The following is a 72089-nucleotide window of genomic DNA, read 5'->3' on the forward strand; positions in this document are numbered from 1 at the left end:
GAATTATGGGAAGACAGTAAGAGCGAATTCCGAGGACAGAATTCCTATTGTTAGGGGGGAAGAATGTAATACCCCTATTTTTAAAAGGACAGTCCTGGAATTTTTATTTAAGTATTTTAAATGCTTTTCAATTATTTAATTGGTTATTTGCTTGTTTTAATTAATTTGAATTTTAATTGGATTTTGTTTCTTTAGTTGACTTAATTATTTTAATTGTCTAATTGGGTGTTTAAATTCTATTTCTTTGCTTATTTATTTTTATTTTATATTTTTTAATTCAATTAACGGTGTATTTTTCTTTAATTAATTGTTTTAATTTATGTTTTTCCATTAACTGTTATGGTAGTTTCCTTTTGGCAAGCATGTATAAAAATTAAACTAATTAACCGACTTAGAGAGTTTCATGGGCCGGTTAGGGTTGGAATTAGGGCTCTAAGTGTACAAGGATTAGGGTTGGAGTATTAAGCCTATAAATATAATCTTATGTGGGTTTAAGGGTTTTAGAAAATACATAAAACTCTATTCCCGTATACAGTGATATAGAGAGTTGTGAGAGTAGAAAAACAAAGAGGGAACTTGAGTATTATACAGAGAGGTTCAAGGAAGGTTGGACAGGGTGTTTCTAGGTTGAACCAAGAGCGTCGGAGGAGTAGGACAGTAGTCGATGACGTTGACGGACAATTCAGAGACGGAGGTTTAGAGTTTCAAAGTCTGAAACTCAAGGCATGTTCTGTTCTATTCTTTTCCTTTAATTCGTGTTATGTGCATGCTTAGATGGGCTCCAGGGATTAAACTAAGTCTTAATTACATCTTTTGTGCATGATTAATCCGTGTTTAGAATCATTGAATTAATCTGTTCTTCAGTTGGTTAAAGTTCAGTTTTAAATCTTGCTGCCGATGCTTTATAACTTGCGTTTAAAATTCAAGTCTTGGTTGTTTATAACTTGCGTTTAAAATTCAAGTCTTAGTTGTATATCGTTGTCCTATGATTAATCTGGAATTAAGATGGACCTTAAAACATGTAAGAACAATTATTACAGAGGCCTGGTAATCACTGGAATCAGAGAAGAAGATGTCAGGGCGAACTCAGGCGACTGAGTTATGAACTCAGCCGACTGAGTTGGCAACCCAGCCAACTGAGTTAGCAACCCAGCAGGCTCAGTTGGACAGCGATGTGGATTTTAGTTTTAATGCCCAGATTTGTTTTAAAACCTATTTTTAATTAAATCTAATGGGTTAAATGGACTATGGAGGGTTCTAGAGTATATAATACACCTCTTAGGCCTAAAGAATTGGACAAAATAGATTTAAAAATAATTTCTTTAAATTATTAAGGGGTTGTTTTAAATGGATCCAGTGGCTAAGGAGGAGGAACATGCTTGTTACAGACTTATAAAAACTATTGGGAAGTATGTTGATGCTAATAGGTCAAAGCATGTATTAATACAAGGTTAAATGATAAAACCTGTAAACGGAAAGTTGGATAATGAATTAAAATTCTTTACTGTTTTCTAAAACGATTTGGATGCCTGCATAATTTAAAACTGTTAATCGTGTCTCCCTTATGTTATAAGTATATAGTTATTTATCTGTAAAGAAATAAGTATGCTTAGATAGAAATTAATTGATGTTTTAAATTTACTATATATTGCATCAGTTATGGTACGGTTTGGAGGAATTATATGCGTAGTCCTACTTTATAATTGGAAGGACTGGAATAAGATTTCTAAGTCTTATATTGGATGTATAATTTGATCATACACATGTTTGACTGTATGTATGCTTATTCTGGAGTATGATTGATGAGAATTGATTCTTATTTTTATCAATTATACGGACTTGTGTTATCTGGAGGATTGTATGCACCGGTATGGGACGGTGGCATACTAGGTATAGATTAGTCAAACACTAAGTCCTACCTAATTTTGGATTGAGACATGGATTAACCATATAGGTTAAGTCCATCTCATATTTTAGTCATATCAAATAAATAGTTGAATGACCTCGTGGTTTCTGGAGGATTGGATTTACATATATCAGACCACTATACGGATGGATGATATTTTGAATTAGGAGTATACGGATTTTATATATTTATGATATGGTGCCATGGTATGAGTTTGAGTCTCAGGACCATGGTTAAGGCGCGTATATCACCTGGGATGGATAACTGGATATTGGTATTGTTCCCTAGTAGGTCTAGGTACTCATACCCACTGTTGGGTGCGTTTTCGCATGTTGCCTTCTATTCAGGCTGAGACAGACCTATTGGACTAGCAAGCGTCCTATAGTGTATACTATATATACATATATGGACTACTCTAGATATTGTTGAGCTATCTAGGATGTATCTGCGTATCGAATTACTGTTTGGATTGTAGTAGATCAGGACTTGCATGTGGGCCTGACCCACTTCTTTATTTTTCAGGTGTTCGTCAGTTCCAGTGTTAGAGCTTGGACGTGCAGAGCAGATACAGATATTCATTCCTCCGACTATGTAGGAATCTTCTTTATGTTAGCTTTAGACTTTATTTCTATTATTTCAGTTTCGGTTTGAGAATCTTTAATAAGGGGTCCAATGGATGGATTCCCAAGTTGTAAACCTATGGAGTTTGGATTTAACATATTTCAATAATTATATTATTTTAAGGATTTCCAATTAGCATTCTTTCAGCTTATTATTTTTATTTTTATTTTATCTTGTATTCTGTGTTCGGTTACATATTAATTGTTTGATATCCCTCGGGTTTGGACCTGGGCCTGATGAACCCGTGTCTCGGATCCCAGGGGTATCACACGGGCTGTACATCAGAAACTGGAACCAGTCGAAATACACCTTTTCAAGTTCTAGTGGGATATCAGGAGCACCTAGAACTTGAATATGAAATTGGGCCAAAACTGAAATGAACTGGGCAAAAACTTGAACTGAACTAGGCCAAAACTGAACTAAATAGGGCCGAATACTAATCTGGGCTGGAGCTGAAATTGGCCGATTCTGAAAACTACGTTTAGAACAGTCCAAACGAGGAAACAATTATATATATATATATATATATATATATATATATATATATATTTGGTTTTGTGGCGGACATGTGGGCCTACCAATACTTTTGACTGACGGATAAAAGATCCACACATACTTGCTCTCTCCTAACTCCTTCCAATATTAAAGTAATGAAGCAAAAGAATGAGTAAAGAATCCTTGCTCCAAAAATTTGTTTCAGATGTGTTCCCAACTTGGTAGTAGGTTTGTGCTTCGAGGATATTTAGCACAAAAGAGATCTGATCTGAACACAAGGGAAACGACGAGACAGGTAGAAAGTTGCATCTGTGGAGAAGAAGTAGAGACACGGCCGGCGAAGCTAATTGGAATAGACAATCGAAAAGTATACAAACTTGTGAGTGTTTGAAGAACCCAACTGAAGTCCTTGCTCGGCGAGCCAAGAAAGAGGCAGCAACTGAGATCCTTGCTTGGATTCATTGGATTCCTTAAGGATGAGCAGTTAGCCTCTGTGGGCACAACGGGCAGAACCTGGACGGGTTTAATCCCATGAAAGCGGTGGCGGCAGCGGTAGCGTCTGTGGGCTTTGGGAAGCGGCAGAGAGTGGTAGTGAGAGCCACGTCAGAGGATTCCCGACGGTGGCAATAGAGATGACGGGACGGCTCGCAGCAGGGAGCGTGGAACAACAGTAAGGTTGGCTGTGGATGGCGGCTGACCGGCTTGTTTAGTAGTTGCAGAAAGAGAGGGGACAAGTTTGAGAGTTGAGAGACAGCGGGCCAACGGCTGAAGCTTGCGAACGGCGAACCCGAACTGGAACAGCTGGCGATGGAAACTGAAAGATATTGGTTTTGATTTTTTTTTTTTTTTTTTAAACAATCTGAAATGATTTGCCGATATGGGTTTTGATATAGGTAATAGGTTTTGAACTTTTGATTCTTGCAGACAGATAAATAAACTGAAATAAATGGGTTTTGAATTCTTGTAGATTTTGTAGTTTGCAGTTGCACATAAAGAGGGAGAGGGCAAGTTGTGGCTAAGCAGTAGCTTGGTTGAGGCCGTTGGATCACCGCCGGAGACGAGGCTTATGCCTGACATCTCTGGTAGTGGCTCTGATACCATGTTGATTCCCAGAGATAGAAAGAGAGAGAGAGAGAGATCAGATATAGTATAAAAGAATATATTGAATTAATTGTAATGATAATGATAATGATACAAAACAGGTATAAATAGGCTAACATCAAATGGCTAATAAATCACTATTACAACGGCTATATAATGTAATTATGGTAACAATCTAAATAATGGCTATAATATAATCTAATTATGTTAACAAGGTCCGTGAAAATATATATATATATGCGTGTGACTCATTTGTAACATCAAATTCAACCAGCATGCTAACCAAAATGTGAGATGGAGAGGCGCTAGAACAAATTTATATATATATATATATATATATATATATATATATTATATCATATTAATAATTTTAATATAAAACACTAGCATAGTTTACGTAATAAACAACAACAACAACAACAACAACAACAACAACATTACATTAACATTATAAATAACTATTATTATTTGAAATGGAGATATGGTATGTTTTTGCTTAAAAATATCTGGGATAGATGGAGAATCAAGTTATCTACTGTTAGCTGGTATGAAGTGTGTTGGAGTGGCTCGAGACCTAGAGCTTCGCTGATCTGTGTTCTTGCAATTCAGAACAAGCTACTATGTTCTGTCAACTTAAAGAAGAGAGGCATTCCTACCGTGGCAATCTGTCACAATTGTTTACATGCTGAAGATGATATAGATCATCTATTTGTCACATGCTCCTTAGCCAAAGATGTATGGTAGTGGTTGTCTACGCTTTTTGGATAGCACATGCCTCAGTTTGATACTTTACATCATCTCATTCTTTGGTTTGTTCAGAAACGAATACAGCACAAGGCACAAAAACGAATTTGTGTTACAACAATATGGTATCTATGGAATGAGAGGAATAATAGACTACATCACGGACTTTTTAGAACTGCTACTCACATTGCCCAGGCTGTTTGTGGAGAGGTTTTACTTCTCGCAAATATGGAACTTGGGGAATTTGGAACTGCCTCACTATAAGCTTAAGTTGGCTTTTTGTTTCCTTGCTGTAACTAATCATTATAGTTACAGTTTTCTTGTTTGTTTACTATTTTACTTGCTTTGATTTTATTTTCTAAGGGAATGCCCTTATTGTTACTTGTATATTCTCGCTATATCTATAAAAAAAATTCACTTTAACAGGGAAAAAAATGTTGTTGTTATTGTTTTTTATTAAGTAAACTATGGTAGTGTTTTATATTAAATGGACAATAGTTGATGTATGAAGTAGAGAGGCTAGTGTCATGGGCTTAGAGTTTCAGTACCACTCTAGCTACTTCCGTGTGGCATCAAAACGTTGTTTCTACTCTCGCAAGTACTTGGTCAGGTTAACTACCGTGCACACCTTAGCCAACGCACTTCCCTCATACGCTTACTAGTGTTGTAGTGGCCCTCGCTTTCTCTTCACTTGGCTTACGCACTCACACACACTAAGGCACTTAAGTTGCAAGGAAAGAACACTTCTATTACTTCAAAGAATGTTTTGTACAAGGCTAACTCTCAAACTCTCTACAAGGCTCTCAAGACTCACTCTAGGACTTGTTGCCTACAAAATGAAGTCCAACTCCTATTTATAGGCATCCCCATCCTTAATGGACGGCTAAGATGCATTCTACCCAACGGTGGAGATCGATTCTCCAGAATTTTCTCCCACATTCTTTACACTTCCATACATCTACAAGTATCTACAACATTCTAGAACTCTTCATAATAATCCACACAATTCTGGAGAACTCCATAATATACTACACATTTTAACACATATCTAGAATCTTCCACACAACTCTAGACATATCCAGAAGACTCTAGAAACTCCACTCGCCATGTAGCGTTCTACTCAGCGCCTGCATGTCGCTTGCGTGGCGTAACCTCCATAGGCAGGGCATAACATTCTCCCCCACACATTTTCGTGATGCCTTCGTCACTGTTTTTTTAGTTGACCCAGCTTCTCATAGGTCATCAGCACTAGCGCATATGTCCTTGGTCGAAATGTGCGCGTGCCTTTCGGGAGGTGTGAGGTCATCACAAGCTCCATCGTGTTGACTGCTACCTCTGGACTCTCCTTCCTGCCCACGAGCGGCACCATGCATGTGGCCTTGCCTTCCTCGCCTCCAAGTATCATCAACGCACCAAGGCATGGTAGTGGCACGACATTGTTCCTGTCCATGAACTCTAGCCTCAGCACCATGTCGTGGTCATCCATCTCCGCAACCTGGAAGTCAGCCTTGCCCTTCCACCCTTGCATGCATAGCTCCACCTCCTTGTACACTCTGTTCATGCGTGCCTTGTGATACCCCCGGATTTCCGGATGCAGGTTGGCTAAGGTTTCATGGACTAATTGGATTGGAGTTGAATGAGTATGGATATTTACCCATGGATAGTGTACATATATATATGGGTATATATGTATATATATGGATGGTTATATTCACTATTATTTATTTATTGTTAATAATAATAATAGTTAGTTATATATATATATATATATATATATATATTTATAATGTTATATTATATATATATAAGTATATATCACGTACAGAATATGTATATGTATATTTTATTTTTATTTTCCTTTAGACTTAAACTTGGATCACAATTAAGATTAGGGTTTTCTTTTAGCTTATATATATATATATATAAGTGTAGGTCTATGAGATGGGGTTATATTATATATTACATGATATAGAGAAGGAGCATTAACAGAGAGTTGAGAGAGAGAACTGTGAGGAGAGATGGGAGAACTCGGCCAAGGCTCAAGGTTGAACCAAGGGAGGAAGGAAAGGGATCTGTTCGTGGGTTTAGGACTGGACAACAGAAGCTTCGAAGGCAGCCAAGGAGTCGTCGAAAAAGTAGAAGTTAGGGTTTCAATCTAAAACCTTGAAGTAAGTTCTTCTTCTAACTCTTTCTCTTAGACTTGTGTTCTATACATGCCTAAGATAATTCCAGGATTAAACAGAGAATAAATTGATTATGTATGCATGCTTAAATTAAATTAAAACTGGCTTTTATGTACGGGTGGCAAAATTCGACATGACCCACCAACACGACACGTACACGACACGAGTTAAATTAAATTGGTAATGGGTTTACCATAAACGGGTTCGTGTCGTAAACGAGTTGACACGAATAACCCGTTTAGGTAAACGTGTCGTGTTCGGGTTTTGTGGCTCAACCCGTTTAACCCGTTTAATTAAATGTGTCACCCGTATAACTTATTTTTACCTGATTATTATGGGACATTTTGGTCATTTCATGGTTCATAAGAAACCCTATTAAGATTTAAGGCTATTATACAAAATAATGAAAATATATCTCATTATCTCATACAAGCGGCGCCTCTCTTCACAGACTTCACTCTTCTTCAGTCTCTCTCTCGGTCTCTCCTCCTTCCTCTCTTTCTCTCTCTCGATCTTTTCTCTTAGTTGAGGCTCGCAAAGAGTTCGCTAACCAAGATCAGTGTGGTACACCACCTCCCCCTTTCTCTCTCTCTCTCTCTAAATTTTTGTATTTAGGTTTTTTTTTTTTTTTTACTAATTATTGTGGTACAGATCTACATCCTTCAGCTGGTTAGATGTTCTTGTTGGATGTACTAAAATGATTATTCGATCTGAAATGGATTAATTGATTCAAAGTTTTTTACAATTAGGTTTTGTATGTATCTGGAATGGATTAATTGATTCAGAGGTTCTATAATTAGGTTTTGTATGCGCATGTGTTTAGACCTAGATTGGATGTGATGATGGCTCTAATTATTGGATTTATTTTGGTTGATTTATTTTTTACCCTTGGATCAGTTGAAATATGTATGAGGTCAGATGGGTAGTTCTATGCACATCAATTCTGTTGACAACAAAAGGTATAAACAAGTAGTTTTAATTTATATATTTAATTTGTGACCATTAAGTTTCTGTTAATTTTTCATCTTATTGTTTGAACTTATATATATATATATATGTATATATATAAAATACACACATTATTTGTGTGTCAGCATCTCTTGTAGTTGACCAAATAATATTTTAAGATTCACTTCGTTAAATGGATGAGAATGGATACAAATGAAATTATGCATATACTCATATAGAGATGGTTTTTGCATACTTCCATATATGTTAACATAAAGTTTGACTTAAAATATACATAAAATAAATAGAGAGAGTGTGTGTGTGTGTGTATATATATATATAAACCAGTAAGAAAATCCATAATGGCTAATCCCATTTATAAATAACATTTATTGTGTGAATAAAATCCAACAATTACCAAATCAAATTAGAAATGAAGCTTAGGAATTCACTAAATATGATCTAACAGACAGCTATATGCGGTAAAAGAAGACAGAAAACACCAATTTAATGGAAAATCCTAATTGCCCAAAACCAATAAATGGAATTAAACAAATAGTCTGTTTAAAAATAGTCGCTTATTTTTATAAGTTATTAAAAAAATTCTACAATATGTTTTTTCAAATTTTCATTGCTCCTCTCATTTTACAGATATGAGCCAAGAGACAATATTGAAGAAAGAAAAACTATTTCTCTGTCACCATTATTTTGTTGTTATGTTGATTATTAGCACTGATTTTTGGGGTAAATTGATATGTTGATTTTTGGGGTTATTATCACTGTTTTTTTTTTTTTTTGTGTAAATTGTTATGTTGATTAAGTTGTGATTCACACTCTAATAATTTAGAGGGGGTGAATTGGTCAACTTGTTTAATTTTTGTTTGATTATTATTATATATGTTTGATTTATTTAAATTTTTTTTTTGGGTGATATTTAGATGGATTCTGCCATGAGATTTGACGAAAGTGGATCAAAAGATGATCTTGATTTGATTGACCTTGAAGTGGATCAGAATGAAAATGCAAATGTGCAAGTGCAATCAAAAAAGAAACAAGACACGAAGCGCAAAAGAAAACTCACATCAAAAGTTCGGTTGCACTATGATATACTTCCACCTGACAAGGACTAGAAGAGAAGATACAGATGTAAGAAGTGTGGGGCTGAGTATATTGCGGAGGCAGGTATGGCACTGGTAATTTAAAGAGGCATATAGATTCGTCTGTTAGGAGGGATACACGGGACATAGGTCAGTTGCTTTTATCTCAGTCATCTGGATCCATATCTATGCGTGCTTCTAAGTTTGATTTTAATAAATTTCGTGAGTTAGTGAGTGCTGCTATCATTATGCATGATCTGCCATTTCAATTTGTTGAATATGTGGGCATTAGAAACATGTGTTGTTATTTAAATGAGGAGGCTCAGCTCGTAAGTAGGAACACAGCCAAGGCCGACATATTAAGGATGCATAAAAATGAAAAGGGTAGGCTTCGACATATGTTGGAATTAACAAATGGTAGGATTTCTCTAACATCTGATTTGTGGTATTCTCTAACTATTGATGGGTACTTATCTCTTACTGCACATTTTATTGATGTGGATTGGCGCTTACAAAAAAGAGTTTTGAACTTCTCTTACATGCCATATCCACACAATGATGTTGCTTTGATAGAAAAGATTTATACATTGCTAGTTGAATGGGGGATTGAAAAGAAACTACTTTCAATTACTCTAGACAATGCTTCTTCAAACTGTTCATTTGTTGAATTGTTGAAGTCTCAACTCAATTTGAATGATGCTTTATTAAGTGGTGGGGAGTTTTTTCACATTCGTTGTTGTGCATATATTTTAAATTTGATAGTGCAAGAGGGGTTAAAAGAGGTTGATGAATCTATCATAAAGATTCGTGAGAGTGTTAAGTATGTCAAAGGTTCTCAAATGAGGAAACAAAAATTCTTGGAATGTGTCTCTCATGTTTCCTTAGAATGTAAAAGAGGTTAAAGCAAGATGTTCCTACAAGTTGGAATGCAACATATCTTATGCTTGAGTCTGCCATTTATTGTCGTCGGGCTTTTTGTCATTTGCAGTTGAGTGATTCAAATTACAAGTTCTGCCCATCTCAAGATGAGTGGAGTAGGATAGAAAAGATTTACAAGTTCTTAACTATTTTTTATGATGTTACAAACATCTTTTCTGGATCCAAGTATCCCACAACAAACTTATATTTTCCATCTGTGTTTTCGGTTCAATTGACATTGCGAGAGGAAATGGATAGTAAGGATCGGTTTATAAGTAAGATGACAACTCAAATGTATTCAAAGTTTGCAAAGTATTGGTCTGATTATAGCATGATCTTTGCTATTGCTGTGATTTTAGATCCTAGATACAAGCTTGGGTTTGTTATTTTTAGTTGCAACAAGCTTAATGGTGATAACAACATTGAGAGCACACTAGTTCGTGATGCACTGTTTAACCTTTTTTATCAATATTTGTTGAATTCTCCTATGGCTTGTACCATCAAATCCACATCTTCACCAAATTATGAAAGTGGGCACCGGCAAGTTGATGAGGGACAGTTAACTAAAAAGTTCATTGATGTTATGAAGGTGAATAATACTTTTGTGAGAAAATTCCTTTAATGCCTACTTTATTCATTACATCTATTTATTTTTCTACTTTTACCATTAATTAATCTATTTGTGTTTTTTTAATTACTGTAATGTAGGAATTTAACTCATTTGAGAATGATAAATTGCTTTGAAATGCTCAAAATCAGAGTAAGAACTTTATTTAGATGAACCAAAAATCAATAGGAATGCGAACCTTGACATGCTTACCTATTGGAAAGCCAATCAGTTTAGGTATTCAGTGCTTGCTCAAATGGCTCGTGATATATTGTGCATTCTAATCACTACAGTTACTTCTGAGTATGAGTTTAGTGTTGGTGGTAGGGTTCTTGATCAATATCGTAGTGCACTTAAACCAGAAAATGTGGAGGCTTTGGTATATACGAGGGACTGGCTTTTTAGTTTGAAAGGTAAATAACTTATATTAAATTTCAAATTATATTTTTTTTATTGCCGAAAATAGTGAAGTAATAAATTTTTTGTGGATGTTTTACTATAGATACAATAAAGCTTCAAGTGGATGACTTGATTGATAATGTGATGAAATTTAATATCAACAATGATGACCCTGCTGAAGGCTAATGTTCCACCAGTGTTAGCGTGACCGAACATTAAAATCCAGTTAGGTAAAAAAGCCCTCTGCATTTGTTTTATTTTTCACATAATTTGTTACATGCATTCTTCTATATTTCATTCTGTTTTATTATTATTATTATTATTATTATTTTATCTAAACTTATTTTACACTTACCTATTTTGTAGGAATTTCTACTTTTGGGTGTTTCAGAAAATAGTGCATGCAAATTCCAGAAGGAAGTTTTTGAGTTGTGGATCTTTGGCTTTTAAGAAGATTGCATGTTACCTTGACATTTTTATTAAATATTTTTATTTCGGTCTATAATAACTTATGACTTATCTTTATTTCGGTCTGTAACTTATGACTTGTGACTTAATCTTTATCTTTGGCTTTTAATCTCTCTTTTGGACTACATCACTATAGTACAAAATTTCTAGTAATGTTTGCTAATATTTTAATCTTTGGCCACTTTAAATAGGTTAAGTGTGTAAACACCTTAAACAGGTTAAGCGGGTAAACATGTTAAATAGGTTAAACGGGTAAACATGTTAAACATGTCATTAAATAGGTCGTGTTTGGTGTGTCTAACACAACACGTTTATTAAACGGGTTACACGTGTCGTGTCGTGTTACCCATTTAATAAACATGTCGTGTTCGGGTTTAGGATGTGTGACACGATTATTAATCGTGTCGTGTTCGGGTTGACCTGTTTAGTGTTATACCCCTAGTTCGACACGATACGATTATGATACGCAAACCCGAATTGCCACCCCTACTTTTATGGGTTGTTTTGTGTTCGTGATTAATCTTGAATTAAATTGTGTAATACTTTGTTTTAATCTGTGTTTAAGATGCATATTTACTTCATATAATTGTCTGGAATGATTCGGGACATAGTTCAGACCTCTAGGACTATTAACAATGGAGAACAAAGGGGTTGAAGGTCGCCGGAGACGAAGAAGACAGAGGATAGCAAGAGTAGAGGCAGCTCTACTCATGGGACTTCACCTGTGCGTGGGTTTTGGCTACTGTATTTGGTTTTGGAGTATTTCAGGACTGTGTAGGTCAATTTAAGAGTTGTAAATGACTACGATGGACATGCTAAATACTCAGGATGCATAATTTATAATAATTTGCCATAGAGTTGAACAATATGAAATTTAAATAATTTGCATGTTGTAAACAAATGATTTAATTGCTTAATGTTAATTTAGCAAGTTAAATGGATGTTGTATGATCTTAATCGTGCATTAGTAGTATAATATATTCAGTTTATTGTCTGATTTTATTATGCTTGGTTCTGGATTTCATTGATATTTTATTTTGCTTATTTTATCAATTATTGGATTGTGTAGATGATTTAATTGCTTAAAACTATTCTAATAATTTAAATGGAGGTCATATGATTTTAATCATATACTAGCTGCATAATATGATCATGCATATATCTGATTTCTATTATGCTTATTTCTGATGTAGTTGATGTTGATGTTGATATTATAATTGTTGCATCATTTATGGATCATATGTATTATATGCAGTAGTATAGGATGGTGGCATATTAGGGACGGATTAACTAAAAACGTTAAGTCAAACCTATTCATGTATAACGGAATAGATTAACTAAAATATTAAATCCTACGTATATTCATGTCAAGTCAACTGAATCAGTTGGATGACATACTAGATGTTTATTTTATGTTCTGGGTTATGATGGATTATATATATATATATATATAGTTATGAGCCATGATATAAGCTTGAGTCTCAGGATCATGATTAGGGTGCGTATATTGCCTTGGATGGATAACTGGTTGTAGTAGACATCTGTGTGCCCTGATAGGTCTAGGTATTCATGCCCACTTTATATGCGATTTGCATGTTGCTTACTATTCAGGTTGAGGCAGACCTATAGCTTTGTGAAGATCCTATAATGTGTATCTATATATATATGGACTACTTTACTATTGTTGAGTTTGACTGGGATGTATACGTGTATCGGGTCTTTGTTTGAACTGTAGTAGAATAGAACTTATTCGTGGGCCTGACCCACTATTATTTTTTAAGTGTTCTACAGTTCCAGTCTTAGAGCTTGTTCGTGACGAGCAGAGATAGTCACTCACTCTTCCGACTACGTATGACTTTTTCTTCATGTTTTAGTTCTGAATTTTCTTTCAGTTCAGTTATTTTCAGTGGGATATTAATAGGAGTCCACTAAATGGATTCCCGAGTTGTAATAGTATCGAAGGTTTTAGATATTTTATATTGGATGATTGTTTAATTAGTATTTCAATGATTTATTATTTAGGTTTCTTTTAGATTAATTATTCTTTACTCTTTACTCTTTATTTCTTTTTGTTCTCAATGCTTGTTTAAATATTAATTGTTTGATATCCTTTGATTTTGTGCTCGGACTTGATCACCCGTGGCTCTAGAATTAAGGGGCATCACAGTTCTACTCAGCGCCTGCGTGTCGCCTGCGTAGCGTAACCTCCATAGGCGGGGCGTGACACTACGTTGGCTTTCATCACTGCTTGCATAATGCTTACCAATTGATGCTTTCTAAGCGAATTATTTTACAAAAATAATAATAATAATTGGTACATAATTTACTATTATTTAATAACATGCATGCCATTTCATTATAAAAATTAAATAATTTACTTTTGCATTAAAAAGAAATGACATTTACTTACTGTTGAAAAAAAAAAAAAATTACTCCACTCTTATTTCTCAAGAAATACTATTTTAGTAATATATATTGTTTTATTTTCATGTAAAAAAATCATGTATAATCAAAGTGTATAAATATATAGTGTGAATATTTACATCCTACAAAAGTGATAGTAATTAAATTTAAAATTTACATTTTACCACTCAGGGAGAAAAAATATACAGATTATATATAGCAAAAGTAAGTAATAATTTAATAAATACAAATAGTCTAATTTATCAATTCAACACAATTTGTCACAAATTATTATTATTATTATTTTAGAGTTAATTTTTTTATAAATTTGTTATATTATTATATATCACCCTTTATGATGGGACCATTTTGTGTGGGTATATATAATATATATATATACACACACACACACATATATATAATTTATACCACAAGCCATGTCTATACTCTATATATCCTATTCGTTTCCTTTTAAAACCATTGTTTGGAATTTCTTCTCCTTTAAAATCGAAGGTGTAGAATTCAAGTGACCAAGCCTTTTGATAATTATTATGCAAATTATTTTGCGTGAAAAAAAAAAAAAAATTATTATATTTTCTTAAAAACTGATTTCTAAGGGCAATTGATTTCTTCGCGAGTCTTTTTAAGGTATAATCACTAAAAAAAAAAATTAAGTAACTTTCAAAAAAGTAAGCATGAAGGGGGAGAAATGTGTGTTCAATATTTGAATAAATGGATGCCGATGCTTTAAAAAACCTGGAAACACCTTAAATAAATAAAATAACTTAATAATCCACTTCATTGTGCATTCTCTCCAATCAACTTTTCTTGCTATATATTATACTCTATGTATTTGATTTAATTATTTTGATAAATTTTTCATAAACATGTTAATTGAATACAAAATTTAATCAAGTTTTATAATTTTATTTATTTTCCAACGTGAAGAATAAAAGTCTAAAATTTAAAAGTGATAAAAAAAAAAAAAAAAAAATTTGAAGCACGCGTTTGTGTTTGTTTATATAAAATCATATTTATTATATATATGATTTTTTAATTTTACATTAAATTTTAAAGTACCTACATGCTCTAACTTTGCCATTCCCATTTCTTAATTTCAATAATAGTAATTTATTTTTAATTTTTAAACTTATCTTCTTTTTTTATATGTATAAAAAAGTCGCTCATAATTTGTTGGTATGCACAATAAAGTACTTACAGGCAATGATTAGGATATATTAATAAATCTTTACCTTGTTTTATTACGAGAAATTATTTGATAATCTTGAACCACAAAAAAGAAAAATATTATAAAGAAATTTAAATGAGTTTTTATTGAATTGAGCGGATAAATTGTTATAAAGAAAATTGAATGAGTTTTTATTGAATGAGCCACTAAAAAATTTATTTGTCATCACTTATTTATTTGCAGGGAGCAAAGTTAGAAAACTAAAGTTGGAAGTTGTGGCAGTATCATAGAGAGGATTAGAGAATTCTTGTAGGGTAGGGTACGAATTAGTAGAGTTGAATTGTAGAGTTGGAAATTGTGGTGGTACCATGGAGGGGATTGGATAATTCTTGCAGGGTAGGGTACAAATTGGTAGGGTATATAGGATCGGAGAATTCCAGTAAGGTGGGATAGAAGTTAGCAGAGTATATAATTTTTTACAGTTTAAAAAATATAGAAGAGTAGGGTGGAGTAGATGTTAGTAGACTATACAATTTTTTAGGATAAATTACACGGTCCTCTTATATAATTTGCCAAATTTATTGGTAGTTTAAGGATACATGGAATATAGTCAACACAAAGTCAAAAGGATTTTATTATCATTTTGCATGTAAAAAGTTTTTTTGACACTATTGAAAATTGATTTTTGGTGTATGAATGAAATATAAAACTACTTGTTCAAACATGAGAAAAAGTTAAAATCAAAATATTCATTTCATTTAGGTGAGATTTGACCTAACATGAGAATGTGTTATTGTAATTTATCCAAATATCAAATATATAGTGTGAATATTTACGTTATTACAAAAGAGAAAATAATTAAATTAAAAGGGACCTTTTTGATTTGCTCGTTGATTTGTTGTTGAAAAACCTGTCCACATTCCACAAGCCATGTCTCTCTCTCTCTCTAATATTCTTTTTTCCTTTTCTATGAGTACATAGAGCACATCCCTATGTGTAATCTGGGTGGGATTTATGATCAGCCAATCGACTCAATCATGGTTCTTCAAAGCAAACTTTAAAAACCTATATTATGGAATTTCTTCCCCATATGGTTCTTCAAAGGAAACTTTTAAAACCAATGTCATCGACTTTCTTTCCCTTTAAATTCGAAGGTATATAATTCAAATTTTATTATAATTACTGTGCAAATTATTTTGTATGAGAAAAAAAAAAACTTATAAAGGATAATTCACCTATATTTTCTTAAAATCTGATTTTTCATTGCAATTGATTTCTTCACAAGTCTTTTCAAGGTATCACCAAAAAAAAAAAAAAAAAAAATCAAGTAACTTTCTCAAATGGATTAGAACTCTCAAAACAATTTTCTATTCTGAGAGTTACAAAAATTCAAAAATTGGTTATTAGTTCTGCTTGGATGTGTTTTTGAAAAACAGTTATTGAAAATCTGGAGTTACAAAGGTGCAGTTTTTAGAAAACTATTTAAGGTGTTCTCAATGTTTTTCAAAATTGTTCTCGTTTGTGTGCAAACACGGAGGGAAAAAAAAAAGTTAAAAAAATAAAAATTTATGGTTAGTAACAAAAAAGAATTGAGGTTTTTTTTTTTTTTTTTTTTTTTTTTTTTTTTTTTTTTTCTAGAGGGTAAAAAAATTCGTATTTAGTAAAATATTTATAATATTTTCCTAATAAAATCCTCTTGCGAATAATGGTTTATTGGAATCTGGGGCAATATTTATTATTTTTGGTAAGTAATTAATTTGGCAACTGAAATAATGAAAAGAATTTTGTAAAAAGAATGTTACGTGTAAATTTGTAAGAATACCAATATACTCAATATTTTGTGTTTTTTTTTTTTCTAATTAATATGTAAAATATTTTTTTCTAGTACAATCCTCAATAATAATTTTATTTATTTATTTATTTATTTTTCTTTTCTGGCAATGCATTGAAAACATCTAAATTGTGAAATGTTATGTTAATTTTTTCAAGTCCACTATTCTATCCACTTCACCAGTTAAGAATACACTTCAATTTTATAAGAACTTCAATAAAAAAATTTCACCCCCCTTTAAGAAAAAACTTCAATATTGTATTTGTGCAATTTTTGTTAATTTAAGAATATTTAAGAGTATAATACACATCTAATACATATAATAATTATTAAAAAATAAATAAAATAGTGATATGCAATACTCTTTAGTTTTTATAAAATTATTTTCAGTATATACAACCAAGTAGTTTTACGAGTTTTTATTTTATGAAAATTATTTTTGTAAGTTTCTCAACCAAACAAATACTGAAAATTGACTATTTTGAAAACAATTTTGAGAGTGGCAAACCAAGCAAGACTTAAGTTAGTTTTTTTATTTTTTGTTAATTAATTGGCATGTCACTAGTGTACGTGGGATATATGTGTCCAATGATAAATTATATGACATTCTAAAAGGCTACATAACAAATAAATAATAATAATAAAAAAACTTATTCATCCACTTTATTTTGATTGCATATTTATGTTGTCCACCACGAATATAGGTGCATTCTCTCAAATCAAAATTTCTTCTACATTATGTTATGTGAATTTGAATTAATTGTTTTAATAATCTTTCTTAAAATTATAAATTTTAATCAAACTCTATAATTTCAAAAGTTGAAAATTTAGAACTAAAATTAATAAAAATAAAAACAATAAAAAATGTTTGTTTCGATATAATCATATTTATTAGGAAAACCATACGGAACGCAAAATATAAAACGAAAAAAGTTCCCAAATCTGATGTGGTTTGTCCACGTCAAATAATTAAGGGATAATTACACTAATCTCCCCTGAGATTTTATCATCATACACTGACCTCCCCTCTTGTTTGCCAAATAACATTAACCTCCCTCGAGGTTTGTATATTAATAACATGGACCTCCCTTCCATTAACGGAAAACATGGTTACTAACGGAAAAAGATTATGTCAGCAAATTTTAATTCACAAATTCCTATTCTACCCTTGCAAGGCATGTAAATAAAGCAATTAAAATGTCAAAAATATCCCTATAATTATTTCTCCTCCCCCCTCATACTCTCTTTCCCCTATCTCTGTCTACACTCTCTTTCCTCATTTGAGCATAATACAGCTACGTGGCTTACCATGAATCTTTGAATTTAAACTTTTGTTTTAGTTATGATGTTTGATGGTGGAATGAAATCAGAACACTTCTTGAAAAGGTGGAATCATTGCTCCGCAAATTGGGTTTTCATTATGATGTTTGGTGGTGGAATTTTCATTCTAATTCATGAATAATTAGATTTCATTACTCAAACAATGATTGTGTTGAAAGTATAATATAGCATGCACTAAAATAACTGGGCTTAATATTCTGTCCATTTTTACTATAATGAATCATAATACTATTATTATCCCCCAAAAAATTTATGATTGCAACCAACAGCCCCAAACCCCTCTTTTTTCTCTAACTCCATCATCCTCTTCCACAATTCGGTGGCCAACCGCGAGAGATGCAAACCCATTACTTGCCAACAACTGGAGATGGCAACTCTCTGGCGGAATCGGAGCTCAAGAGAGGCAGCAACGAATTTGTGTGCTTCACTTCTCCTTTTTCCTTCCCACAGTACCATAGAAACAGAGAGAAGAGGAAAATTAATGATTTTTTCTTTAGGTTCACCAATCTTTTCTTCAATTTCGAATCGGAGACCTTGCTAGTCTCAAATGCAGCCGCCGACGATGAGGACGCCAACAAGTTTGAGTCTCATCCGATTGGAGAAGAGAAGACGTAAAGAAACGATTTGGGCTTTTTTGTCTTTTCAAAATTCATTGTATTTATAATAAAATACAATATAGATATAATAAGAACAAAAAAGTAATTTCGATAAAACTGTTAATGCCATCCGTCCAAGAGCTCTGTCAGGGGAGATCATTGTAATTTGACAAATAAAAGGGGAGGTCAGTGTAGATTGACAAAACCCTAAGGGAGGTCAGTGTAATTATCCCAATAATTAAAAAGGAAAAGAAAAAGTTTCTCTTAATCAGTATAACATAAAGGAAAAAAATACAAATAAAAAAAGAAAGAAAAATAACCTTCATCCTCTTCTCTCACAAAACCCAAAAACTAAATCGCTTAGTGGGGGAGAAGAAGATGTACGATGTCAGTAACGCCCATTGTTCAAAAATCCTAGAGACCTAAACTATGGATCAAAGCCCTAATTTCAAAACCCCATGGACCTATACTACATATCGAAGCCCTAATTTTATGTGCAAATCTCTAGTTATGTTCTTTAATCTTGCAAACTGTATGTTATTTGTTTCCCTCTCTTCTCCATTATCGAAATCCTGAATTGAAATATATAACAAATTATAGATTAGTGAACCATTACTTAAGTCCTAAATGCAAAACCCAGAACTTCAGAAAGAGTTGCTTCTTGACTTATTATTGATTGTTAATAGAGTATAGATTAGTTATGGAGGTTTTGACTTATTGTTTATTGTTTTGGTGGTTATATATTTCTTTCAAACTGTATAGTTTTATGAATTCTACTTTGTGAATTTAGAAATATGGAATGGTTTGATAAATGGATTCAATGATCATATACTAATTTTTAGTTGACAGACGATTGTGTAGAGGATGGGAGTTTCCTGATTGCATTTTCTCTAGTAATTGGTCCTTTTATGATTGTCTTGATAAATCTACATGATTGTCTTCATAAATCTAATGCTGAGTTGCTTCTTTAGCTTGGCTGCACTGGTTATTTATCACCTATGGATGGCATGAACTCCATCCATTTGGAATATTTTTCTTGGAGCCATATGTAACAGAGCTCCCTCGACCTTTTAGTTTCCTAGTTTGTGAGGAAAGAGGAACCAAACAATCTCTATTTTTTTTTTTTTTAGTTATGCTGTCGCATAAGGAAACTCGTTACATTTTTTAAAGTATATTATGTGGCAAGCCACATTAGATTCCGGGAATTTTCATGTTTTATATTTCGCATTACCTATCACCGCTCTTCTTTAGTGGTTCAAAATTATCCAATAGTTTCTCAAAAAAATAAATAAGTAAATAAATAAATACTAGCCTGCAAGAACTTTATTGTGCATACCAACACTATAATTTTAATAAAGCATTTGGAGTAATACTTAATGTACCAATGAAGTAATGATATCCATGCTCTAAAAAAATATGGCTTGCACTTACACATCTGTGTCGAGCAATAGTGGTATAATATAATTCATACTTTTAGGCCTAATTTGACAAGCATGAATGAAATAGTATAAGAATAGAATGAAACTGTGAATAGAATGAAATTGTTATTCTTATTTTATTGTTTAGTTACAAAATAAAATTATGTATGAATGAAATGGTAATCACCATAACAACGGATCAGTGACCTAGCGGTATCAGTCTCTTACCTTTTTAAAGGGAAATTAGGGGTTCAAGTTTCAGTAGAGACATGTATCTGTGAGTACCAATTAGGAAAAAAAGAAATGGTAATCACCATTTTAAGTAGTGGTGGTGTAAGTGGTGGAAGGCGGTGTTGGTGGCAGTGGTGACAGTAGTGGGCGGTGACGATCGAAAGGCAATGATTGTGGTTGTGGCGGCGGCTAAAATTTTTATTTCATTTCATTCTATTGCTACTTACCAAATTAGACTTTAGAGTAAATAGTGAATAACATGGTATCAAATTAAACTTGTTTTGAAGAAAATAATAGTGTGATATCATTCAATATAGCAAATATCATATTCACAGTTGTAGTAATTATTTTTTTCATCATTGTCGAATTTGGATCCAGAATTTTAAATCATATTTAGATTTATTTTTTATTTTTTATTTTTTATAATTTAATAAGGTTTGTATTAAACTTTTTATTATTATTAAAATTTAAAATAAAAAAGGAAAAAAATGGTGTCTTTTTAATAAAATTAACTTCAATGGAAAACCATCAAGCAATTTGTAGAAAGGAATAGGGTTGCTATAAGGTCCAAATGTTTTTGTAAATATGAGTTGGTAGAATAAAGTTTACACACTCCCTCCATCTCAAAATTAATTCTTCCTGTTTTTATCTTTTTCTTTTCGACCGTTACAAAATTCAAATTTCATTTGAAAAGTTAGTACAACAAGATTGAATAATTCTCAAATTATTTAAAACTTAGAAAACTTTTCCAAGTAAAAGGTCTTTAGTTGTGTGTCTCTTCCTTTCGCAAAGTGAAATGTAAAGGGTTTAAAGTTTGCTTGATTTGTAACTCTGAAAATTGTTTTCAGAAATTCATAAAATAGAGAATAGTTTTCAAAGAACAATATTTTGAAAAAAGACATTTTTATAGCTGAATTTTTAGAAAACAGTTTTCAGAAAACTAAATCAAGTAGAATAGAAAACTGAATCAAGTAGAATTTTTTTTTTTTTTTTTTTTTTTGTACAGTTTTTCGAGATTAGAAAACTGTTTCCATTGTTACAAACCAAGCAAACCCAAAAAAATGCATGTTTCTTGTAAATTTGAAAGTGATAAATGAGTATTTTAAAGTTTCTCCAAAATTTGAGAGTGATAAATGAGTATTTTAAAGTTTCATAACAACAATTAGTTAAAATGCACGTTTCTTGTAAATTTGAAATTATGAGAAAGGCCAAAAAAAAAATTATATAAAAGTATTATTCAGGTTCTCATATTTGTAAAACTTCAAACTTCTAGATTGTTTTAAAATGCGTTTAGAATAACGTTATCACCACTCAATTAAATATTTTCACCATTTACATAGAATATTTAATGAAAACCATATGTGCTTGAGTGGATTTTATTTAATTATATTTTTATTTTCACCATTAAAGTTTTTTCCCCTTGCTATATCTACCTGCGTGGACGTGAATATAAGTATGTTCACCATTTTGATTCTTAATTTCTTGGTCCTTCTTGCCTTATGGGTTGCCTTGGAATTGCTCTCTCTCGCTCTTTAAATGCTTTTTGGAGATAAAATAAATAATTCCAAGACGATATATAATTAGAATACAATGTGTACTTTGTACAATGTTCTTACGTATGAATGAAATAACTCTATACCAAAGGACTTTAGTTCTAGTCGAATGGTATGATATAATATCTTTTTCCCAATTTATAAAAATTAGGGGTGTTTAAAAAATTCGGTAAATCAAAAAAGAAGATCGAACTAGACTGAATTGGGCAGTTTGGGCTAATTGTATAGCGGTTTGGTCCGGTCTTGGGCCCAAAATTATGGAACCGTAATTTTTTGGTGCAGTCCTGGTTTAGGGTCCCGTTGGACCAGATCGGCCCTGACCGAACCGTTATTATGTTATATATATATATATATATATATATATATATATATATATCATACCCTAAATCTAAATCAAGTAAAGTTCTCACGTCTCATGTGCTCCCCTAAATTTTTAATTTCTAAAATTATTTTAACGTTTTCTTTCTTTGTTCTTTAAATTCCTTAAATTTCTTTTAAAAAAAGTCAATTTTTTTTTTTTAAAATCATATCTCAATTTTCTTTACTTTTTCTTTTTAAAATTCTTCTTTTCGCGTGTTATATTAATGTTAGTTGATTTTTTTTTTTTAAACTTTGCCTCTTCTGAATTAAAATCCTATCTCCGCCCCCTGGTTAACTTACTAGATTTACTGAATCTGTTTTTTTTTTTTTTTAAATCTCTTTTGACCGTTGGTTAACTTAGTCTACTAGATTTACTAAAACCTAAATAAGAAATAAGAAATTTTGTTTTTAAAAAATAAAATAAAAAAGAAATTAACTGAAACCGATAAATCGAACCGAACCAAATCGGTTTTTTGTGGTTTGGTTTGGTTTGGTTTGGTTCCATAGGCATTATAGTTCGGTCTGGTTTCAAAAATAGTGAAACTGTTATAAATGGATTCTTCCCAAAAAACTTCCAATTCGGTCCAAACCGGACCGTGTGCACCCCTAATAAAAATGACTCATTTTTGTTTACTCATATCTCCCAATACTTTTTGAAATAAAATAAAAATAAATTCTTATTTTGCATATATAACCAAAAAAACAAAGAACAAAAAAAATTCAAACTTCAACAGTGTTTAACAAGTGTTTTCAAATAATACAGCCAATCAAAAGAAAAGAAAAAAAAAAAAAAGAGTTGGCTTTTGAAGCACTATTAGAAGTGCCATTAATAAAATTAATCAATTAATAAGTGACTGTCTCTACAAAGAAAACCCTAAAGTCTCATTTTTAATCAACACGAGAATAAAAGATAAAAATGAAATATCCTATTTCACATAATTCATTATGTGGTGGGCAAACTTTATTGGTGCGCCAAGAAGCCAAATTTGATTGTCACACCTATATATATCTTCTTTATCTTAAAAGGATAAGTCTTGCTGGTTCATACTTTGTGTGTACCTTTTCAATAATTTCTCAACGTCCAAATAAATGGGAAGGACAGCTGGTACAGAATATGTGGAGACAGCAATAGTTTAAATTCACATGCTTCTTCATACTTTATGTGTACCTTTTCAATTTATTTGACCCATATATATATATTTTTTACTAAAAAAAAAAAACTCAACCACTCGCTGTTTAATTTATTGCCCGTAAATCACATGATTAACTTTTGAGTCTATCATTTCGCGGTTCCAATGATGTAACATGGTAAACAACTTTAAATTTGTTTGATTCGGTTAGTCGAAAAGAATTTTCAAAGTTTTGAAAATAAAAAAACAGTTTAAAGAGAGAATTACAAAAGAGTATTTACCTACATTTTTTTTTTTAATTTTTAAATATTTTTTTTAAAAAGAAAACTACTACTGTATCATCTAAACTGACTTTTTGAATTATTTTTCAGCTTTTTACTCTTTGAACATAAGATAAAGGAATGAAATAAAAAAGTAGGGCTGATCACGGATCGGATCGATTTTAGGTAAAATTTAAACCAATTCGGTCCTCACGAATTCGCTAAATTTGAAACCGAATCGATCCGCGGGGACTCTCAATCCGAATCAAACTGATCCGTGAAATAATGGATTGGTTCGGTTCGATTCCCACGGATTGGGCTTGACAGTATACAACTAAGAAAACTGAAATTAGAGGCAAAATACTATTTTCGTCTGAGTCATGCATGAATTTAAAGGAAAAAAAAGAATCTGTTATTGTTAACTATATTTTGTCTGAGTCATGCATGAATTTCTAAAGATTATACATATTAATAAATGGGTTATGAAAATGACAAGGTAGAACTGAAACTAAATGACGAGATGGAGCAATCAAGATTTTTTTGCAAAAGAGAAGAACAAAAATTCATAGAAGAAAATAATGAAAAACTTATGAACTCAATGGAAATTAGATGTAGATGAAGATGAAATGATTGGCCGATGTAAATCGGAGAAACTTACTTGTCTGGGTTCCATAAGAGGCTGAGAGTATTGGGTAACCTGAGCCTTTCATGAGAGACTGTGAGTAGAGCAGTGTGTTTGTGAGATCAGATGAGACTTGATGGGAGGCCAGAGATACATGCAAATGAAAGGAATATAAAAACTAAAAAATGTAAAACACTAAAAGCCACAAAGCGTAAAGCATCTTGGGTTCGTAAACTAATAAAACTTTTGAAAACTTAATGATTAAAGAAAATAAAGACACCAATAATGTATTCTACATATATTGTATACTATATATGTTACATAATATATGTATATTAGTTCTACGGATTGGTTTACGGATTGACTCGGTTTTTTCAGTACCTAATCCGTTAATCCGGTCACTATGGATTACTAATTTTTCAATTTATCACCGAACAACGACACTAGAAAACCAAACCGAACCGCACAGATTGGATCGGATCGGTTCGGTTTAGTGAATTGACGGATTATTTGAACATCCCAACCAAAAAGTCCTTTTTGCCATTTGCATTTCCCAGAAAATAAGGGGGATAAAATACTTTCTAACAATGATAAAATACTTGAAATTGCAAATTTTGACGAGTTTGTTCCGGCCATAAGCCTTATGACTCACCGAGTCAACTCAGTCCCGTCACGAGCTCAATCATTGCATTAATTTAATATTAAATCAACCACAGTTCGACAATTGTCATAGCCCGTCTGTGATACTTTTCGAACAATAGGGAAGAGCTATATCCAACCTGCATGGCTTAAACGGGCATACTTCTCATGACTATGCCCAGATACGTATATGAGCTAAGTCGTAGTATGTAATATATTCATATGACGTGACATAGTATATATGCATGTACTCTACTGAGTCTCATCGTGAGGTGACTCAGTTGTCAACAAAAGCGGACAGACTAAGTTCGGTTGAGATGTCCTTCTTTCTGTACAGTTAAGGGAATCAAATTATCAATGATGAAAAGCACGGAATTCAAAAAGCTACTTATACCTGAAGAGACAGCTTTCTTCTTATAACAAATTCTCTGTTTCATTAGTTTCTTTCACACACACTGACACACACAAACACACACATATGCACTAAGCTTTACTCCATGTGGGAGTCTGATGGGGTTTTCACGAGAAGACTATTATTTGGCACCGTGGTGTCGGCTGCTTTTCTTCACTCACCAATTTCTGTTCTATGGTAAGAGTCTAAGAGACAAACCACCATTTTTTTCTTCAGTTCACATTCACATTCTTTTTTTCTCTTCAAAAAAGGCCTTCAATTAGTTACTTTTGTTCAGATTAACTTCCACATCTGACCGGCTTGAAGGAAAATTGGAGCCAAAAACTACAGTAGCGTAAGAGTTATCTTTCCTAGAAGCTACAATCAACCCAAGAAAAGAAGATCATTCTGGAAGTGATTCTTAAATCAGGTACATCTTGCTTCTCGGATTAAAGTTATTAATTATGAAGATTAAGAAAAATGCATTCTGCTGAATCTGAAATCACCTATTGAAGGAGAGAAATAGCCGATCATCTTGCTTATTATAATTTCATCTTGAATTTCAATTTCTCCCCCTGTATTAACAATATTAACATATTAAGGCATTGCAATTGATTCTTCCTAGAAGTAACTCTTCCTCACACCTTAGTGTTCCTTCTGATTCATTCATAAGATGTATAGGGATAATGTTAACTTTGGTGCCAAGGAGGAGTAATTTTCTTTCTTCGTCTTGCTTAAAGATTTAACATTTAGTGTATTTTTTGTTTGATTGTCGAGGATTTTACATGACAGCGCAACCTCTTAAATATTAATGATGATGTTTAAATCCATTGTATCTAATAGGAGATACAAAATCATGCAAGTTTATACATATCTATTTTAGACCATCAATTTCTTTTAACTTATTTCTAGTATATATGTTTTTGTGTGTGTGCAAGTCTATTCATTAAATTTATTTTGGACAGACAGATCCTTAATTCAGAATCCACTCCGATATTTGAGTACATTAATTGGCCGTTTATCTTGTAGAATAAGATGGGCAATACTCGGATTTTAGCGTTCTACATCACAGTATGCATTGTCGCTTTTGTTATTTCAAAAATTACCATAGCAGTCCTCGTCTATCGGCGATGGCAAAGAAAGCACATGGTTGTTCAAGACGGTTTATCTGGTATAATTTTGCACCAGATTCAAGATTTCTCAATATTACTTCCCTGAAAGGGAGAAATATGCTAACATACTTTGATGGGCAAACGCAGGTGGAAAGCTGGTGATGTTCAGGTCACCAAAGAAGAAAACTTTACAATCTGATACTTTCTTGAAGAAGACGATGAAACTGAGTAACAAAGACATCATCGGAGCGGGAGGCTACGGGACAGTTTATAAAATGACAGTAAATGACTCCATATCATTTGCAGTGAAAAGGCTTAACAGGGGAACTTCAGACAGAGATCGAGGTTTTGAGAGAGAGTTGGAGGCAATGGGGGACATAAAGCATCGAAACATTGTTACTCTTCATGGATATTACACTGCTCCTCACTATAATCTTCTTATCTACGAGCTAATGCCTAATGGAAGTTTGGACGCAGTGCTCCATGGTATGATTTCTAGCATAAATCCTAAGGATTTCAATTCGTGTTTCTAACCTTCATGAAGTTGGTGTTAAGATCATTCTTCTTTGTTTTTCAGTCAGAACATTTCCTAGTTTTTACGAAGGGTTTGACATTTTGAAGTGTAAATCTAACAATGAAGTCTAAATCTACCATAACTTGAAATCAATCTTTCAAAAGTTCCTTAATCTGATGTATGTGTTTCTTGATATTTGAGATTTAATTATGATGCAGGAAGATCAGTGGACAAGAAGGCTCTGGATTGGCCTTCAAGATACAAAATAGCGGTAGGCGCCGCTAGGGGAATATCGTACCTTCATCATGATTGCATCCCTCACATAATCCATAGGGATATTAAGTCAAGCAACATACTGCTGGATAAAAATATGGAGGCTCGAGTGTCTGATTTTGGACTAGCCACACTCATGGAACCAGACAAGACTCATGTTTCTACGTTTGTTGCAGGAACATTTGGATACTTAGCTCCTGGTATGTTGCACCAAGATTCCATAGCGAGTCTCCCCACTGATGATATTTGTATTCTTATGTACAATCAATTATGCTCTTCTGCAGAATATTTTGACACCGGGAGAGCAACAGCAAAAGGAGATGTTTACAGCTTTGGTGTTGTTTTACTCGAGTTATTAACAGGGAAGAAGCCAACAGATGAGGCATTTATCGAGGAAGGAACCAAGCTTGTGACATGGGTAAGTTTTGAACTTTTTCGAAATTTCGGTAGTTTCTGCAATTCTGTATTTTTTTGTGCATACTAATCTAGTTTTGTAGGAAAAACTCCTAAACTATATCATTAACAATATATGAGATCATGCAATCAATAAATGAAAATAAAATAGAAATGAGGTTTTTAATTGTCTAGATGCTTTACTTTTACAAATATATTAACACAAAAATATTTTATAGAAAAGTGACACGCTATTATGTACAACAAAGGCTTTTTTCATATGTGATATATAAAAACATCATTTATCCTGTTACAATCTCCAAAGGAGCACCAAAAAGATATGACTCTTGCGAGTAAAGAGAAAATCAGTGGTATTACTCGCCAGATGCATAAACCAGAGGTTAAAAAGCCATTACTCAATGTTTGTCATGCCTACAGTGTACTGGAGCCAAGGTCTTTTTTCAGCTCTCTGTTAACTTGTCCTGAGCTTCTAAATAAAACAGGCTTACGTGCACTATGCTATGAAATTAGTTATTTGTTTATTCAAGTCTTAATGTAATCAAATTATTTTTTCATTTTAACTAATATACAATTCAACTATTCCTCTAGCAATATGTTTAACAGACTTTTATGTAGTATGTCTGTTGTTTCATTTCTTTTAGGTTTCCAGGTTTGTGGTTTAAAAAGATTAATTTATTCAAGTCTTTCTGTTATTTTACGACTTTTATGTAATATATCCACTTTTCTGTATTTTATAGAAGCACGAACATTACATATATTTGCACTAAAATCTCATTATTCAAGTTATTATATTGGAACAGGTGAAAGCAGTTGTCCAAGAGAAAAGAGAAGAGTACGTGCTTGATAGTAGCTTACAATGTTGTCCTGTTGAAGAAATTAACCATATGTTCAGTATTGCATTAATGTGCCTTGAGCCAGAGGCATCCAAAAGACCTACTATGGCTGAGGTTCTCAAGATGCTTGAACAAATCAAAACAGAAGAAGTTCTATCAAATTCTTGATCTTTTTTAGAACAGAACATACTTGTTATATTTACTTTTAATCCATGAATTTTTTTTCCTGGTCTACATGGACGGATACAAAAAAACTTACAGCAACTCAAGTTAATGCAGCAAATTCATGAATTACTGAATCTACCTTCATCGCAAGAAAAAGAAAAACGATTAAGGATCTAACTTGTCACGGTTTTTACTTGAGGATTGTCTGCAACCCATTGGAAACCGAAGCTTTCAGTGAAGGAGAAACTGGATCAGCTCCCAAAAATACATCAAAAAGGGCCAGTGTTACATTCATCGACTCTATTGTAGCATCCACGTCAGTAGGCAACCCATCAGATGATACGCAAACCTGAAAACGACCATGTATATATCCAGTTTGTATGTCAACAAATAAGAAAACTTTTTCACAGAGAGAGAATTCTTTGTTAAATTATGGTATTGTAAAAACTCTTATGATCAAATGTGCATGGGAGAGTTTTGTCTACTAAATGCGTACTTACAAGCATTTTGCCTGGGACCAGCCAAGTCAAAAATATGAAAGTTCCTTTCTTAAGAGGTCGCCCTTGGAAGATGTTACGAAATGTGGAGAGAGCGGTTTCATCAACAGGATTGGGTGTTTTGATTCTTGGGGAGATGGCATCGTCCAATGCACCCCAGAAGGTTTTACCATCAACATCTCTTACCAGGACAATATGTAATGATTTCTCCAGAGGAGCTGCACTTGCATAAAAAACTTACTTTAGCACCCTCAATTAGTGTCTCTCTCTCCCTCCAACAACTGAAATGTTCAACTTAATCATAATTACATCGGAAAATTGAGTCAAACAGAGATGAATCTCCTTGAATTTCGGCAGCTGATCGCCCTTTCCAAGCATCTAATTTACTTTTTATAGATTGATTCACATATAATCCTGCAGCGTAGACCTTAACACCAATTATTGCAAAAACTTTCTCCCTATATCCTGAAAATATTCAAACAGAAACTGTTACATTGATGCAGAGGCTTACCACAAAGGTAAGCATAAACATAAAAACCAAGAGTTATAGGGTGAAAATTCTAGGTTTAATCATCCGTTTATAGTCTACAACCAAGGCTAATTTTTTCTAGAAAAGAATACTGAAACTAAAGCATCTGACCATTGCCAAGTAAAGACAATGGAGTCGAGCAACCCGGGATGCTTATTGACTTCTGAAATTTCACACTGGTAGCAGGTTCCTCTGTGTATTCTGCACTTCCAACTAGAGACATGAAGTCAAAGCACAAAGATGTCAGATTTTTTTAAAGTGGTATGGAAAATAATAAATTGTGACACTCTGACAATGTATGCCTTCATTTTTACTACTTCATTAAGTTCAAATCTACACCCTGAGCCTATCACCATTTTCTCCTTTTGGTGTGCAGCTATATGAATCCTATTTCGGCATGTTGATGTGTCAAAGGCAATAGATGACCACATCCTATTATGTCTTTCAACTTCCATCACTATCTTAATCGAAGCTAATCTTGGTCTCCTTGTCCCAAAATTTTCTCAATGAAAAATATGTCAATTTCTACACTGATGCAATTACAAATTTTTGTTGCAAATGGTGAAAATGATACGAGTTCCAAGTAAAATGAAAGAAAAACTCAATCAACATGCCCTTGAACCATGGAATTTCAGTAAAGAGAAAATAAAATAAGCATGCTAGAACAAATAACCACTCCAAAAATTTCCCAAGTCCTCTTTATACCATTCACTTCCCTATAATCCTCCAACTGAGGTGAAGGTGGGATATGATCCAGGTCTCTGGTACAACTACCAAGAGACTTTAGGCATATATGTAAAAACTAAAAATTGGTCTTCAGACTAATTTATATTCAGTTACTTCATTTGATAATAGGTTCTTTGGCTTTTGGACCGTCCAATTAGTAAACAGTGGCCACATTGAGGCAAATATTTGAATCTTGATTAGAGATAAGAACATTTCACTATTTCAGCACAGGCAGCACAGCTTTAATTAATTGTTCTCATGAGCAATAAAAAAAAGATGAACCTTATAACCTAGCAAAAATCATCCATCTTACAAATAATAGATGAGAGAGAAAATCAATACATCAAAAGTAACAGTGATGAACCACTGTATGGGTATCCTTCTATCTAATGAATCCATGTCAATATCATAGTTAAATATGATAATTTGGCCCAAATTATTACTTGTGCTCCAATTGTCCATTGTACTTCCAAGCTTTGAGAACTTAAAGGTTTTTCAATTATCTTGCCTCTTCAATCCATATTTCGCAAATTTCATTAGCTTTCCTAAATTTTTAGTCCAAATTTCATTCAGATTTCTAAGACTTTCTTAAAAACTCAACTTTCATATTTATCCTTTCCAGGCTGGCAATCTCTATGTAAATTTATCCTCAATTCAATGGGATTGAGGAAAAATTCAAATCTGGCCAACTGCTTTCATTAAGAAATTTATATATAATGGTTAAGATTCCTACATTACCAATGGGTCAGTGGCCTAGTAGTATCAGCCTCTTACTTCCAAAGGATCGTCAGGGGGGGTGTGTGAGTACCAACTAAGGAAAGGAAAAAAAAAAAAAAAAAAAAAAAATCCTACATTCCCAATTTCCCATATACACATATCCTAAATCAGATAAAAGAAAAAGGAAAAAAAAAGAAAAAAACCTCATTGTTCATTGTCACATGCCAAACTTAATTTTCTTGATTTGTCTTTTCCATGATTTACAAATTTGAATTAACTATTCAGTTTCTGATACTGTGCTTATAGTGAAACAAACACTAAGCATTTAAACTTGAATATGATAAGGTTTACATTCCTCGACCTTCAACAAGAAAACCTCTGTGAGAATAATATAATGAAGCAATCCAAGATAGTAAAATGATTTATGTGGCAACATTTTCAGAGTGGATTTGAAATTCAAACTTGAATATTTCTAGTATAAGCATTTCCTTTTTCTCCTTTTGGCTGCAGTGAAAGTGTGAACATGATTGTGTAATGAATGATGTGGGAAGTTCTGAAAAGCTTACTTGAGGAAGACGAAGCAGCTTTGGGCAACAAATGGGTGTGCAAATTGTAATCCTTCTGGAGAGAGAAACGATAAGGAAATGTGGATAAGAGAGAGGAAGTGTGGATTTTGCTCCGTTTCGGTACTGGGTTTGTTGAAATTTCCTCTGAAAAACAGATTCTGGGTTTGGAATTGCAGGAACTGAATTTGATGGGAGATGAGAGCCAAATTGGTGTGGAAATTGCTACTACCCCAAGCATTTTTTAATCACTACTGAGTAAAATGATTTTCAAATCCCGCTAGAATTATATACACACAAAGTTCCCTTTTTTTCATGGGTGGTAAAAAAAAAAGAGGGGATTTGTGAAGCTGGGTCTAACAACTTCACCAATGATTGGTGCGGCAGTCAGAGTGGGATGGGGTGCTGTGTTGATGACAAGTCGGCAGAGGTTGGGCTGGCGGAGGCCAACTTTAGGGTTGTACAGCGTGAAAAAAACGAAAAAACAAAACACGGATACAGTCACGAAATTAGGATAATGCCGTAAAAAAAGGTCAAAAATATAATTAATACATATTATTATATACAAGTATATAACATGATTTTTGTTAATTTTAACCACATTATGATAGTAAAATTACTAATTTGAAGCTTATAACTAGACGAATCTTATTTTTGTTTTTCAAATTTTTACGTTAGCTTTCAAATTAATTTATAATTTATTTTAAAATTCAATTAAATTTATCCTTATAAAAATGATATCACTAGTTATGCGAGAAAAGAAAATAAAATATAGTGTTAACTTTTGGTTGATTAACAAATAAAAAAAAAGAAGTAAATTATAACTTTAGCACTTAACTATATTTGGAAAAGAAAAACAGGAAAAATATTTTAATAAATTTATCACTATACCCTCTCATATTTAAAAGACAAATATATTAATAAAAATGAGTAAACCAAATGTAAAAACTATGCTAAACATCATTTAAGCCAAAATCACGATCTAAATAAAAAAAAATTATTAAAGAAAAAAAAATGCCCTAAGACTCATGGTGTATTGATTGTCTTAAATAAAAATAAGAGCAAAATAAGTACTATTTTTTATTTATTTATTAAACTTTGAAACATTTTTTAAAATTTCTTTCTATGTTTGGGAGGATGGCAAAACTACTTATCATGCATTAGAAGGCTTAGGACCAATGAACCTCAACCACATCATACGGATGGTCCCTAAACTCTTAGCAATAGGACTTGGACTTAAATGAACCATAGTTTATAAGGTCCTATTTGCTGGTGGAATTACTTAGACTCATTGCATTTACAAATGAAGTTATATTGCAGAAAAAATGCATGCAACCAATTGCATTGGAAATCTAACTTTAAGTGGTTCACTTAAGACTTGAACTTGATTTGGTTTTGAAATGATCATGTTATGATCCGTTGAGATCAGTTTCGCAACAGAGTCAAATAGAATGAGTTTTTTAGGAGTTCCCAAACAAGCCGGCCCTGACCCAAGGCGGTCGCCTAGGGGCTAGGGCCTCAAAATTTATGGGGCTTCAAAATTTATAGGCCCATGGATGATGGGCCACCAAAAAAAGTAAATTTTTTTTTTTAGGACAAATCATTTCAGCCTCCCCAATCGCCTCCATCTCTATTCTCCTTCTCGAGTCTGAACTTGCCCTCTCTCTCTCTCTCTCTCTCTCTGTGCAACTGCAAACTACAAAATCTACAAGAATCAAAAGTTCAAAACCCATACATTTCAGTTTATCTATCTGTCTGCAAGAATCAAAAGTTCAAAACCTATTACCTATATCAAAACCCATATCGGCATTTCATTTCGGATTGTTCAAAAAATCAAAACCCACATCTTTCAGTTTCCATCGCCCGCTGTTCCAGTTCGGGTTCTCCGTTCGCAAGCTTCAGCCGCTGTCTCTCAACTCTCAAGCTTGCCCCCCTCTCTCTCTCCTACTGCTAACTTGTATGTATGGTTTTATTTTTTATTTTTTAAATCAATTAATCAAGGTCTGTAATTCTTGTTTTGCAAACTAAATCCTATTTGGTGAAATTTTTTATGATCTTTTTTATATAATTTTTTATTTTATTTTATGAATTTTAGTTATAAATATTTGTGAAGATAATGACTGAAACAGGATCTCCCTTTGCAGGATTTGAAAGACTAATTGGTAAATTTGGGTTGAACTTGAGTCTTGAACAAGCTGAAGGCCTTATCGTGGATTATAATTTTTACAATTACAGCATCCTACGGTCCTACCATCTTTTATAGTGCTTTCATCACTTCAGACTAGTAAGTCATTTCTTCAATTATTCTATATATATATATTTTTTATTCCAGTTTTTTTCATGCTAATAATAAACTGGATGTTAACCGCATTAAGCATAAATCTGTCAATTAATATGGGCACCCAATTGTATATGAAACAAATTACAATATAAAGTAACAAAATTTATTAGTATATAAACAACAAAATTTTCATTTTTTGTAGACTTTTGTGCTTTGAGCAACTTGGGGGAGCTTGATTTGAGTGTTAGTGTGAAGGGGCTGATTACAGTAAAATGTATTATAGTGTCATATTCATTGCATTGCATTTTGAGGAAATCTACATTTTATTTCAGCAAAACAAATTATTATTATTATTTTTAATTCTATAACTTCTATTTCTGTTTTTTTTTGGTTGTTGTCATTTATGTCTACAAGAAAATTTGAATCTGGGCATGAAAAAAGAAAAAAGAAAAAAAAAAGAAGAGAGAAGAAAAATTGATTCAATCTCAAAAAGACGCTATTCATAAGCTTTTTAGGAACAATACACAAACAGAGAGTTTAGTTGAAGATTTGGTGAATGAAGAACATAGGAATGAAGAAAATCTTAATGAACATGGAGATTTAATGAATGAAGATAGGAATGAGAATCAAAATGAAGAAAATGTGAATGAACTTGAAGATTTGGTAAATGAAGAATATATGAATGAGAATGATAATCTTCCTTTGAACATTAATGATCCAGGAAATTGAAAAAATATTGATAAAAAAATGAGAGATTTATTAGTTGAAAGAGGTCCTCCAAGAGATGCTAAACTTGAAAATTTTCCTAAGGATTCAAAAATAGTCAAATTTTTTTTTTTTGTGCATGTGAAACTTTATGTATAATGGGCCTCATGCTAAAGTTCGCCTAGGGCCTCTTGGGATTTTTTCAATCTCAGGGCCGGAACCATACGAAGGCCCTTCATAAGTTATCCTATCTCTTCCCATGTATGCAAGACTCTTTCATGAAATTAAATATCTTGTTGCAGTCCAAGTCTGACTCAGTCTTAAAAGAAAATCCTCTTTATTTGATCTCTCTTTTCTTCCTACTAATCAGGACGGCCCTGAAAAGTATGTGAGAGGAGGCAACCTTTAACAAAAGAATGTTACGGGGAACAATAGTGGAGTTTTTTTCTAATTTTCGTGGGGAAAAATTCAAAAAATTTCAAGTATATAATTTTTTTATAAAAAAATTAGTGGATAGAATTCCAAAAAAGAAAAATTTCAGTGGGGCAATTGCCCCCACTGAGCCGTCAATAATTTACACAAGAAGACTTATGATGATGTCCCAAACAACTCTTATATTTGAATTTTGAAATTGTGGATTGGTTTGAAAGAGAGTCAAATGATGTGACGACCACACATACATAAAACACTCTTATAAACCCGTTGCACTTACAATTCATTTTCAAACTGATTACTCTCTCCAAATGGATAGAAACGACTCTTTCTAATAATGGAGCTATTTATTCTCCTCTTCTCCTCCAATGCTACAATTTGAGGAGCAGTAGGTATACCATTACTCCTATGTGAGAACTCTACCTTGCCAAGGATGAACACCACCATCACCACTTGAGCTAGCACCCGCTCAACCCTCGGCAACCAAAGGTAGGAATTGTTAACGGGGTGGGCTAATAATTTTTTAGGTGGGCTAATTCTAATAATATATATATATATATATATATATATATATATATATATATATATCTATTTTTTTGGCTGGGCTAAAATTGCCTATAATTTTTTTTTTCTGTTTTTTTTTTTGGGGTGGGCTCAAGCCCACCAGAGTCCACCCCTAAATCCGTTGTTGGCGACAGGGGCGGCCCCTTGACCAATTACTATATGGCCCAACAATACAAATATATATAAGATCCATACTTGGCCCCCCAAAATAAAATTCCTCAATGAGCCTAATACTAATAAATAAAATTTTTAAAGTCCAAATCCAATAGCAAAAGACCCATTGAGGAATTTTTCGTTCTCATTCATCTGTGTCTCTAATGCCCCTTTCATTTATCTCTCCTCTCTCTCTCTCTTTTTTTTTTCCCTATAAATTCTCAAATTTCATTTCGCATTCTCCACTCTCTCGATCCTCCATCTCCCAAGTTTTCACCCCAATTTCATCTCTCTCGTTCCAAAATCACTTTTCGTTGTGAAGTTTCTCTCTCTACCTTTCCCCTCTATCTGTCCTATATTATCAGCATGATTATATCCACCGGGATCGTCTCTTTACATAGATAAAAGGAACCTGGCGAATATATCAGCATTCTTCAATTCCATCGTCTTTTTGTACATCTTTTCCACCTTCCCTCTATCCACAATATATGTGTATTTTTTCTTCAATTTGTAATTGGTGAAGTCTGATTGCAGTCGTTGCTTATAACAAATTGAAAGACACCTAGTGGATTTCAAGGCAAGATCTCAACATTTCCACAGGTTCCTTCTCTTTCTCTTTTCTTCCTCTCTCTGTATGTGTATATATATGTATGTATATTTAGATTTATATTGTATTGTTTCTTCAAGTTTTCTACTGGTTAATTCTTAGACACTACTAATTTGGTTTTTTTAGAATAAAGATGGAGGTAAAAGTCGTTTCAAGAGAAATTGGTGTTTACGCTGATTGAAGCACTTCGAGAGTTGAATATTGTGGTTTGGAATAACGATACTATTACGAACGACTCCATTGGCAGTGAGTATTGTAATCTTTTAATTTTTTTTTTTTATTTCTTGATCTCTGCACTCGGTTTTATCTAAAATCTGGGACCTCTCTGGTGTTTTATTTTATTCTAGGGTTCATTACAAAAATCCTTTATCAAGGCTACAATGACTGCCTTTGGCTGGTATAATCTTCTTGACTGACTGCATTGTTGTAGCCTTGAGAAAGAGATGTATATGCAAGGAAATTAAATAAGATTATTGGTGAATTCTAAAATGTTGTAGTAAATTTGAACAATAATGTTGGTTAAGCTTAAGGTTGAATTTATAGACAATGCATTTTTTTATAATCAAATAAAAATTTTGATAGTGGTTCTTATCACATATGACAAGTTTCAGGAAGTTGCAACAGAAGGCCATTACTGTTGGGAGTAGGCCAAGTTTATTGGAGATGATAGCTTTTGCTAGTTTCAGAGGGAGAAAGAGCTGTATATGCAAGGAGATTGGATATCTGAGTCTGAATGTCTCTTGATTTATAATCACTAGGTTGCAAACAATAGAGGGTGAGGAAGACTGAACCCATCAAAACATATTGAGTCTGAATGTCCCTACGAATTCGTTCTAACAACAGGTCAGGAATACAATTCCCATCAAACAAACTGAGAGAGAGCGTACCATGCTTCACCTGTGGGGGGGAGAGAACAAATCGAGATACCTCAGCTCAGTGTGGGAGAGGGACAAAAAGAGACGGTTCAACATCAACTTAATGCGCTGGTTAATTTTTTTGTAAGAACCCAGTGCAAAACGGCCTTGTTTGGCGCTAGGTTCTTTTAACTTATTTTCAGATCCGCATTCCCTTACGTAGCGTGTTGTCCGTAGGCGGATGATAACACGAGTGGTTAAATCTATTTGTCTACCTAGTTAAAATATATATATAATTTATTTATTTATTTTGTCTAATCAAATGAATAATGCATATTAAAACCGGTTTGTCAAACTTATTTGTCCAACAAAAAGGGGTTTTATCCGTTTGATGTCTTGGATAAGTTCAAGGATGAGTCCTATTGGACTTTTCCTTATATCAAAGGGATGAAAAATATTATGCTAAACAAATAGGTATAAATTGATATAGAAATCATTTTCCTAACCCCAAACATAGCGGAGTTATTGGCTTGTTGCTGCTATATTTTATATATACATGAATCAAATGGAGAGTGAGAGGGGAACAAAATTGAGCGTTAAGTCGATTAGTTAGGATTTAGAAACCGAACCAAGCTGAGTTTTTGTACAATTTTTGATTTTCAGTTATTTTTTTAGAGTTATAAACCAAGCAGCCCTTAATATCTCTTAATTTATGAAAACCAAATCCTGGCCTTTCCTTCATTTTTTTATTTTTTATTTTTTTTTTCAATTGGCATGGCCAAATCCTAGGCGTTGAATCCAGAAACCTAGAAGAGCCAAATCCAAAATAAACCGGGTCGGGTACACTGTTACTCTAATTTTTTTTTTTTAGTAATGCTATTATGAGAGCTTTCCCATGCTGAGCTCTCCTTGTCTAACTAATGAATTCAAAGATTGATTAAATAACTTATTTGACTTTTTATACATCTCAAAAACTTTTAATCATGTTAAATAAGAATTTATGCCTTTTGTCATGAGAGGACTCTCCTGATAGCATTACTATTTATTTAGGGACAATTTTTGAGTGTGTCACTAAAAGATTGTCCCTAATAGCCTGATTTCTTATAGTGATATCATTGCAATAAGCTCTAAATACGTGGAATTGATCGTCTCTTTGGGTAAAAATTTACGAAAAGCAAATAATAAAAAAAAAAACACATAAGAACTGAATAAAAATACCACTACGGCATTAACATACACACGTTTAAGGGTTCGAATATGCAATATTCATCGCTTATCACGCATTGTGCCAAAGAATGATGAAGTCCTGAAATGAAGGCCTAACTCAGCCTAGAAATTGTTTTTATGAACTTTTTGAAATTTTTTCAAATATATAAAACCAAAATGAAAGCTCGAAAACATAACTAAATGTAAAAAGTAAAAGAAAAGAGAAGAAATCAAAAACAAAAATAACTAAAAGCTACGAAATAAAAAGGATGAAAATGAAAACCTACGAAATCTAAAAAGTGGAGGATTAGGGAAATAATGTTGTTCATGATGAGGTTGATGCATGTCGTTACTATCCCTTATTAGAATAAGAAAGTGATTGCTAGAGAGAAGAGGTTTCTATATAAAGGGACCTTCTACCAAGCATACACCACAATAAAGCACATCAAAGTAACAACAACCACAACATCAACAACAACAATTTCTCCACATATGATGATCCCGTTCTCCTCAAATCAAACATAATGAAATAGAAAACTAAATGGCGACGACAAGGACCGATGCATAAACAAGAAAAATAAAACAAAATAAAAGCAATGATAGCCTAGACAAGGACTATCTAAAATAGAAACAAAACAAAACTAGAATGTGTACAATTACAAGTTAAAGATTTCAAGATAGGCTCACAAAGGTCCCAGGCGAAGCAATGATCCCCAAGCTTGCTTCTCTCTCGATCAAGTACCTAGAATTGCACAAAAATAAATTAGAAGCAAAAGATAAATACAAATCCTAAACTAACCATCAAATGATCACTAATGTTAAATTGAATCAATTAATCGTAGTCCCTGGCAACGGCGCCAAAAATTGACACGTATTCATTAAAGATGAATATAAAAGCGGTTTTGGAAGCTTTGAAAGTCAATTTTACATTTATAAAACCACTACTACTATATAGTATAGTGAGTAGGGATCGTTCACAGGATTAGCTGCTTGATTCAATTTACAATTAGTGAACAAGTGATTCAATAGAAAAGATGTTTGCTTATAATCCTAATTGAACTAAACAAATGCAAATAAAAGAAATGATAAATGGATAATGGAATAAAGATATTGAGAAACTTAGGTCATGAAATCCACCTCTAAGCCTTGTAATCATACCATTGCAATCAAATTGGGAAAAAAATACTTGTGCAATTAAGAATTGTGGCTAAAAGCACTCAATCATGGTCAAGAGAATATGCAAACAAGCATAACTCATCAAAGCTAAGCATCAATTATCTACCTACCTATTTCTACTCTAATGTTGTAGCACAACCCATCAAATCTAAGCATGAATTATCAAATCAAATGCAAATATATCAATTAAGCACCATTGTTTAACCATCATCCACATAACTATAAGAAGTGAAGAAGTTGAGATCAATTAACCACAATTTATGCAAAAGACAGTATAGAGATCATAGAAGATTGATTATAGCATTGTGAGTCACAGTTCCCAAAGTGGACTTTTAATTTGAGACGGAGGGAGTATATTATAAGTAATTTATCGTATTTTGACTTTGGGGATTGGTTATCAAATATTTTTAGAATTGAATAACAATTTACAGGGTCAAAAAGAGGAAAAATAAAGAGTAATGTTATCATGAGAGCCCTCTCATGAAAAAAGGCATGAGTTCTTATTTAACCACCGGGTTAAAAGTCTTTTGAGATGTGTAAAAAGTCAAATGAGTTATTTAATAAATCTTTGAATTCATTGGTTAGACAAGGACAGCTCAGCATGAGAGAGCTCTCATGATATCATTACTAACAAAAAAAATAGAGTTACAGTGAACCTGACCCGGTTTATTTTGGATTTAGCTCTTCTAGGTTTCTTTATTCAACGCCTAGGATTTGGCCACGTCAATTAAAAAAAAGAGAGAGAAGGAAGTGGTCGGATTTGGTTTTCAGAAATTAAGAGATATTAAGGGCTGCTTGGTTTGTAACTCTAAAAACAGAACTGAAAAGCAGAAATTGTGCAAAAACTTAGCTTGGTTCAGTTTCTAAATCCTAACTAATCGACTTAACGCTCAATTTTATTCCCCTTTCACTCTCCATTTGATTCATGTATATACAGAATATAGTGGCAACGAGCCAGTAACTCCTCTATGTTTGGGGTTAGGAAAATGATTTCTATATCGATTTATACCTATTTGTTTAGCATAGTGTTTTTCATCTCTTTGATGCAAGGAATAGTCCAATAGGACTCATCCTTGAACTTATCCAAGACATCAAACGGATAAAAACCCTTTTGGTTGGACAAATAAGTTTGACAAACTGGTTTCAATTTGCATTATTCATTTGATTAGACCAAAAAAAAAAAATGTATATATATATCTATATTTTAACTGGGTAGACAAATAAAATATATATATATATATATATATATATATATATATTTTAACTGGGTAGACAAATAAATTATTTATATATCTTTAAAAAAAATGAACCGGCGCGTTAAATTGATGTTGAACCATCTCTTTTTGTCCCTCTCCCACAACTGAGCCGAGGTATCTCAGATTGTTCCCTCTCCCCCACAGGTGAAGCGTGGTACACTCTCTCTCTTAACTGAACCAAGGTTTTTTTTTTTTTTTCTTTCAATATTTTTTGCAAGATTTCAAAACCCTAATTCCTCTATACTTCTGTCACTCTTTCTTTCCTTAATATATACTTCTCATCGTTTGCAGAATTTCAAAATTATTCATTTTGAACTTCTGATTTCTCATCTTTGATTGTTCTGATAGTAGTTGTTTAGTTTAATATGTATACGGGTTTGATGACATGTTGTATTGAGGGAAGATACTTGATTAACTTCATTTACATGCTTAATGTATAATAAAAATGGAATTCATTGTTACAGGTTTATCATTCATTTTGGCTATGGGTTACCGGTGACTGCAATTTGTTTGATGGGTTTCGTCTTCCTGACCTTCTGTTTGAACAAATTCGTAGGGACATTCGGACTCAATATGTTTTGATGGGTTCAGTCTTCCTGACCCCCTCTATTGTTTGCAACCTAGTGATTATAAATCAAGAGACATTCAGACTCAGATATCCAATCTCCTTGCATATACAGCTCTTTATCCCTTTGAAACTAGCAAAAGCTATCATCTCCAATAAACTTGGCCGAAATAGACCTCTGGTCGGGGATCCACCGTCTCCGGCCATTTGGGCCTTGGACTCCAGCAGTATAAACCATTTAAGCCAATCCCATGACAAATAGGTAAATCTAGCCCTAATATTTTGTTATCAAGGTTTAGATTTTTTTTTTGATTAGTGTTATCAACCTTGTTATCAAGGTTTAGAAATGAAAGTGAGATGAAGAAAATTAGAGGAAGAGGTGGGCGTCTGAAAACAGTGGCCTATTTGGAAATTCAACATCAAATTTTATCAGTCCATGTTAATTTTTTAATGTACATTCATTTATCTTCAACTTCTTGTGTACTATACCTGTTGGCTACCAGCAATGTGGCACTGTTTGGAGTCCTCATTAACTCACATTCACCTATCTAATCCAGTCTAGGTCCTACACTGTATGTACCCCCAAGTTTTTGAAGAAAAGAACATAAAACCCAGATCTAGGATCCTCCTAAAACAAATTAATGTTTGTGGAACCATTTGATATTGTTTTTGAAAATTTTATTCTGGTTTGAAGAGAAAAAATAAATTATTTTCCCCCTTTGCTGCAGGACAACAGGGAAAAAAAAATTAAAATAGGCAAAAGTACATTTGTTGCAGACATTATTGAATAGATTTCCTGACAATGAGCCAGTTTTAAAGTAGTTCCTTTTTACTTTTTCAGAAACTTGGGTTAAACTATCATGGTTCGAAAATTTCATCTATTTCATCTTTGGTAATTTTGAAAATGGTGACTTGTTCTTAAACTGCTGCTAGATGGTCCCTTTAGTCTAGGTCACCGTCTTTTCACTCTATTTCATAAAAGAGATCCTTTTTTTTTTATTAATTTTAATTTTTATTTTTATAATGGTTCTTTCTAATGCATCGTCTAAGAGAACAATTAAGATCTGTAGACTACAAGCATTATATGATCAAGGTTTACTAATCAGCATATTGAATTGCTTCAAATGTAGGTTTACTATGTAGTAACAGATTGCGTTGCAGTCATTCAAGAATCAGAATGAAGTTGAATGTAGTTTGCAGAAAAGTATACGATTACATACGTTATGATCTAAAAGAAATTGCATTTCCTTCGTCTTTGCCTGATCCGCCTCATATAAAAAAGCGTCGGAAATTAACTTGGAGAGAGCGATATCTTGTGAGTGTTCCATATAATTTTGATCCTTCTTATGAATAATTTTATGTGTTTTGGATCTTTGTTTAACATTTCATAATGCTATTGATAAATTTATTGTTGTGATTTGTTTGACTCTTAAAATAGCACAATTCTCTTCTTTGTAGCATTGTGTGTAAAAATTCATTTATTTTTTTATCGGTACCCACTTTCAATAGTATATTTCACAGAAGCTACAAACACTGTGAATTATAGTTAAATTTCTGTGAGACATATTAAATGTGCTTTACTGGCCCTATTTTAGACGGTCTTCGCTGATATGGGCTAACGGATCTTTTTTTCTTTCTTTCTTCTTTTTTTTTTTTTTCCTTGTTGTTGGTATTTGGGGATATGCTAGATTCTATCATCGACCCAACAAATTATTTGTTTGAATTAAAGATCTCATTTGGGAAAAAAGTAGGTTCCATTTATGGTGCTTCTACCAATTGCAGTAAATGAGTCTTCTCTTCTAGTTAGGGTACAAGCTCTCCCTATAAAACTGTGTATTGAATGATTTTTTATTTGTGTGTCAAATTATATTTACAAAGACAAAAGTTTTCTTGCATTTGAACTTGAGTACATGTGCTGGAGAACGAGATATGATTGGCACATTTGAGCTGCATGTGTTTTGCCTCTACTTTTTGTGACGGTGCAAGGATAGATAATTGGTTTAATTTTACATATTTTAGTAATTTAGTATTTTAGGTTTTATTTTGTAGTAGAGTTTGGTTTGGGTTCTACATGATGCTTATATATATTTGGCTCGTGACATTGTGAAAGCACTTTTTGATGATTATTGATTACAAGCATTATTATTCAGAGCCCCCCCGGCGCGCATCAATTTGATATTAAGACACTCTGCCAATCTTGCAACATTTTGGCATCAAAGCATACAACATGCATGCTGTTACTAATTAATAATGAGTACCTTTTATGGATATCGTTTAGGTGTTAAAAGAAGCATCTAGGCTTTATGCTGCAAGCTGGGTGAGGGATATTGGTCCTGATCTTCGGCCAAATGATTATAAGAAGAATGAAGAGAGTGTTGATAAGTCCAACGGAGAAAATTGCAAAAGTAAAGAGAGAGAATCCTCCACATTGGAGGATCTTGGTAAGTAACTAATATACATGTTCCTGGTTGAACGGTATGAAATATTGACTGATAATCTAATTAAGAGAATTGCTGCATATAACTTAACCATTGCATTATGTTGTTATTATTGCTCTACTTATTTTATTTATACATCAAGAGAGAGCTAAGTGACTAAACATGTTTTTGTGCTAATTAAAGATGCGACTTTCGCATCTTTATGTTAATATGTTTGATTATTCACTGTTTTGAACTCAAGTACTTGATTTAATTAGTTTTGGCATCTTTATGTTGAATATTTAACTTAAATAATTCATTTAGTTGACTTTTATATCTTTGTATATACTATTGCATCTTTAATACTTATTGGGTGAGTTTTGTTTTTTTTTTTTTTCCAACGTGCGCCTTGCTTCAGTCGGGCGCGCGCCTCGCCTTGCGCCTCAGGCTCCAGGAGGCATTTGCGCTTTTGTGCGCCTTGAGCCTTTAACAACTATGAGAATGAGATCTAGTGATTAGCTCAAATTTGAAGTGATATTGCGAAAGTGACATGGACATAATCATGGTGTAAAAGTGTGAAATCTTCAACATGCCTGTTACTAGATGCATGCTACTATGCTAGTAGTAGGGATGCAACTTGGGCGGGCTAACCCGAGCCAAGCCTGATTTTCATGGGCTTGGGCAACCATTTTTACAATTATGGTTGGGTATGGGTTGAAAAATATTTTTTATTGATAAGTATGGGTTGAAAAATATCAGCCCAAGCTTAATTTGGATTGGGGTTGGGTTGAGGTGCCAATAACCCGAGTCCAACCTCAACTCGAGCCCGAACCCAAATTCTAATTTTAGATTTTATCTATTTATTTTAAATATACTATAGATATTTCAAATTATGGCCGGGTTGGATTGGTCAGTGGTCTATTGGTTATTTTGTCATAGAATGTACAGACCAATGTCTTTAATTATTTGGGTAAATTACGATAACCTCCCCTGAGGTTTGGCCTAATTTAAAATAAATTTTCAGTTTGCAATTTTCTTGCAAAGACCTCCCAATGTCAGATTTTGTGATGAATTTACTTATATACCCTCATTATTATATTATTAAAACAATCAAAATATCTATAAATAGAAATGACTATTTTACCCCAATACACATGTTGAAGGATTTATATATATAAGTTACACCCTCTCTAACAGCTTAAGCATTTGTAGTAGATGGTTGTTAACATGGTATAAGAGCCAAAGGTCTCAAGTTCAAACCTCACCGTCACCCTAATTAAAAAATTGAAAAACACGTGTTTGACCAAAAGAAGGCCACACGTGAGGAGTCGTGTTGAAGGATTTATATATCTAAGTTACGTCCTTTCTAACAACTTAAGCTTTTGGAGTAGATGGTTGTTAACAACACACAGCCACAATTATATGTATTTTCACCAATTGATATATATATATATATATATATAATACACAACCCATCAACCAAGCTTCATCACAACCACTGCTCACCACCTTCTCACTGTCAGCGGCGTTGTCACCACTAATTATACGATGATTACTACTAACTAGTTACTTAATCGATATGTGGTCTTCTAGGTTCAGGGTTAGGGTTATATTGTATCCACATATATATATATACATACACACACACACAGAGATTCCATTAATCGGTATGTGGTCTTCTGGCGCTCTTCTTTATAGCGATTCCATTCGATTCACAATCCCAATTTTAGGATTAGGGTTATATTTTATCCATATATATATACACACAGATTCCATTCGATTCACAGCCCCATTTTTAGGATTAGGGTTATATTGTATCCATAATATATATATACACACATACTCACACGGTACAAGAACATGGACAGACACAAAGGAGACTGCTACGGCTGTTATTTCGACTCTCATCGCAACATGCACTTTGCGACGTCATCTCGTTCTGTCAACGTACCTGTTTCTTGCCATGACTGGAACTATGGCAACAATTACGGCAGTAGTTTCTCCAACGATGGTCACCGCTGCCACCACCATCACAACAATTCCAATGGCGAACAAAATGACTCAATTGGTTGCGGCTCTGCAATCGGTATCCGCGATGATGGTGGTGTTGGGAATTGTAGAAAAATCAAAACCCAAAATGGATTGATGAAAACCCAAAATTAAAACCCAGAACCGGTGCACCAATTGCACAACACTATCACCAACTGCAGATGGTGGTGGTGGGAGGAGGGGCAACGAACAGCGAAAAGAGAGGAGAAAGAATGATTTTGGTGGTGGTGGTGACGGTGGTGCATAGTGGTGATACGTTTTAATTTCATTTGGGCTTCTTTAATGTTATAAGTAGTTAGGGAACAAAGAGAGGAAAGAGGAGAGAGAAGAATGATTTTGGTGGTGGTGGCAGTGGTGGCAGCGGTGTTTGGTGGTGATGATGGATTTCAATTTCATTTGGGTTTCTGTAATGGTATAAGTTCTATATATATATATAGGGGAGAGATTTTGGCGGCGGTGGTGCTTGGTGGTGGTGGTGTTGGTGGAAAATATTCAAGTTTTAAATTCAAGTAGACCATGATGGAGAGAGAAAGCTTTAGTGGCATCTACCAGCAGCAGCAGCAACACCACGCTTTAAGGGTGGAGTCTTCAATGTAGCATTAGGGGGTGGTGGGTTGGTGGAGAGAGAAAAAGAGAGCGAGCTTAGAATTTTTTGTTGTTGTAATTTATAAGGGTCTTTTACTCTTAGTGGGTGGTCATTTTGGTCACTTCAAACCAATTTTCTCACAAAAAGTACTTTTTGTACGGAGGGAAGGCCTTTGCAAAATCGGGCAAACCTCAGGGTGACACGTTGCAAAAAAAATGTAGACCTCATGTTTATTTGCAATTAGGCCAAACCTCAGGGGAGGTCATTGTAGTTTACCCTAATTATTTCAATTGTGAAAAAGTTAAGGTGGTTCATCTTTTTAGTCTTTATATTTTTATGTCTAGTGGTAGATGATGTGCATTGCAAGTAGATAATAGAATGAGAAAGTAATCTGCAAGTTTCATAAAGTCAATGTGGTACAGGATGTTTGTTTGATAAAGTTGGTGTGGCAACCCAAATTCTAACCCGAAATCTCAGCCTGAGTTTCCAGAGCTAAAAAAATTAATGATGGGTTGGGCTCGGTTTAGGTTTAAAATGTTTTATATGTCGGGTTTAGCCCGACTTGTAATTCCAATTCACCCAACCTGCTCTTGTTGCACCCTTAGCTAGTAGGAATCTTTAATATATTTAAAAGAAGTATGCTTTTTCTTTGGTAGGTGAACAAAAGTATGCTTTAATCATTAAAATTTCCATGACATATATCCTTTCTCATATTAATACTTAGAAATGAGTGAAACTTAGGGGGAAAAAGAAGAAGAAATGAGTGAAAATTTCTTGCTAGGACACTTTGATATAAAGATTCATCTATTTCAAGGTATTGAACGGGGAATCCTGAACTACAACGATTGAATTATGTTCTGGATGCTAAAATTCGATGACTGAAATGTGCACTCAAGCACATTTACAGTGAACAGTGAAGGCTGCACAATGGGAAGAAGTTTCCTTGGTTATCTTTAGACCTAGTTCTCACAGCATGTCTATTATTGAGTCATTGACCTTAAAAAGCATGCTGACTGCCTATACCATACATGACCTGTGATATGGGAGATGCACGTGCTCGAGAAAGATATGAGCAAGCATATGCTTATTTTTCTTTTTGGCAAGTAAAAGACTGAAAAACACCTCTACTGGTACATTTTGCTGAATTCTCCATTTTTTTTCTGCAGGGTGGTTAGCGTCATTGTAATTTTATATAATCAGTTTTGGAGGAAAAAAATTCCATACCAGCAAATGCTTTTACTATTGGTAGTTTGCAGCTCCGAGAAAAATATTTGATGTTAGTTTTGGTTGATTTGCAATGGTGACTGTCTTCTACATATTGATAATGGTTAATCTTATATTTTCTTTAAATATACAACGGGTTAAATGAACCAACTTCAGGAGGCAGCAAAAGTAATCTTTAAAGTGTGATTTTGTTTGAATATATTTTTGGAAGTTGCTTCAATAAGATGTGTTATTGCTGAGTGTTAGCTACTTCTGTTATAACTTGCATAATTTAGGTGCCCTTTCATTTCTATTTTTCTATTTCCTTTGTTCTTTAACTTCATTTTAATTTGTGTTGAGTTTAACATTTTTATTGGGAATAAAATAACCAGCGGTGGCTGCCAGAGGAGGAATGGAGACGCTTAGGCCTGCTTTGCAGCGGGTGTACATGACAAGAGCTTCTGCATATAGAGATGCACTCAAAAGTTTCATCGAAGGGTATCAAGAAGGTATACAGCAAGTCATGGAGAAGAATGAAGATTCTAAATCTCAGCAGGAAGAGGATAAGCCCAAAACATCGAGTTGATCTTTCTAGTGAGAGTCCACTTTTCTTAGTTCTTTGCCGCAAATGAACTGAGTTTTCCCCCCTTGCCATTTTTTTTTTTTTGCAAAAAGCAGCTTTGCAGTAGTAAAGTCTCATTTGTTGTGTTGGCCGAAGTTACAAGAGTCACATTATATGTTCGAATATCCCAAAACGATCTTTCGGTTCTGGGAGGAATTCGGAAAACTCCTTTTCTATGGAGGCATTGTGCAGCTTTGCTATAGTGATGTTTCTAAGGAATTACCTGTAACAATTTTGAATATTAAATGTATCTAGATAAGCTTTTGCTTATTGAATTCAATCTTCAAAGCTTATTGAATTCAATCTTCAAATATTTATCATCCATTTTTTTGTTTTGATATGCGCTCACCATATTATATGATGTTAGTGAAAGGATATGGATGTTTGACATTTACAAATGTCTTCCAAAAATTGTGTTGAGTGAGACTGACCCAATATTTTCAAAAATGAATGAATGAATGCTTCACAACTATGAACATAGTAAGATTGGAAGTACTTATCATCGAAGAACAATTACCTCACCAAGGTGACTCCATGGGGCCAACCAATCTTCTTCAAGTATCTCCTCCAAAGCTTTCAAGAATCACCCCCAAATGAATGTCTCCCCTATTCCCTTGTAGAGATCATTGAAGCATTGCTTGTGGGAGCATACTCTTGTATAGAGATTCTGTTTTAATTCAAGGAGAAAATTTATGCCCTGTTTGGAATGTGCTATGATATTGTTTTTCTGACATTGGTTTTCAAATTTAGGCCTATATCATATTTGAGAAGATTGGTATTGGTTTGGAATAATTTATAATATATCAGATTTTTTGGTCCAATTACATATCACTAAATTGGTGATATTGTGTGTTTTGGTACTGCAGAGGAACTAAAGTAAATTTTTGACAAAAAATATAACGCCTAAAATATATTGCATGCCGAATGTGCCCTTAGTGAGAAATATGAATTTCTCTCTCCATATGTCTTGTATTCATTACCCTAAATGCACAGGGAAAGAGACCTTTTATGTTGAAACCCTCTTTTAGTGCTAATAGCACTCCCCAAGTCCTCATTTACTTAAAGCCACACTACGGTAAAACACACTATCCCCACATTTTTGGGCTTGTCTTTCTGACTTTGTAAGTTAAAAGTTGGGTGGGTTTGGGCTAACCCAATACCAACCCGCCATCATTAAATTAAATTAAGTTAATTTTTCCTATTTTAAATGTTTTAATTACATTTTTATTTATTTACTTGATTATTTGGCTATTTGATTACGTGTTTAATTGAATTGATTAATTAGATATTTTATTTGCTTAAATGTTTTATTTGACTTAACTGATTAATTGAAAATATGTACTTGAATGTTATTTGAATTAGTTGATTTAATTGATGTGTTTTGTTTATTTGTAATTAATTGTAAATTAAATAATTATTTTATTTTATTTTATGGACATGGTTAGTAATAATGGGCCAACCAATTGGGTCACATGGATTATTTGGATAGGAGGTTTAATGGGTAAGGATAATTACCAATGGATAGTTATATATATATAAGGAAAGTAATTAATTAATTAATGTTATTGTAACTTAGTATTAATAATCTGATGTATATATTTTTATATTTATATAATAAAGATATACATAGATTATATACGTAACATAATTTTAGTTACACATGGATAGTTATATATATATGTATATAAGGAAAGTAGTTAATTAATTAATATTATTGTAATTTAGAATTAATAATTTGATGTATATATTTTATATATTTGTATAATAAGGATATACACAGATTATGTATGTAATATATTTTTAGTTACCTTTATAATATTTTAATTTTATTATTTTCTTTCATTATGTTGACTTGGATTGGGAAAAAGATTAGGTTGTTTTATTTATCCTGTAAATATATAAATATAGGTTAGTAAAAGGGGTTAGAAATTAAATCACGTAGTATATTTTGGAGGAAAAAGGCAGAGAGTTTAGAGAGAGAAAGAAGGAAGAAAAAGAAGGAAAAGAGGAAGAATGAGGCTATGGTTTTTATCAAAATCCTTAAGGCAAGTTCTTTTCTTCTCTTTCCTTTTGATTCATATTCTGTACAGATCTAGATTAATTCCAGAATATTTAATTTAATTAATTTAACCTATATGCATGATAAGCTCTGAAATTATAGTTGTTGAGGGTGAAATCCACGCGGTCCGATACAACACTGTTTTCCTGTAAAGAAGAGAGTAGAAAATCGATGAATCTCGACAGCATCGGTGTAGTGCCTGCTAAGAGCTCTCTGACGATCAAGTTAGTCATCGGAGATCTAAAAGAAATGAAGGGATTTAATAATAGTTTTTTCGTTGTACCTTATTTCCGAATCGTCTCCCTATTTATCGTCACTTCCCTTATTCTTGATAAGGGAATATCATAATCCTTATCCCATAAAAATCTTATCCTTGATAAGATTTGTCATTATCCCATGAAACTTATCCAATGGAAATCGTTATCCTTATAACGAAATATTATCTTTCGAAAGTAGAAGAGATCTGGCAGCTGGTCAATACTTAGTTGCCTCTATCGTTAGGTCAAGATAGGTTAGATTTATTTTTCCCTATCAGTTGCCCCCCATTCCCAAGCTTGCTCATCTAAATTTTGGGAATGTTAATTTTTTTTTTGCCCCCCGCATTGTTCCCAAGGGAACAGTGCCCGCAAGTACTGTTCATTGAATAGTAGAATTTTTTTTTTTTTGTTTGCCCCCGGCTCGGCACTGTTCGGAACAGTGCCCCGCAAGTACTATTCATTGAACAGTAGAATTTTGTTTTTTTTTTTTTTTTTGTGCCCCTTGTACTGTTCCCTTTGGAATAGTGCCCGCGGGTACTGTTCATTGAACAGTAGAATTTTTATTTATTTATTCATTTTTTTTACCCTTGGGTACTCTTCCTTTGGGTGATGTTCCCATGGTAATATTCCCTTGGGTACTCTTCCCGTGAATACTCTGCCCCTGGGTAATGTTGGTACTCTGTCATTAGATAATTTTCCCTTAGGTAATCTTCCCTCGGGTAAGCTTCCCTTGGGTAATGTTCCCGTGGGTACTGTGCCCCTGGGTAATGTTAATACTCTGCCATTGGGTAATGTTCCCTTAGGTAATCTTCCCTTGGGTAATCTTCCCGTGGGTACTCTACCCTTGGGTAATGTTCCATTGAGTATTTTTCCCAATGGTGAAATTAACACAGATACCAAACTGGATTCAAATCCATGGTTAATGATTCTTAGTGATGTAAAACTGGATTTTTCTTTTGAAAATCCAATATACTAGTTATAAACTTTATGGGTTTCAGTTAGCCCATCCCTTTGGTAAGGGAATAAATTTTACGAGCTTTACTTAGCTCGTCAGTCCTATAATAAGGGAACGAGTTTCACTCAACTCGTCCCTTTAGTAAGAGAATTAGAATTTTACGAGCTTCCCTCAACTTGTCCCTTTAGTAAGGGAATTAGGTTTTACGAGCTTCACTTAGCTCGTCCCTTTAGTAAGGGAATTAAATTTTTGTCAAGCGTCGGGAATGCCAAGTCCTACTGAGCTAAGTATGCTTGATGATTACTTTCTTACCCCTTTTAATAAGGGAAGTAGATTTGTTCTAGCGTTGTGAGCTCACCCTTTAATAAGAGAGTAGTTAACCCTCCGTCTCTTTACCGAGGGAAGAAGATAAAGTTGACCCTTCGTTCCTTTATGGGGGAAAGAGGTGTAGTCTGAAGGAGGGTGACCCATTTAATATGAGAAGTAGTCGTCTCGTCTCTCTAGTAAATGAAGGGAGCTTTAATTATCTCACCCTTCTGTGTAGAAGAAGTAATTGGTTTCTTGTCCCTTTAATGAGGGAAGAATGTGTTGTTGGCCCTTGGTTCCTTTAATGAGCTTAATATTACCACATAGGCAGGTAACTAAAAACGTAATATTTTATTGCGTAAAAATTGAGGGTCATCCATCTCAATGGTGATAGTAACCTTTTTGGAAAATAAAATAACACGTGAAATGATGAACTGAGATGCCCCCAGTCTTTATTTTGAATGACTTGATAAGGCTAATTCTAGCTGTGAGACAATAGTTAGTCGGTATACTTATCTGAGTTCTCCTCACTATATGTCCTATTGCTTTGGCTGAAGAATGATCTCTTATAGCTGGTATCTTTTTCATCCCTGGTGAGAGGGGCTGACCTCTTCTTATCCTCTCCTTTCTTTCCCTTCCGTGCATTCATGGCGGCTTCAGCGTTCATGTGTTTCTGCGCTCTGATCAACAACTTTGCCATGCTAGTGGGAGGTTCTTTGGATAAGGCAAACAAGAATATGGAGGTTTGGAGTCCTCCTATGAAAGCGGTCAAAGCCACCTTATCGTCCACCTCTTCTGCTTGTAACATCTCTGTGTTGAATCGGATGATGTATTCCCGGATCGACTCGCCCTTATGTTGCTTCACGGTAAGCAGGTAGGTGGCCAGCCTCCTATGCTTCTGACTTGCAAAGGCTTGCAAATTGCTTACTCAGTTTTTCGAAGGTGTTGATGGTTCCTGACTTCAGCTTGTTGAACCAAACTCTTGCCGATCCCTTAAGTGTGGTGGGAAAAGCTCGACACATGATTACATCTGGCATGGCATGCAAATGCATAAGAGCTTGAAATGTCTCCCATGCATAGAGAATATATATATAGTAGGAGTAGACTGTATGATTGCAGAGAGAATATAATTGCAGTAGTTTTTCTGAGTGTAGAAGATAATTGTTTTATTGATTTCTCCGCTAATCAAAACTTACATATTAATAGAATTTATCACGTCTTTTCATTAACAGGTATAAACCTAGATGTGCCGTTTGGCTTAGCAATTATAGCATTTTATTTAGTTTCCTTTAATTTAATTATTATCATCTACGGTTAATTAGTTAAGGACTTTTGAATTTCTAACCAATAGAAATTCTAGAGTTGGAAGTTTTCTCTAATAACTCTAACAAAAACAACAATAAATCATCTGCATAAAAGAGATGAGTAATCCTCAGATCTTTGTATCTCTAGTGATATTTGAAGGAATGAACTTTGTCAACAAAGTTCTTGATGATGGAGGATAGAACATTCATTACAATGACAAAGAGCAATGGTGAAAGAGAGTCCCCTTGTCTCAACCATCTTTTCTCTCCGAAGAAGCCTTAGAATTTTCCATTTAGTGCAACAATTAACTATAAAGATGTAATACATGCTTGTATGAGTGAAATGAACCTCTGTGACTTTCCATTCAGTGCAACAGTGAACGATGGAGATATAATACATGCTTGTATGAGTGAAATGAATCTCTGTGGGTAATTCCCCATTTAGTGCAAAACTCATTGTTGTTTTGCTATGAGTGGGAAAGGTGGGCTCTCACATTAAAACGGTTGGCTTGTCAAAGTCTATGGTCCATTTGATTAGGCGAAAATTAAGAATTAAATGTGAAAGTGAAAGAAATTAAAGTAAATGAAAAGAATATTAGTTCTACACGTATTTAGTTAGCATGAACAATTTTCGAGAATGTTATGAAAAAATAATATTTTGTTAGTATATTTGGATGGAATGAAATTAAAAAGAAAATTATTGTACTTACCAAAATTACTCTTATGATTTCAAATACTAAAAAAAATATTGTGTTAAATCAATCCGCTTTATATATCCAATTGTTTATATATGTTTTTAGCAAAATAATAATAATAATAAAATGATGGATTATGAAAAATAATAATATAATTGTTTATATTCATTTCTAAAAATTTTATATTTGAGGAATGCTTCCTAATATTTCTGACCGTAATCTTGAACACTTATTTTCAAAATATGCCCGATACAAATCCATAAGATGTCTATAAAAGTTAAAAACACATAAAATCACCAACTGATAAAGACATAATAGAAAACTAAAATATGGAGGCACGACTTTTATGAAGTCCCACTTTCCTAAAATTTTTAGTTTTCATCCCATCCAAACTCATAAAAAGTCCAAAAAAAATGTACTACTTCTATTCTTCTATTTAACCAAACAGGCCCTAAATAATTTTTCAAAGGGAAATTATGTAAAACAAGAAGAGGACATAAGAAAGAGAATGACAAGAATAAAGATCCGTCTTCCCTGGAAAATATAAAAGCCTTTTTTGTTTTTTCCGCATCATCAATTGCACAACAATTCAAATTCAAAATCAAAAGAACCAAAAAAAAAAAAAAAAAAAACATAGTAGTTGCAAAACAAACCATTTACAACTGTCTAATCCCATAACAAAGCCATAGTCTTCCAACAAGACTATCCTGAGGCATCCACAGAGGTATTGACAAGGCACCCGTTATTGTTGTTATATCAACTTCAACACTACAGGCTTTGCAAAATCATGTGAGCACCATGTTGCGGTTGAAGAGTTATGATAGTGTGAGGAGCATGGATATAGGATGGTGAAAGTTGAAAGGAGAAGCGTTGCAGGATGAGCGCGATGGCCAATTTTCCTTCTAACATTGCGAAGTTTTGTCCGGGGCACATTCGGGGTCCCCAGCTGAATGGAAAAAATGAGACTTGGCTCTTTACTGCCTTGGACACTCCTTCAGCAAACCTCTCTGGATTGAACTCCTTTGCATCTTCACCCCATAATTCATGGTCTTGGTGAAGTATGGCCTGTGGTACCATTAACTGAACACCAGCTGGTATGTTATATTGTCCCATTTTGGTTTCTTCCAGAGTAGTCTTAGTGAGCTCAACGATTGGTGGGTATAGCCTTAAAACCTCCCACAAAATCATAGTTACCTGTGAAAAAAAAAAAAAAAAAAAGCTGTAGAATGAGGAATTATTACCGAACTGACAGATGAATTATAGTTTAGAACCGTCTGATAAGTACAATATATGTGCATTGACAACCTAATGAAATATTGGCGGTGTTGTGCATTCATGAGAGTATATTGGTTGTGAACTTTGCATGTTAGAATACTTGATTCAAAAGTTCAAAAATTCAAGATTCTAATATTATGTTTAAGAATTCTACAAGTTCACTAATATTCTTTTTTTAAAAATTCCAAATGAAAATATTTAGAGAAAACACTTACAACTTTTAGGCAATGTATCCCATCATAGTCCGGCTGGTTATTTCCAAAGACTTGCACAACTTCTTCTCTAGCACGCTCTTGCCATTTCGGATACCTACTCAAGAAAAACATTGTCCACACAAGCAAAGTTGAAGTGGTGTCCTGTCCAGCAAAGTAGAATATCTTGCAGTCATTAATGATCTCTTGAATACTTAATCCACTGTTCTGGTTGTTTCCATGTTCTCCGATCTCCTTGAGATTGGATTCCAGTAATACACCCAATAAGTCATGACCACAAGGTTTTCCTGTCTTCACTGCCTTCAGTCTTCTATTGATGATATCCCTTATCGAAGCACATATTATTTTGTCAATTTCTTTCATCCTCCTGGTTCTCTTAGTTGGAAAAAACCTACACAAGCAATATCAGTCAAACAATAAAACAATAACTTGGGTAAGTAGGAAAGAAAATGATACTATTAGTTAGGAGAGGAAATGAGGAAAATAGAACTTAATTTCATCGCCTTTAGATTAGCAAGGAGAATGAAGGGAAAAATAGTGCCAACCCCTTCATCTTCTGTGGTAAAGATAATGGAGAGAAAAGAAAGGAAAGAAGTGTTTTAGTACTAGAATGGAAACACTAAAATGATAAGTTATATGCTATTCATAAAAATAGAGATAAATTGGATAATTACTCACTTTGTTCTTCTAAATCCTTCCCTTTTGGGAAGGATAGCAAGATTGTTACTTTCAAGAGTTAAGTAACCCCCTCCTCCTCCCTCTTATTCCTTTCTCTTCTATCCTGATTTATGAAGGGGTAATTACAAATACATGGAGTTTTGGAGAGCAACTTTCAAATTCATAGAGTCAAAGTCAACGCTTTGCAAAATCATGTATTATTTTGAAAGTATGATGCGTGCATGGAAAAACGTTGTTCATTTGCCCAAACTACAAATCTCATATGAAAAATACACTGTTTTCCCATGTCCAGATCAAACTTTCAAAGAAATACATGATTTTGAAAAATGTTGATTTTGACTCCATGAATTTGAAAATTATCCTCCAAAACTCCATGTATTTATAGTTATCTCATTTATGAACTGCACATGAAACAAGCTCTTTCCTTCTTGTTTCTTATTGTGTCCTTCAAAGTCCTTCACGAAAGAACAGAACTCACGAAATTTCATTTTGCTATCCGTATTTCAACCTTTCACTTCATGTGGTGCTTTGTATTTAATGGATTTTTGTTTTTAGCTTAACAGTAAGTAAATGCCCATTTCTGATTGAAATTTCTAGTAACAAGACATTAGATTCATCATATTTGTAACAAAAGTGAAATTAAGTTAGCAAAATCTAATCCTACCAAAGAGAAATATAGTTTAACTAGAAATAATTGAACTTTACCTCCGGCCTGGGATGTAAACAGACTGTATAACCTGAATAGTAAGTACAGCTAATTCTTTCACAAGGTGGAGTATATGTTTTCCTTCTTCATAGCTAGTTCCAAATAATGTCCTCGAAATCACATCGCCACTTAAATCTTCAAGATCAGGCCACACATCCACCTCACACGATCCTGCTCCAGTAGAGACCATCTTCTCCCATTTGTTCATCGTCTCCATACAACTCGAATGAAATGCAGGTAGCATTTGCTATAAAAGAATAATAGTAATAAATAAATGAAAAACAAAAATTAATCCAATAATCATCTTTATTAGATTTGCTGTAGAAGTTAAATGATTTGGTTAAGCGTATGATTCAAAACATTTTACAGGTTTGTTAGGTTCACTTCCACACAAACACAACTTGAAAACAAAACTCCCAGGTGGAAATGTCCTGAAGATTATCGTATTAATTGTTGTATTAAGAGTTGAATGGAATATATAGAATGGAGCTAGAATACCTTCAACTTCTCCATATGGAAAGCGGGCGTCATAATTCTTTTGTGCAGAGCCCATTCTTCACCCTCTAAACTTCCTACTCCAGTTAGAAGCAATTCGGTTATGGGATCAAGTGCCTTGTGATTCTTCTTAAATTTATAGTTCTTAGTCAAGATAAACCTTATAAGTTCAGGTTCTGTGATGTGCACTCTCGGTATCCATCCAACCCACATAAAGGAATTCTTACCTGCAAGTTACAGCCACTCGGGTAAACAGAAAAATCAATTCTTTTAACAAAACAAAACAAAAAAACAAAAAAACAAACAACCTAATTAAGCTTTAAAAAGTACCAAGTAGCTAAACAAAACGAACAATATATATATATATATATATATATATATGTATGTACCGTTCGAAAATATATACGTATTTTATGCGTTCTAAAATATATACGTATTTTATGCATACAAACATATATATATATATATATATAACACCAAAATTTACATTTTCGACCTTGGTATGTTCTATTATAGCCATTTGTTAGCACTTCTACATTTCTATTTGATGTAATACATGCTCAAATTTCAGCATTAGTCTTTACTATAACGAGCTTTTGAATTGGTTATGTTAGTATGGTATTACTCGACATGTACATCTATAGATTATAAGTTCACTACGGGGTGTGTGTGTATATGTGACAATATAAAACATACAATACTACTATCAGTCATAAATTAGTAAGAATTTGAACTATACACATAGTAGGAAACATCAAATTCTAACGTGTAACATGGATTAAAATAGCACATAAGCTAAATATCACAAATCTATAAAATAACTACAGATGCAATAATGTGTAAGTTTTACTAGAACTCTGGGGGACCCGAATCTTCCCAATCCAACCCCTTTACACATTTACCTAACAAAACATTGCCATATTCACTCAAAACAGAGCTCTCCGTGTTGTAACTTTTGTTGATGTTCATGACACTATAGGTTGCTGTCTTTGATCTCCTATGCTTGTGGGGTTTGGGCTGTTGCTCAATTTCTTTCCTAAAGCTTTATGTGATGTAGCGCAGTGGACCTCATTATCTGGTATTGTTTTGTGCCTTTCCTACTTTTATTTTAGGCAAAAGTGCAAAAAACTCCACTTTACTATTACAAAGGTGAAAAACAATCCACTAGACTATCTCGGGTTGTAAATCAACCCCTCATATACACAAGGCGTTGCAAAAAGGACCCCCCCAATCACCGGGCCACATTTTTCAACCTAGAGGGTCAAAGTTACTAAAATACCCCCACTTATTAATTTATAAAATATCATAAATATATAATACCCATAATACCCTTCAGAGGCCATCTTGCAACTAACCAATAGTTCAAGGGTTTCTTTTGCAATTTTGCCTAATAAACAACAACAACAACAACAACAACAACAACAATAATAGTAATAATAAATTACATAGTTGCAAGATATGTGAATCACTTTTACAACCCCTGCGAATTAACAATAAGAATAATAATAATAACAATAACAATAATAAAAACTAATAATAATAATTATTATTATTATCATAGTACTAATAGTGGTACAGTAGTAGTAATAATAATAATAATAAATTACTTATCAAAAATAAATAAATAATAATTTAACATAATAACAAAAATAAATTGCTTGATGGATCCATAAACCTATAAACAATTTTTGCAAGCTCATAAATTATCAAAAATAAATAAATAAATAATAATAGTAGTAGTATTTTTTTTCTTAGTTGGTACTCACACACATGCCTCCACTGAGGCTCGAACTCCTGACCTACCTATAAGAAGTGGGGGCCTGGTACCACTAAGCCATTGGCTTATTGATACAGTAGTAGTAGTAATAGTAATAGTAATAATAACAAAAATAAATTGCTTAATTAGTTGTTTGATAGATCTATATACCTACAAACAGTTTATGGAAGTTCATAAATTATCAAAAAAATATATTGAGGGGTCATCTTGTCAAAATACTTAACAATAACAAGATCTAATAATAATAATAGTAGTGGTGGTGGTAGTAATAATAACAATAATTTAAAATAATAACAAAAAAATGTATAGTTCAGAGTTTGATTTGCAACCCGAAATAATTTAGGGGGTTAATTTTCACTTTCTTGATAGTTCAGGGTTTTTTGCACTTTTGTCGGAGGTATAATAGTCATTCAAAAGGGTAATTTGAGTATTACCTGAAAATAAATGGCACGGGAATCAATCGACGCCGGAAAGTGTGGTCCGATGATCGGGAGGGTTCTTTTTGCAGCATTTTGTATGGATGAGGGGTTGATTTATAACCCGAGATAATCCAGGGGTTATTTTTCACTTTTGTGATGGTAGAATGGGTATTTTTGCACTTTTGCCTTTATTTTATTGCATATACTTACCCAAAAAATTTTTTTGTTAAATGTTAAGATGGATAATAGGAGGAACTAGAGAATAAGAAATTAGGCATGTGAGGTTTATTTGTTGTGAAATAAGTGAAATGAAACTTTGGTGACACAAAAATATACGACGTAACCCATAGATGCACCAGCTAAAAGATGAAAGTTAGTTTATATGAAAATTAAAAACGAAGAGGCTGACTAAAACTAAGTATGAGATGAAGTAATTAGAAATGTAATGATGGCAAAATAAGATTTACCTTCTTATAAATATCCGAAATCTCATGTCAATACAAGAATTTTAATGTATCATTACTAACGGAGTAAGAGATATCACGGATTTAGATTCTCTCTATTAGTTTCTCTCTTTGAGTATCGCCAAGCAATCAATCAATTATTGATTATGAACATGTCATACCATCACTATGTTCTGGTTACATATACAATTAATCCAAACAAAAGTGACATTGCATATGATTTATTAGAAAGAAATTTACGTTGTTATTCTTTTATACTTGCATGTATAGATAAATAAGTAAAGAAATAGTATACAAAATATAACCGGTATGGTGGGCTAAATGGATAAGGGATTTGTTATTCTTTTGTACTTACATGTATAGTTTATAAATAAGGATTATTACATATAAATATATAAATGAACTTAGTGGCCCATATTTACCCATACATTGAGTCAAAGTCAATAATTTCTTTTAAAATGTGTTTGACCTAAAAGCTGAGTTGGCACATGAAAAAATACTGTTTCATATTTCTGTTGCCTAAAATACCCTTCTTCCTATTTTATATGTTGCCTAAAATTCCCTTTTGCGAAGGTACCACTTTTTTTCCAAATGTACCACAATTTTGGACTGAAGGCATCACTTTTTAGCGTCCAGGTACCATATTTTCTAAACACTCGTTTAGCTAGATTGGAGAATACTTTGTGTTATTCATGGCGTTAACGGAGCTGTTTATGGATGTAATGTGCAACCTAATAAGCGGTGTGGGGTTTAATACCATTTTCAATTGCAAAAATACTTTTTTTTGGCGTCGAGGTACCATGTTTTCTAAACACTCTAGCTAGCTTGGAGAATATTTTGTATTATTCATGGCCCTAATAGAGCTATTTATTGATCCACTGTGCAACCTAATTAGCGGTGTAAGATGTAATACCATTTTCAATTGCAAAAATAAGTCCCTTTTGCGAATGTACCACTTTTTTTCCAAAGGTATCACGTTTTTAGACTGAAGGTAACACTTTTTGGCGTCTAGGTACCATGTTTTCTAAATACTCGTTTAGCTAGATTGAAGAATATTTTGTATTATTCATGGCATTAATGGAGCTGTTTATGGATGTAATGTGCAACCTCAATAGCGGTGTGGGGTTTAATACCATTTTCAATTGAAAAAAAAAAAATCCCTTTTTTTGGCGTCGAGATACCATGTTTTCTAAACACTCTACCTAGTTTGGAGAATATTTTGTGTTATTCATGGCCCTAATGGAGCTATTTATTGATCCAATGTGCAACCTAATTAGCGGTGTGTGATGTAATACCATTTTCACTTGCAAAAATAAGTCCCTTTTGAGAAGATACCACTTTTTTTTTCCAAAGGTATCACATTTTTGAACTGAAGGTACCACTTTTTGGCGTCTAGGTACCATATTTTCTAAACATTCAGTTAGATTGGAGAATATTTTGTGTTATTCATTGCGTTAATGGAACTATTTATGGATGTAATGTGCAACCTAATTAGCGGTGTGGGGTCTAATACCATTTTCAATTGCAAAAATAAGTCTCTTTTTTTTGGCGTCAAGGTACCATGTTTTCTAAACACTCTAGCTAGCTTTGAGAATATTTTGTGTTATTCATGGCCCTAATGGAGCTATTTATTAATCCAATGTGCAACTTAATTAGCCAACAAGCTATCAAGTACCATGTTTTCTAAACACTCGCTTAGCTAGATTGGAGAGTATTTTATGTTATTCATTGCGTTAATGGAGCTGTTTATGGATGTAATGTGCAACATAATTAGCGGTGTGGGGTTTAATACCATTTTCAATTGCAAAAATAAGTCTCTTTTTTTGGCGTCGAGATACCATGTTTTCTAAACACTCTAGCTAGCTTTGAGAATATTTTGTGTTATTTATAGCCCTAATGGATCTATTTATTGATCCAATGTGCAACTTAATTAGCCAACAAACTACCATTCACCTCAAGGAACCTCACTATTTCCATCTTAATCCATCAAGGCTTATAAGATGTAATTTCTTCGACTTTTGATATAATTTTTACTATAAAGTAATTTCTTAGTATAACTTAGTTGTTAGTACTATAACTCAATGTTCATTTGCACTTTTCCATGTTATATATTCTGCACAGTTAGTGAAAATTTTCCAAAGGCCATTTGTTGGTAGGAATCAGTGATTTTTTATTATTATTATTTTTTGAAGTTGTCTTTTGTCTCTTAATATCAAATATATATATATATATATATCTGGTACAAATCTATGAATTCTTTCATAGTTGTATTAATTGGGCAAATATTTTTTTTTCGTGTTACCTATAATAGTGCTGTCTTTTTGGGCGAATTATAAATTCTTTATTAATTTTGATGATTCTTTTTAAAATTATTATTATTCAAAGTTTCGAATTGTCTGTTTTTATATTACTTTTGTTCCTTATTATTATTATACAATGCCTTAATACCTTAATTTTTATTGCATGTGACAGTCACAGAGACAAAGTGATTTTTTTGTTCCAACTACACACAGAGAATGCATGTCCATCAAATACACAAACAAGAGAACTCTCACTAGGACCACACAAAGGAAAAAGGGCCACAAAATGGTTTACCACATAACAAGGAAATACATACCTATATTTACCCAATTGGACGCTAGAGGAAGTGGGATAGGAGGATCTCAAAATCCAAAAAGTACTTGAAATGATGTGGGATATGGGACATATGTAATGTTGAACAGTGTCATTTTTTTTGCTATTATTTTGCAATCTGTTGGCGTGAGCTATTTTTCTACTTTTAAAGAAGAATAGCTGTGCAACTTTTTATTGTGGATTATGTTAGTATGTTTTTGCAACTATTGTATAGCATATTATACTAGCATTTACCTTAAATGGAATGAAATGAAGTTCTCTTTTGCATTGGGTTTTTATGAATTGGTATTGTATGACTTATTATATTAAAGCCTAAATGAAATTGCTTCGACTATTACATGAATGTAGTACAAAAAATATTTCATTCCAAAATTGAAGGAGTTGAATGAATAAAGGTAGTTTTGTAACTCTGCAATGGTCAATAAAGTTAAAAATGTCATTTTAGCCATTGTAAAAGGCAAAATTGACCTTCTACCCATTTATCCATCCTGACATCAGCACTAAACGTCTGTTACTTAAAGGCAGGGGGTAAGTTGATACGTATGGTATTACACCCTACACCGCTAGGTTGCACAGTGGATCAATAAATAGCTCCATTAGGGTCATGAATAACACAAAATATTCTTCAAGCTAGCTAGAGTATTTAGAAAACATGGTACCTCGACGCCAAAAAAAAGGACTTATTTTTACAATTGAAAATGATATTAAACCCCACACTGCTAATGAGGCTGCACATTAAATCCATAAATAGCTCTATTAATGCCATGAATAACACAAAATATTCTCCAATCTAGCTAAACGAGTGTATAGAAAACATGGTACCTGAATACCAAAAAGTGGTACCTTCAGTCCAAAAACGTGGTACCTTTGGAAAAAAAGTGGTACCTTCAGTCCAAAAACGTGGTACCTTTGGAAAAAAAGTGGTACCTTTGCAAAAGGGATTTATTTTTGCAATTGAAAATGGTATTACACCATACACCGCTAATTAGGTTGTACAATGGATCAATAAATAGTTCCATTAGGGCCATAAATAACACAAAATATTCTCCAAGTTAGTTAGAGTGTTTAGAAAACATGGTACCTCGACGCAAAAAAAATGAACTTATTTTTACAATTGAAAATGATATTAAACCCCACACCGCTAATTAGGTTGCACATTACATCCATAAACAACTCCATTAACGCCATGAATAATACAAAATATTCTCCAATCTAGCTAAACGAGTATTTAGAAAACATGATATCTGGACGCCAAAAAGTGGTACCTTCAGTCCAAAAAGTGGTACTTTTGGAAAAAAAAAAGTGTTACCTTCGCAAAAGGACATTTTAGGCAACACATAAAATAGGAAGAAATGTATTTTAGGCAACAGAATTATGAAACAGTATTTTTTCATGTGCCACCTCAGCTTTTGGGTCAAACACTTTTTAGAGAAATTATTGACTTTGACTCAATGTATGGATAAATATGGGCCATTAAGTTCATTTATATGTAATAATCCCTTATAAATAAGTAAAGAAGTAGTATACAAAATATAAAGGGCATGATCGGCTCAATAGATAAGGGATTTCTTAAGGCGAACAGTATACTTGGATGTCTCCGAGTAAAGTGGGGTGTAAATATAGAATGACTTTATTTTAGTTAAATTTAGGCCACCATCGACTCGTTGCCATTGCTTCAAAGGGAAGGCATGCACGTGGTTGACTTTGGTAGACTTAGCTAGGTCTGAGAAACCAAGTCGGGTTAGGCCGAGCTTCCAGAAGGGGCCAAATCTACACCCTACTTTTTACTTTTCAAGCTCTAAATATTTGAGATAATTTTTCTTGTATAGTGGGAAATTAGAGAGAAAAACTCGTATACAAACACTCATTTAAAAAATTAGGTGCTCTACCAATTAGGACAATAGGTAATGCCCCTAAATATATGAGATAATGAGACATATTATTCAACATTAATTATGAAACCATAATTAACAACGGGGATTGAAATATATATATATATGTATGCGTGCAGATGCAAATTAAGCATACCATATTTGTTGATAGTATCGAGGATGTGGGGTATGACACGTTTCTCGACGTCATCAGAGATATTGATGGGCTTGGACAGAGCTTGTTTGATCAACATAGAGCTCTCTCTCTCATCTCCAAAGAACAGACGATACGAGTTTCCATTGAAACCTTGCTCTCTCAAGCACTTCTCTAAATGCCTTGGTTTCAACCACACCAAATTCAACACCTTCCATGCCCATATCATAAGAAATACACCACATGAAACTGTAATCAAACTGTCCATTATTTCCATCTCTCCTTCCACAAAAGTTTCTTGTAGCTAGAGATTAATAGATAATAAGATGGAGGAAAGAAGGGGTGTAGAGATTTATATATATATATATATATATAATCTTCTTGTGTATGTGTGCGTGTTTGTGGGAGAGAGAGAGAGAGTTATTTGTGCAAGAGTGAGATGAGCTACCTATGGGTTTTTAAAATTTTCAAGAGCATGACAGAGTATCATATTATATCCAAGCTAGAAAAGAAAATGGCAAGTGGAATGAAGTTGCTGAGCAATGACACCTGAGGCTGAGTGAGGTAGTGAGAAATTTACTAGATACGTATGGAGAGCATTCGTACACTATCAAATTAATTAGAACAATATTTGCTTGCTTACGTAGGATTTTTCTGGTCACCATCAATTTTCCTACACACACACACACACACACACACACATATATATATGCATTCACACATATACACAAGCACAACAAAGCCAAAAATTTTGAAATAAAATAAAATAAAATTTGCCGCCATGACTTGCGCAAGAAAAAGTAAATAAATTAAAAGAAATAATGAGTTTTTATAATTATAAAGTGAGGAGAGATGGAGAAAGAAAGCAAATGAAAGAGAAAAGAACCTCCCCGGAAATGAAAGAAAACAAAAACAAAAAGCAAAAAAAAAGAAAAATAATGTTTGAAAGATTGAATATTAAAAAGAAACATAATAAAGTAATAAGATTAAGATTGTAATGGATCGAACTATCTTGATTGCACACATTATATAATATATGATACCGTAGGTCAACTAAATAATTATATATGATACTGTAGGTGTGTCTTTGTCAACTAAATAATTATTAAAGATGATACCGTGTGTCTTTGTCAACTAAACAATTATTAAAGAGGGTTGATTTTAACAATATACCTAACATTTTGTTTTGGAGATAGCGTCGTTGGCAACAGTTGTACTTAGGGTTGATTTTAACATAATAACTAACATTTTGTTTTGGAGATAGCGTCGTTGGCAACAGTTGTACTTAGGGTTGATTTTAGGAAAAATTACATAAAAATGGATTCAAAGTTCTATATTTACTTAGAGGCTGAGTCAAAGTTTCATATTTCTCTAAAATGGATTGCTGAGGTGGCACATGGTTTTTTACTGTTTAGAAATTGTGGTGCCTAAAATACCCTTCCGCGAAGGTACTACTTTTTCTTCGAAGGTACTATTTTTTTTAACTGAAGGTACTACTTTTTTGTTAGGGAAGGGCATTTTAGGCACCACAATTTTCTAAACAGTAAAAAACCATGTGCCACCTCAGCAATCCATTTTAGAGAAATATGGAACTTTGACTCAGTCTCTAAGTAAATATGGAACTTTAACTCCATTTATATGTAATTTTCCCTTGATTTTAACATAATACCTAACATTTTGTTTCGGAGATAGCGTCGTTGGCAACAGTTGTACTTAGGGTTGATTTTAATGATAGCGTCGTTGGCAACAATTGTATTTGGCTGATTTGAAATTTCAATAATTTTATGTTGGAGTAGGTAAATCCAAATTGTTTGGAAACGCATGATGGAGTTAGGTGAAAATTAATGTAAGTGATAGAATTGCATGCACACCATACTGCGTTTAGGGGTGCACAAAAGAACCGGAACCGTGGGAACCGGAACCGTTTTTTCCGGTTCTCACGGTTCTGGTTCTGGTCCCGGTTCTTAATTTCAGAACCGTGAGTGTTTCCGATTTCAGTTCCAATCCGAGGAAACCGGTAAGAACCGGAACCGTATATATATATATATATATATATATATATATATATATATATATATATATAATTAGTTATTCTAAACTAAAGGCCTAGAAGCAGCCACGTGGGTAATGACTAAACCAATCGCCTCCATCAGTCCATCTCTATTCTCTCATATGGAATGGAACAAGTCAATCCCACAGGGATCTTTTTAGGGACTGGTGGTGTAAATAACATTGCGCACACAGAAAATGTGAAAGAACACAATCACACAAAGCCACAACAGTTTCTCATGGTTTGGACTCTGAACTTGCCCTCTCTCTTTCTCGTTCTCAGATCTAAACTTGCCCCTCCCTCTCTCTCTCTTTCTCGTTCTCAGATCTGAACTTGCACCTCTCTCCCTTTCTCTCTCTGTGTGCAAACTACAAAATCCACAAGAATCAGAAGTTCAAAACCCATATTTATCGGCATATCATTTCAGATTGTTCAAAAAATCAAAACCCATATCTTTCAATTCCCATCGCTGCTGTTCCAGTGTAGGTTTGCAAGCTTCAGCCGCTGTCTCTCAACTCGACAACTCATGGTTAACGGTTCTCATGCAACCGAACTGGTTCTACGGTTCGGTTCTAATCTATACGGTTTCAATTCCGATCTGTTTTTTAGGAACCATTGTGAACGGTTCCGACCAGGACTGTGTGCACCCCTAACTGCGTCAATGACGCTTAGTGGTGGATATATCTTGACGTATACGCATGTATAAATTAATTTTATTTAGGGTCATTCGGTTAGATAGAATTAGCAAGAAAAAAAAAAATAATCAAAAAATATTTAAACTGTTTGTGTGCTTGTTTAGGATGAAACAGGAAACTGAATTCCGCACATAGTTAATTTTCTCTAAAACGATTCCGGTATAAAACACGCGAAAGATTTTGTTTCTCGGGAAACTTGTTAAGTTACATTTTAAATTCTTATTATACCCATAATTATCATTTGGGTTCCTTTATCTTTTTTCCCCTTTTTGAGAGACATTTTTTTTTTTTTTTCCAAACGTAAATGAACTCATGAAATTGGGAAGATCTTATTTTTAGCATTTTTTTTTTTTTAATCTATTTTTATCGCTTTATTTTTTTTTCCCCTTTTTTTTCTTTTTTTTTTTTTCCCTTCCAAATACGTATATACATATAAAATATTATGGTGGGTAATTTTTAAGTACATTATATTAATTTACAATATGTATATATACATATCAACTAGGTTTTAGAATTTGGATACTAGAGTTATTATAAGTTTTAGGGAATATATAGGTTCCTTAAAAAGAATAATACAAAATATTCCATAGTTATATAATTCTAGGTGAATTCAAAAAGAAAACCCTCGTAAACTTGGTTATTATATGTAAAATTCTATTGGTTTTAGTTATTCTAATATAAACAAACATATAGGGGAACAATCTTAATCTTATTCAATTTCATCAAAGTCCTTAAAATTACAATATAAATTGTGATGTCCAAATCATATATATATATATATATATATATATATATATATATATATATATATATATATATATTTTAGTAATGAAATTCGAGACTTGGTGTTTTGTATAAGTTCAAAATATTATTATCAACAACAAAATTTGATGCATGAATTAATTTTACTCAAATTTATTTGTATTTTTAGTATTTAAAATTATAAGGGCAATTTTGACAAGTACAATCATTTTCTTTTCTCTTCATTCTATCCAAACTAACAACATAAAACTAGCCTACACTGACCTCTCCTCATAGTAACGAACCGTCAACTAACAGACCTGTCTAATTTATTAAAATACCTTCAAGTTATTAAAATAAATGACTGAACTACCCGTATACTCTAAAAATATATATGTATATATATATATACACACACACACACACACACACAATAATCTACCACTGTTTCTCTCCGGCGAAGAACCACCACCAAGAAGTTGGTATTTAGGCACGGATGTACTATGGGCTTAGTGGGGGCATCCGCCCCCACTAAATTTTTTTTGTTATTACATTTTACACCCCTAAATTTGTACTTTTTGCGAAATTATGAAAAAAAAAAAAAAAAAAAAAAAAAAATCATCTATATAAATTTGCCCCATACGAATTTCTAGATCTGTCCCTGTTGGTATTAATGAGTTTGATTAAATCCACCAGCACTAACAGATGGGCAATGAAGCACGGTGGTTCCGATCACTCCTCACGCTGTAGACGGCGACAACTTGCTCGGAACCTGTGATACCCCCAGATCTCCGGATGCGGGTTGGCCAGGCCCACGCCCGATTACCCGAGGATATCAAACCAATTAGTAATAAATGAACACAGAATACAATTATGATAAACAGGAATAAATAAAATTTGCTGAAAAGAAACTAAAACGATTATCCCAAAAACTGAAACCTTGGAATAAATTTTATAAATAAAGAATTATTCTGATACATTCAACTTCTCTATTTTTAATACAACTCGGGAATCCATCTGATGGACCCCTAATAAACTCCAACACTGGAAAAATAACAATTGAAGAACCCAATGCTAAACCATGAAAATAAAATCCTACGTCGTCGGTGGAGTGAATGACTGTATCTGCTCAACACGATCAAGTTCTAAGCCTGGAACCGATGAACACCTGTAAAAATAAGAGTGGGTTAGGCCCACATGCAAATTCTATTCTAACTGCAATCCATACAATGACCCGATACGCAAATACACCCTAGATATCTCAATAATAGATATCTAGTCCATATATACATAAATATCCACACTAAAGGACATTCACTGGACTATATAGGGGGTCTCAACCTAGATAGAAGGCAACATGCAAAGACGCATCCAAAGGTGGGCATGAGTACCTAGACCTAACAGGGTATACCTCAACCCATCATAGCCAGCTATGCATCCACTGCATATACGCGCCCTAACTAACGACTCTGAGACTCAAACTCATATCGTGGTACCATAAAAATATATTAAAAATATGTTACTATCCATCCATAAAAAAATCCAGTTGGCCATTCAGCTTGTGCAGCTTCTTTAACTCAACATAGATAACAAGTAATCCAGCTAGTCATTCAGCTTGTGCAGCTTCTTTGACTTAGCATAAATATAAGTAGGATTTATTTATAATCCATTCCCTTATTCCAATAGGGTAGGTTTTAACGTTTCTGAGCTAAGCCATCCTAATATGTTACCGTCCCATACCGGTGCATACAATCCTCCATATCCGTGTAAATTACAACAAACACATAATAGTTAGTAATTTACAGTCCAAAACCATTCCAAATAATTGCAGAAAAGTATTTAGTATTTCAGCAATTTAAATCCAAAACCATGTAAATTACAACATATAAATAAAAGTTTAGCAATTTACCGTCCAAACCATTCCAAATAATTGCAGAAGAGTATTTAATATTTCAGCAATTTAAATCCAAATTCATGTAAATTACAACATATAAATAAAAATGTAGTAATTTACAGTCCAAACCATTACCCAAATTATTGCAGAACAGTGTTTAACATTCCAGCAATTTAAATCCAACCAATAATCCATCTAATTGCAGAAAAAGATTTAATACTTCCACAATTAGCATCCAGAGTATGCATAGATCAAAACTAATAAGTAAATGACCTTTTATGCATTTAAAATTAAGTTTTATAAACATACTCAACCCCATTAAATTGCTAAAATTTAGTTAAGCAATTAATCCGTCTTCCCTCCGTTAACAGCATAAGAAGTTCATTAATTATATACTGTTTGTCCCCTTGACTTAAAGATCACTTAAATCAATTTAAGGTCTTAATAACATCCTAAATCACCCATTAAATCCCTCTGTGAAGTGCCATTAATTACCTAGAACAGTTCCACCTTCAAACAGTCTCAACAGTGCATCAAAACGTAACTGGAAAACAAAATTTGAGAGAGAGCCTGCTCCAAAATTTTGGAGCAGGCTCTTTGTGCATGGGAGCGGCTCTAAGGACCTTAGAGCCGGCTCTAAGAGTGTGGGAGCTGGCTCCCACTTCCATGGAGTCGGCTCTCACCTCCTCTGAGAGTCCCCTGCTCAACTGCACTCCGTTTCTGACCCCTGCTTCAACTTCGACCAGTTGCAACTTTTCTGTTTGGTTTTAAAACTAATCTTAAGGGTCCTAAGAGTTTCCAGTGTCATTTAATCCATTAGCTACACTAGTTAGCATCATTGAAAAATCTTAGAACACCTACCGATTCAACATGCTTAAAGACTAATACTGAAATTCAATAAGCACGAACTGAAATAGAATAAATTGCAACACATATTTAAACAGGATAATACTGACCCCATGAGTTTTATATATAATCCCAATAGCATTCCCATATTTTGTATTCAATGGTTGCAACCAATTCCAGTATTTACAACCGTACTGATTTAGCATACTTAAAGAACAAAATTTAAACGCAGACATGTGCGAATTATTACAAAGTTAATTTCACCACATACAGATTATGAATATAGCATACAATGAACATATATGGTTTCAATTAATGATTAATTAGACCCTAGAGACTATCTAGGTGCACAGAACACAGGGCAAAGGGAGAGAGACATAATAGAACTTGCCTCTGTGGTCTTTGAATAAAAACCTTGTCGCCGTCTTCTAAGGTTTTCCAACGACGTCTAATTCATTGTCAATCTCCTATTGTGCAACCTTCCCTCCTCCTAGGCCCGTCCTTTAATCCGCAATAGAAACCCTAACAACAAATCCCTCTGTTTTCCTTACAGTTTTCTCTCTCTGTTTTCACGTCCCTCTATATGTTCACTGTTCGTGAATAGGGTTGGTGCTTTTAACCCTAAGCAGATTTATAACAGTATATATAGGCATATATACCCTACGTCTATTTACATTAGAGATGGACACCCAACTAAACCCTAATCAGCCCAATAACGTGGTCCATCAAACCAAAACCCTAATTTACATTAAAATGAAATACATTAATAATTTAACCTAACAAAACATTTAAAAATTTACAACTAATTTAATTAAATAAAAGAACATAAAAAAAAAAACAATTAACCAATTAATGCAAATAATTAGACAAAAACAAAATAATCAATTACACAACCAATCCAAGTAAAGAAAACAATTAACCAATTAAACACAAAACAGAAACCACATAACACATATAGTCACGTAAGCACCTAAAATGCACAAAAAATAAAAATGTAAATTCCAATTATATCCTTTACAAAATTAGGGGTATTACAGAACCAAAGCCGGCAAAGAAGAGGTCGAGTTTCGTCAAATCATACGCAATTCCCCACTCCTCCAATTCGTATGCTGCCGAACATGGCAAAATTGAT

At 33.3% G+C, this 72089-nt stretch overlaps 4 protein-coding genes across 7 annotated transcripts; 2 read left to right on the forward strand and 2 right to left on the reverse strand.

Moving 5' to 3' along the window:
- Positions 1-25329: 25329 nt before the first annotated feature.
- Positions 25330-28949, forward strand: LOC132308655 (receptor-like serine/threonine-protein kinase At1g78530). Of its 2 annotated transcripts, none has more exons than XM_059806805.1 (7): positions 25330-25649; positions 25750-25881; positions 26417-26622; positions 26711-27049; positions 27296-27550; positions 27635-27768; positions 28565-28949. In XM_059806805.1, the coding sequence occupies exons 3-7, from the start codon at positions 26487-26489 to the stop codon at positions 28763-28765; spliced, it is 1065 nt and encodes a 354-aa protein (XP_059662788.1). In that variant the 5' UTR covers positions 25330-25649; positions 25750-25881; positions 26417-26486; the 3' UTR covers positions 28766-28949. The 2 variants fall into 2 exon arrangements, with proteins under 2 accessions (XP_059662788.1, XP_059662787.1); XM_059806804.1 differs by having other exon boundaries at positions 26481-26622.
- LOC132308656 (fatty-acid-binding protein 3, chloroplastic) lies at positions 28749-32264 on the reverse strand. Its single transcript, XM_059806806.1, has 5 exons — positions 31798-32264; positions 29900-30001; positions 29569-29724; positions 29263-29477; positions 28749-29111 (listed from the first exon to the last, which is right to left on the reverse strand). The coding sequence occupies exons 1-5, from the start codon at positions 32033-32035 to the stop codon at positions 28953-28955; spliced, it is 870 nt and encodes a 289-aa protein (XP_059662789.1). The 5' UTR covers positions 32036-32264; the 3' UTR covers positions 28749-28952.
- A 1156-nt stretch (positions 32265-33420) lies between these two features.
- LOC132308657 (uncharacterized) lies at positions 33421-48808 on the forward strand. Of its 3 annotated transcripts, XM_059806810.1 has the most exons (8): positions 33421-33751; positions 33939-34078; positions 34278-34349; positions 36464-36529; positions 36663-36782; positions 42724-42908; positions 43872-44034; positions 48241-48808. In XM_059806810.1, exons 6-8 carry the CDS (start codon positions 42771-42773, stop codon positions 48432-48434), a joined length of 495 nt encoding a protein of 164 aa, XP_059662793.1. In that variant the 5' UTR covers positions 33421-33751; positions 33939-34078; positions 34278-34349; positions 36464-36529; positions 36663-36782; positions 42724-42770; the 3' UTR covers positions 48435-48808. The 3 variants fall into 3 exon arrangements, with proteins under 3 accessions (XP_059662793.1, XP_059662791.1, XP_059662792.1); XM_059806808.1 differs by lacking the exon at positions 34278-34349; XM_059806809.1 differs by lacking the exon at positions 34278-34349 and having other exon boundaries at positions 36670-36782.
- Positions 48809-54492: 5684 nt separating this feature from the next.
- Positions 54493-57161, reverse strand: LOC132310487 (7-deoxyloganic acid hydroxylase-like). Its single transcript, XM_059808658.1, has 3 exons — positions 56917-57161; positions 55537-55924; positions 54493-55240 (listed from the first exon to the last, which is right to left on the reverse strand). Exons 1-3 carry the CDS (start codon positions 57159-57161, stop codon positions 54815-54817), a joined length of 1059 nt encoding a protein of 352 aa, XP_059664641.1. The 3' UTR covers positions 54493-54814.
- Positions 57162-72089: the final 14928 nt, after the last annotated feature.

The sequence above is a fragment of the Cornus florida genome, unplaced genomic scaffold (genome assembly GCF_030987335.1).
Source record: "Cornus florida cultivar Cherokee Brave unplaced genomic scaffold, ASM3098733v1 CherokeeBrave_3.0.0_Hap2_Chr05, whole genome shotgun sequence".
Taxonomy (NCBI): domain Eukaryota; kingdom Viridiplantae; phylum Streptophyta; class Magnoliopsida; order Cornales; family Cornaceae; genus Cornus; species Cornus florida.

What these genes read in the sequence shown, in the direction of transcription:
- LOC132308655 (XM_059806805.1), top strand. Translation starts at nt 26,487, where the DNA reads ATGGGCAATACTCGGATTTTAGCGTTCTACATCACAGTATGCATTGTC. An exon ending in TGTTCAAGACGGTTTATCTG is followed by an intron (nt 26,623 to 26,710) that starts GTATAATTTTGC and finishes GGGCAAACGCAG; the next exon opens with GTGGAAAGCTGGTGATGTTC. An exon ending in ATTTGGATACTTAGCTCCTG is followed by an intron (nt 27,551 to 27,634) that starts GTATGTTGCACC and finishes GCTCTTCTGCAG; the next exon opens with AATATTTTGACACCGGGAGA.
- LOC132308656 (XM_059806806.1), bottom strand. Translation starts at nt 32,035, where the DNA reads ATGCTTGGGGTAGTAGCAATTTCCACACCAATTTGGCTCTCATCTCCC. An exon ending in ATTGTCTTTACTTGGCAATG is followed by an intron (nt 29,725 to 29,899) that starts GTCAGATGCTTT and finishes GAATATTTTCAG; the next exon opens with GATATAGGGAGAAAGTTTTT. An exon ending in TGGTCCCAGGCAAAATGCTT is followed by an intron (nt 29,112 to 29,262) that starts GTAAGTACGCAT and finishes GGTCGTTTTCAG; the next exon opens with GTTTGCGTATCATCTGATGG.
- LOC132308657 (XM_059806810.1), top strand. Translation starts at nt 42,771, where the DNA reads ATGAAGTTGAATGTAGTTTGCAGAAAAGTATACGATTACATACGTTAT. An exon ending in CTTGGAGAGAGCGATATCTT is followed by an intron (nt 42,909 to 43,871) that starts GTGAGTGTTCCA and finishes GATATCGTTTAG; the next exon opens with GTGTTAAAAGAAGCATCTAG. An exon ending in CTCCACATTGGAGGATCTTG is followed by an intron (nt 44,035 to 48,240) that starts GTAAGTAACTAA and finishes TAAAATAACCAG; the next exon opens with CGGTGGCTGCCAGAGGAGGA.
- LOC132310487 (XM_059808658.1), bottom strand. Translation starts at nt 57,161, where the DNA reads ATGCTACCTGCATTTCATTCGAGTTGTATGGAGACGATGAACAAATGG. An exon ending in GTTTACATCCCAGGCCGGAG is followed by an intron (nt 55,925 to 56,916) that starts GTAAAGTTCAAT and finishes TTGCTTGTGTAG; the next exon opens with GTTTTTTCCAACTAAGAGAA. An exon ending in GGATACATTGCCTAAAAGTT is followed by an intron (nt 55,241 to 55,536) that starts GTAAGTGTTTTC and finishes TTTTTTTCACAG; the next exon opens with GTAACTATGATTTTGTGGGA.